The sequence below is a fragment of the Lytechinus variegatus genome, chromosome 2 (genome assembly GCF_018143015.1).
Source record: "Lytechinus variegatus isolate NC3 chromosome 2, Lvar_3.0, whole genome shotgun sequence".
In the NCBI taxonomy this organism is placed as follows: domain Eukaryota; kingdom Metazoa; phylum Echinodermata; class Echinoidea; order Temnopleuroida; family Toxopneustidae; genus Lytechinus; species Lytechinus variegatus.
In genome coordinates this window covers 5,573,309-5,645,397 of record NC_054741.1, presented here as the reverse complement: position 1 = coordinate 5,645,397, position 72,089 = coordinate 5,573,309, and the positions used below count along the sequence as shown (strand labels likewise).

Below are 72,089 nucleotides of genomic sequence, written 5' to 3'. Positions count from 1 at the left end.
CAAAATGACCAGTGATACTTGATTACTCTTATGTCCAAGTTTCATGGGTCCATATACATGTAAATACTAAATTATGACATTTCAAATGTCATGAATGGAAAGGAGACAGCAAAAGAACTTGAGGCACGGCTTTGGAAAAATATATTCATTGTCAAATAATTTGACAATTAACCAGATAAAAAACTGGATTTGTCATAAGTTTCACATATTTGATTTCAATATAAAGTGGTACTACAGAAATAAGATTATTGTACAAGACTTCTCAGCTTTCTATGACCTCTATTTTCTAATCATGTATTGTATTGAATTGTATGATTCGGAGTCAGGTTTTTTCGTGTGGCTGGATTACATGGACTAACCTGGATCATCGGAGTCACAGTTGACACCAACATCAGAGTTATAGCACTGTCCACCATATGCAGGGAATAGATAACAGTCAGTAAGGGTCAACTCCCAACCGTTACAGATGGGATAGCCTTTTATCTGACCGTTGGGTGAGGATCCATAGTATCCACCATACACAGCAGTGTATACTCCATCCTAAAAACACACATAAAAGTCAATTTCAATGATAATGATGATGATACTGGTATCTGAGTGCTTAGCAGATTATTATTACCCCAGTCCACAGATTAAATCAATCACACACAACATATGTACATCCTCTATTCTCTGGGGAGTATTTTGGCTAGTCCCAAATAAGACAGTGTTTCATGAAAGAAATTATCAAACATTTTATCCGACAAGTCCCAGGTTATCCGACAGCTACTATAGTAAAGTGCCTTTCAGCCAATCAGAATCAATGACAGATGTCAGATATCAGGCAAAAAGGTTGATGAAACACTCCCCTGGACAACCTGCCATGACTTTCACATTCTAAAGGGTACCCATTTACCACCTGGTTGGAGCATGGCAAATTGTGGATTGTGACGACTATTACTACTTCTACATCTACTACTGATAGTGATGACGATCAAGGAAGATAAACAGCACAGCTACCTGGAAAACTGCACACTGAAGTGACAGACTTTGCATGAAACTGCATGCTCCATCATTATTACACATGACAGCTCATCTTTGATCATTTACGCATTAGGCAGGATTAAATACCAATCACATGCACATGTGCAACAATTCATGAGGATCTACTTTGTCATCTTCAAAGAGAATAATCAATGGCAAAAAAAAAAATGACCATAAAATATACTATTCCTATCTCACATAATAAACTTACTGTGTATCCAAGCTGTGTGCAAACTACTTCAGCTTCATTATCAGACCAATAATCAGAGCATATGGAAGCCCATCGTCCAAGGATGAACACCTCCACTCGACCTTCATGAGGTACCTCTCCATCAGATAGTCGAACTAAAATTACACATTAGAAACAATAGATTGCCTTGTGATTCATATGAAAATGTTGACATAGAAGGAAGGTGTTTGTTGATCACATAATTAAGCAATGAATAGAATGAATATGACAATATAAAACGTAGGTTGAACAGGTTTATATATCACTTTGTTGAAAATTCATTAGATTTGTGACTGCAAATTGCAAAGACTTGCATAAAGTCTGCCGAAATTGTTACTGAGGTGTAGGCACTTGATTTGATGAAGATTTTTTGGAGGGGGAGGGGGACTCAAAGAAGCAGAGTTCAACATATGAGAAAATTGTTCTTGCAATCCTCGCTCTTGATATTCAAGTTTAGTGACAACTGAGAATCTACCTAAGCTCACTTAGTTGATTTTAATCAAGCAAGTTTAGTGACAACTGAGAATCTACCTAAGCTCACTTAGTTGATTTTAATCAAGCACACTTGTAAAAACATTCATTCTAATTGCATACTAAGCAAGAAATTATCAAATGTTTATATGAAATGATAACCTTAAATGCCTATTTTTCCATCGCATGATTGCAAACCTTACATTGTGTGGAATGCGCCAATGGTACTGAATAAAATATGACAATATGACATGCACTGTATGTACAAGGGGCTAATACAATGGAATGTTTTAGCAAATGTATACTGATGTTATATGGCTAGCCGATTTCCTAAACCAATTTATTAATTTCAAGAATTGCATTTTATCAACAAAAGTGAAACACAAATTATTCTTCACATATTGAATTCTTGATATTCGTCTAGTTAAAACATGTGATTCTTGAGAAATGGGGAAAAAATACAGTACATGCCCGGGGGGGCCACTTCCATTCACGAGTGGATACCATGCGCGACCATGGGGTCTCGAAAAGCACCCTAAACACGTAATTTCCATATTCTGAAAATGCACCCCTTAACAAGTATTGGCGTGTGAAACCCTACCCTTAACAAGTATTGGAAACAAAACGATACTCTTGGCAAATATTCCCTGAAATGAACCCCTAAACAAGTACAGGAATGTTTTATTGTTACGGGTCCTTCGGTCGTCGGCTTTACCTTATTTGATTTAGTACGACCCCACCTTCTACACCTCGCGCAAAACGGACTCTAAACACGTAGCGTTGGGGCAAAAAGGACATCCTTTATAAGACATTTTAATTTTGTCTCATCATCCCCGCAAATTCGACCCTAAACACGTAATTTTCCTATTGAAATAGATACCCTTTTTTCATTATTTTTGCGTTTTTGACACCCTTATCACGTTACGTACGTAACGTGCCCTATCGTGAAAAAGACATCCTTTTTACGTGTTTTTTTTGGTCACGCATGGTATCCACTCGTCAATGTAAGTGGCCCCCCCGGGAGTACATGTACATCGGCAAACACCAGCTAAGACGTCCAGGTCCCAATTGCATAAAAGTTACCATTATGGTAACTTTGCCATCCATTGGTAACTTGCATTGAGTCCTTGGTTTTGATCAGCATTACCATGGTAGTTACCATTGGATGGCAAAGTTACCATAATGGTAACATTTATGCAACGGGGCCAAGGTGTAACAGTCCCTTTTGCGCCTACAAATTATCATCATCATGCATTTAATCATAAGCTTTATACATGTATAAACAACAGAATAAATGTAGACAAAAAAAGGTAAACATGATTGTAAACATACTCTCAAGTTCTTCCTGCATGTTAATTTCATCGGAGGCCATAGTACATTCTGTATAAGCCAATGATTGGCAGTGTGAAATATCGAGGAAGGATGAATAGCAGTCTGTCAAGAGGAATTCCCAACCATTACAATCAACATCACTCAACACTACTTCACGAGAGAGGGAGTCACTCCGCTTTATTGTGAAACAAAATGAAGAAGAATGGGAGAAAGAAAGAAATGGATATCATAACATTAACATGAGATCATCAATATCAACTTTAATGTCAACATTAGATTTTTTTCATTATGAAAATGTTTTCTTTCTCTCTCCATGCAAACATGACAGCTGTAGTTGCGAGCAGTTTTGAGGGCAATATCATTTATTTTTGTTTAATCATTTCTTCCAGTTGGCCCCATTTCATATTTTCAATTTATTCTGTTCGGGAGGGGAAATGCATGGCAGATATCTTTCAAAAGGAGAGTTCATTGTTGACCCTAATTTCCTTTTGCTAATGAATATTAAATATTATCTGGATGAGATATTTTGTGAAATTTGTGAAAACACTGAAGTATAATGATAAAAAAACAGAAAAAAATTGTATTCACATGAGTAAAATATAAAACATTGATTGAAAAGAAAACAATTTCTAGGCTTAAGAAAACTTGAAAACATCCATTGACATTTTTGTTCACTCATACAGTATATTCAACAAATATTTTCATCAGGGGAAAAAACATTTGGGGATATGAAAAAGACCTTAGCAGATAATCCATATCTAGAATATATAGGACAATGACTTAAAATATCAATAAGGTAGCATGATATCCTACCTGGATTGATGAGGCATCAAGAACTCCACGATACCCTAGATTGATGCAAACTACTCTTGCATTATCATAAGACCAGGATTCACCACAAACCAATCCCCAAGAATCATCAAAGAATACCTCAACATGACCAATGTCAGGGCCGTCAACCAACCTTGATTTACCATCTGTGAATTATAAACAAACAAATGAATTACCATATTCAAGGTGATTGAAATCATATTATTTGTCTATCTGATCTAATGTAATGTTGGAGCAACAAAACCAACATTGAATGCAGACCGTTTTGTTTTTTAGCTAGCCAATAAAAAAAGGTAGAGTAATTTTTTAAAATGTCTGAATAGCTAACATATGCTACATGGAAAAGGTTGCAAGCAATTACAAAGATGATACAAAAATATAAAGATGCAATAATTTACAGATTCCAGGAGTCCTGTACAATCTAAGTTGAATACAAATGTCAGGGTAAACTAGTGTCAGGAAGATGGTTGCAGTCTAGAAAATTATACATATAATTCTATGGTTTGATAGTACAGCTACACTTCCTCAAAACTGAATCTATAGGTTTCAGGATATAATGAAATTGAATTAAGAGTGAGATTAGGTAGATAAATTTAGCTTATGTCTGGCTACATACAGGGGTGTGAGTGGTCACAAATAAAAAGATCTGAAAAAAACTGACGAGTGTTGAAAAAGTCTTAAATAGAAAGAGCTCCCATACTTTTTGTACAGAGGGAAGCCAAAAATAAGCTGAAATTAAAATGAAAGCTATAACAAAAAAATCTGAAATCAGATAAAAATCTGAACTCTCAACTCTTAACCCCTGTAAATATTTCTTTGCAAGTTAGATTGTATAGGAAGTCCATGTTGGCTTACCATAAGGCACATCCTGATACTGATGGGTACAGACTACACCTGCAGCAAGGCCGTCATCAGAATTACATTCTACTTCATCTTCCTCCCAGGAATGTTCTAAATCACAGGATGTGATGTACCCTTCAAATTCATCACATTGTAGGGAATGCATATGAAAGGCGATTCCATCATCTGTATCAGGCACCTGTAAATGAATAATATCTCTTTGTATATAACAAAGTGCTAATGCCTATTCATAAGTCCATTTTATTAATCAATGGTATACAAGAGCATGTACACTTATCGTTCTTTAATATTCCACTTTGTTTATATTTACATGATTGTGTTATGTCGCCCTCTACTGCAGGGCTATGCAAAATATAAGCCAGCTTTTCAGTATTTATGTTTTATATTCTAAACCTGTTCAATTATTTTTTATTGTAAGTGAATTATCTATCATTATAAATCATATTATATCAAAGTTGAAAATGGAAAAAAACAATAGAATATATGAAAATAATTCATAACTCAATCTCAGCTTACAGCACTAGTAGACTCAATGGCACCATAATATCCCAGCTGAAAACATGCCATATTTGCCAGGGACCATATCCAGTCATCCGGACAGATTTTACCCCACACTCCACGGTAAAAGACGGCTATGGCACCACTGTTGGCACCTCCATCAGAAATGAATTGAACATCGCCATCTAACAGAAATTGAAACAGATAAAGTACTTTGAGCTTAAAATGACTTATGTATAAAAAATAGAGTAAAATTCACTGAGCAAAACGCTAAACATTTCAATAAAATCTGATAATAAGGAAGTTGTTGACTTTTAAAGATTAGCAATATATGTGAAAATAATTATATGCATGTTGTCATGAATATTCATTAGTTGGGCTAATGATGCCATGTCCCAACTTTTTCCTTTTTTATGTTATATGAAATCATAATAATTTCATGTTTTTATACATGTGTGTATGGTAAGTCCCCCTCGTAACAACGTAAGTTGCAGCAATAATTACCTTATACATTAAAACCGAAAGCAATTTAAATTGATTTTTGTATTTTTTGGAGGACAAATATTTGGATAAATGTAATTTCAAATAATGAAATACAAAATAAAAAAAAACATACGCTTACTCATTGCATATTCATGAAGATGCACATAGAACTGTTTTTAAACAATGCAAAACTTTAATAACTTTTTTTTTATATGTTTGATTTTGATGAATTTTTTTGGGCTTTGTTTGTCTGTCTGATTCTAATGTCACTATTCAATTTTTTACAATGTTAGCCTGGAACACCTCTTCAAATCTGATCTGGAAGATTTCCATGCTATGGAAGGAACAAATGAGTTATTAAATTAAAAAAAAAGAAATAGTGAACAAAATAGAAAAAGAGAGGAGGGATGATAGGGGGTACAAAAGGAAAAAGAATAAAAATGTGCACAAAGAAAAGGACTGATGTAAATGAGTAAGATTGAAATTAAACTCATGTTTACCAAATAGAAGGTAAGAATAGTAATGGAAAGGCATCTGGCGACACATTCTGTGGGGGGTGACATTTATCAAATGGATATATGCTTTTATTACAAACCATGTTTATTATTTATGAGTCAAAGTGAATACATTTAGATGATAGCAAACTATTTCAATCATGATAACTATTCAAGGTGCATACTTTTGATTTTTAATAGATACTGCCACAGAAACATTGCAAAATGATTATAGCTTGAAATGACCAATGATATATGAAAAAATTTCCAAATTATAAATCTAGAAATATAATTATACACTTAAGAGAATTTTTTAATGTAATAAATATCTATCTTACTCTCATGGATAAGAGATTGTGAAAGAGCACAGTGAGCACCACCGATGTATTGACAATGTGAGGTTAATTCCCGTCCAATACTTGGTATATAACATTCTTGTAGTCTGTATTCTCCTCCTTCACAATCTAACCCTGACCAAATGAATTCAGTCTCATCGTCATAGCTTATCTAGAAATGAGAAGGGGAGAGAAACATATTAAATAGAAATCCATCATCTGCTTGAATTCATTCAAATCATATCATATATCTAAACCATATTATATTCATGCATTTAAATAAATTCATTTAATTCTGGTGCCAGGTACAAATGGAAAAGAGATATAATGAGTACTACTAGAACTATCACTAAAGGTGATTAATACCCCTGCTATATGTCATTACCATGGCAACAGTTTCCAACACTTTGAAAAATGTGTCTTGCTCATCTTTACCCCAAGACCTATGTGTGAGCAAAATATTATGAGAATTGTTTAAAAACTAATCAAGTAGTTCAAACCGATTTTTTTTAACCTAATTTGGGGCTCATAATATGTTGTTACCATGGTAATATGTGTCTCACACACCTTTACCTCGAACCCAATGTGTGAGTCAAATTTCATGAGAATTGGTTGAAAATTATGTGTATGTAATCTTCTCAACTCACTTAACACAAAATCATCACTTATTTCATCAAAAATGAATTTAGTAGGCAGTGATTGAAAATATCTACCAACATCACCATGACTACTATGTGAGTCATGCTTACTTACTCCAATGGAAATGAAATGTTTGTTAAGTTCTTTCACAATAACAGATTTCTCATTTTGAATAATTCCATTTATCTTCAAACCGTGAATATCGTTTACGTTTTTTTTTTCATTTGTTTTAACTGATTTCAAAAGTTTCCGAGGGTTTCTCTTGTTTTCTTTTACACCAGTTACAAAATATTTCTTTTTCAGCACAGTTTGAAAGTTATTGAAGTGATTTCGTATCCCTCTATAATATTTCCAATCTTGTAACTGTCTACTTTTGTCAGCTTTGCGTTTTAGTCTATCTCTTAATTGAGTGAGGGCGACATACTCTCTTGTCACCCACTTTGGTTTATAGCCCCGGACTCTGTGTGTTACGAGTGGAGCGTGTTTGTCACAAACTTCACTGAATTTTTGATCTCCAAATAGACCACGCCTCCGAAATATCATCTTCGATGAGACAGCTCGACCAATCAGTCTCACCTAATTCTCGCAGGAATACCTCATCAAAATTCTTAAACGACCTATATGTAACCATCTTGGGTTGTACAGTGGGTTTATACAATTTACGAACAATGTATGCAAGATTGTGGTCACTCAGACCAAGAGAAACAACATCACTTTGTTTTACATTTTGAGGGAAATTTGTTGAAATTATATCAATCAACGTGCTTGTAGTTTCTGTAATCCTAGTAAAAGATTTTATCATTTGTTTCATACAATTTTGTCTACAAATTCCATTTATGAACCTTGATTCGCTTGTTGAATTCATATTAAAATCTCCCAGTATGATTTCTTCACGTTTCAATTCACAAACTTTCATTACGGATTCTTCTATTTTATTTTGATAATGGACATTTGAACTGGGTGGTCGGTAAAATGTTCCTACCATTATTGGTTTAGTGTTGTTTAGCTTAACTTCAATCCAAAGGGATTCCAATTGATTATCTTCTAAATCATTTCTACGATTATACATGATGTTATCTGAGATAAAGACACATACTCCTCCTCCTCTTCTGTTTCGAGCATTTCTTTCAAATTTATAACCATCAATACTAACTTCAAAATCAAGTACGATTTCATCTAAGTAAGTTTAAGATAATGTGAAAAGATCAATCGTGTCATGCTTAAGATAATCTTTTAGAGATTCAATCTTCAAAAGTAAACTACAAATATTTAGGTGCGCTATATTAAGTCCTCTTTGTTTACTAGAAAAATTATCAAACTCATGTTCACTGTCTGAGCTTTGTCTGAACTTTTCTCTTCAATTAATTCAAATGTATCTTGTTTATCAATACCAACGTGTGTTCCAATTTTCATAGAATTGGTTTGAAACTGCGGAAGAAGTTTGAACTGTAAGATTTGTGACTTATTTTTGCCAAAATATACCATTACCATGGCAAAACAATTTCCAACAAGCAAAAAGTGTGTCTTCCACATTTCCACCCCAACACCAATGTGTTCCAACTTTAATGAAAATCGGTCCAAAACTGAGGAAGTATTTCAATGCGCAACATATATATATGTTTTTTGTTCAAAAATTTACTTACCTGCCCCTCCCCCCAACTTAGAAAATGCTATAGCTCAAAGACAAATAGATAAGTTGAGCGTATAATCATACTGTTAATTCATCATTAAATTGACTTGTGAAAGTAATCACTCAGGAAATAAAAGTGCATAGTAAGAGAAGAAATTACATTAAGCTAAATTGTACTTTCACTTAGCTGTAAGCTCTGTAGTGACCATATCCTGTAATATACACCAACGGTGGTTTCATTACTCCCATAACAAGTTTGAACAGGGATACATGTGGAGTTTCCTTTCTGGCAAATCAAATTTTTGAGGCATTGTAAGCACTTGTATCTGATTAAAAAATGGAGCAATCTTCAAATAAAGCAGAAAGGCTTCCCAAAGGATACTACAGCAGCATGCTGATCATCACAATTCTAATAAGTATTGGATTTTGTTGTGCTATTTTGAAAGTATTACCACTTCATCCTGAAACAGGATGGGATGATGAAGACCGAAACGTCACCAATGCAGTAATGCGATTGTTTCTCAGTTGCATCTACTTTTATCTCATTGTTTGTTTGGTGTGGACAATAAAAAAAAGAGAAACGTTACATCGCCATCAACAGATTTTCTGGCCTTTGAGATGTCGGCACTGTGCTAGGATTGGTGGTTTGGTGTCCAAGTGTAGTCAAAGTCGAGCTGATGGTACAAAAACAACAAGAAGGGACATGACCCGTAGACGGTCACTCCCTTTGCTTCCTTCAATTAATAATAAACCTTTAGATTCAATTGAGCCAATGGCGCCTAGGATTGAACACATTAGACAAACTTCTGATAATATATGCCTCTCAAATGACAATTCTGAAACATTGAAACAGGAATTTTGTCCTATAAATTCAGAGACTAAACAGGTTCAAAATACTCATTTGCTGAAGTCATCTGCATTTTATAGGAGGCCTCACAAATCACTTGTGATACTCTATAACTTCTTTGGAACTATCGCACTACTTAATGTTCCATTAGAAACAATTAGCATCTTCCTTTGCCTTGTAGATAATAATGGATCAGCGACACAGCTAACAGTAAACTTCAATCTGGTCTGCGAAGGAGTGTTTTATCTCATGGTAACTATTGGCTTAGCATGCAATCTTGCCTTGTTTAATATGTTCTATGATGCAGTCTTCCTTCAAACCAGTATCTTTCCAACATTCATTGGGGTATACTTTGCTTCAGGTCTAGGTCTGCTGGCTTTAAAATTAGTGTTCCCTTTGGGAGTTGTTGCTCAGCCTTCTCATGATCCTCTTTTAGTTTCCTGCAGTGAACTACCAATAAAATTAGTGTCAGTATTAAGAATCCATGAAATAAGGGCTACACCCCTTTACACAGAGATTTGTCTAATAAGTGTAGGTATCCTCTGGAACATATGGGCGTCTATACTACCACAATCAGCCCTGAAGGACATTGGCAATGAAGAAGCAGCCTTTGAACATTTCAAACAACCATGCACAGTATCCATCGTCATCACACACATCAAGAATCCTAGAAAAATCGTAAGGAAAGTCCTAACTATGTGGCGGAAGCGCTTCGGTGTCTGTCACGTAATTCTTGCATCACTCCTTGCAGTCTCGATTTTCTTTTCATTTGATCACTTTGTCGTCTCCAGAAAGAGCTTTAACTTGTCTAAAATAACAAGGACCTACATACTATGGTGTTGTAACATGATATGTTTCCTTCCATTCATCGCTCTGTACCGTCATCAACTATTTCTTAGTGGTGATTCAAAAACTTTCAAGCTTAAGGATAATGTTTCATTTCAATATGGTCTTACTGGAAGCCAAGATGTCATACTCCTGATTGGGACTGGAGGAATGTTCCTGATCAATATATTTCGAATTGTTTCTGCTGCTGGAATCTTATACAACCACGATTCTCTTTCCACGGACGTACTAGCCCTTGCGTGCTTTGGCCTTATCTATTACATTTCACAGATGTACATAGTCACTTCAATAACTTCATTCCTGCTCATCTTCCAACGCAAACAAATAATCAGCAAAGCCGAGATGAAATTTGTACGAATCTGCTTGATGTACACTGTATGTTTGAATGCAACAGATTGGTTGGCATCGGTAATTGACATTAGTGACTGGAAAGAATTGACATTATACTATGGTCCTGTAATGGGGTTAAAGATTGGACGATTCTTACAACCTGTAATATGGCTCTATTTCCTGCATGTAACTATACTGGCATATGAGACTGAAAAAGATATTCGTGAATCCAGGAAGGGATGTGATACTCATAGAGAATTGAGTATTCCATAAGTTGGACAACCTATTGAGTGGGAATGCTCAAACAGAAACTTTAGGGTCACTGCAGTTTGCGTGTATGTCTTACAAAGAAAATTAATGTCTGGGTGAAAGACAGCTTGTTTTATCAATAGACAGGTTTTCAATAATAGATCATTTTGTTTGTTAATAATGAATTGTATCCAAAATGCTACCAATAACATTTTCCCTCATTACGCCACTGTATCTGAATGGTGGGAATATATTACTGATCAATCACAAATACTTTTCATATGCCTGACTCATTGGCAACTGAAAAAGAAATTTGCATTAACAGATAAAGTAATTGTGTGATACAGGGTTCCTGTAACAATTAATGAAAAAAACCCAGTAAATTGTAAGTTTTTAACTATAAGCTTTATAAGCATAAGGCCTGATTGGTTTAATTAGATCAAATTGCCTTATCAATTTTGCATTTTCTATTACTAAATACAACATGAAACTTGCCCCTGATAAGTATTTGCAAAATATACATCCAGAATTATTTTCATAATCAGTTCCAACTACATCTTGGTGGGTAAAGTTTATGAAGTATTGCAGACAAACTTTCACATTCGACCAAAAAATGACATTTGGCCTAAAGGGAAGAATTATTTAAGTTACCACATAAGGGAATCAACCAATTAGAATGCGATTCTTTTAATTAATGTATACCTGGGCAGTGAACAAGGAATTTAAAGTAGTTTGTTTATATGAAACTGATATCTGCAGAGTCTAAATAGATGAAAGTACATATACTTGTTTTCTGATTGATGTGGGGGCAACATATCATAATTTGAACATCATACTGCAATTAGTAGCAGGAAAGTGTGCATCACTTCACCAACTTGTTCTTAAAGCCATTAATTTTCATCACCAAAAAACATGGAAGAAATACAAGCTCGTTTTATTCCAAAGACATATTATAATGGCATGATTTTACTTTGTTTTCTTTCTTGTGCTGGAGTGAGTTGTGTTGTTTTCTATGCTCTCCCTCCAATTTTTCAGGATGGCAAGAGCAATGAACCAGGATATATCACATTCGTGGTCATCAATTTGGTTCTTAGCAGCGTTATTCTCATATTCTCTGTCTATGTTGGATGGCTGATTAAGAACAAAGCTAAATTTCATCGCAACCAAGAAGTATTTTGGCCAACACAATGTCGACACTGTGCTCATGTCATCGGCCTACATCATGCTGGTAGTTCATCTCCTGCACTAAAACACAATAAAAGAGAGCAGTTCCAGCAAAAATCTATACCAAGACGATGGTCACTCCCTGACAATCTTAATAGCTTTAAAGGATCTATGACCAAGTACCATATGGATAACTCAACCATAATGTCATCTGAACTGTTTATGAAGCAGAGCAATTCTCCTTCAAACCAGAGGATCCAATTTATCTACAAAAAACCTCATAAGTCTCTCTTACTTCTTTTTTATATTTTTGGAAGTTTAGCACTCATTGAAGCACCTCTAGAATTAGTTGGCAATTCTTTATGTTTTACAGATTCTGGAAGATCAGTATTATCAAATGTTGCCTTGGTAGCCAAAACTATTAACATTGTAGCCCAAGGAACTGCATTTCTGTTTAGCATGCTTTTCTTTAATACCTACTACGATGCTGTCATAATTGCCAAGGCGAAATTTTCAATAGGTATGAGCATATTCTTTGCTCTTAGTATTACCAACGCAGCCCTGAGAATAGGACATCCAATTACTGAAAGAATACTACCGGTTTATGACCCCTTAAAAGATTCTTGCGACCTGAACACAACAATACAACAACTTGTCATTGATCAAGAAGAAGCGACACTAACAATGCGCACAGAGGTATCTATAATTGCTGTGGGTATATTATCGCATATTTGGAGATCCATGATTCCACAGTGTTTCTTGGAAACACCAAATGTTATTCCAGAATTTGATTACTTTGAGGCAATCAACAAAAGACCACTCAGCCAAAGACTGCTACAGACTTTAAAGAATGGTTACTTGAAAATAAAACTGAGCTTTTGGAGAACAATGGACAATGATCAATACTTGTTACAAGAACCCTCCAGGAGATGCCGTAATTCTCCTTCTCTTCGTCTTTTCTATATCTTGACAATTGTTTTAAGCACCATGTATGTTTCCTTATATTTGTATACATTTAAAAGTAACACAATAGAGTACAAAAGCACTAAGAGTTACATAGAATTGGCACTCAGGATGTCTTTTTACCTCCCATTCATAGGTCTTTATCACTTTCAGATTTTTCTTGCTGGCAATTCTAAAACGATTCTTCTCCGAGATCAAATTTTAGGTAACCTCATACAGAATCATGATATTGTTTTGATGTTAAGTGCTGGAGGGATATTTATGCGCAATGTTTTCCGTTTGGTGGCAGCTATAGGGATATTAATGCGCCCATTCACCATATATCCTGACGAGACTGCACTTGCATCATACTCAATTCTCTACTCTGCATACCAAGTTTACTGCATTTGGACAATGACATCTTTCCTTCTAACAGTTCAACGCAGACGTCTCACAAGCGATGTTCAAGTGAAATGGGTGTCAATATGCCTCATGTTTACCATGAGTATAAATGGCACAAACTGGCTAGTAGATTTATTTCATGAAAGCTCATGGTTTGAATTTAAAACATACTATGGTTTGATAGGGACAGTAATTGGGGGATCAATAGAACCTTTGCATTCACTGTTCAGTCTACATGCAGTAATAATAGCATATGGAACTTATCAAGGCATCAGAAAGGATACCTAACAAGGAATTAATGAAAGAGGTGGAGGAAAAAGAAGTAATGATAATATTAAACAATAATGATAACAATGGCATGATGTGCAAATATTGAGTTGCTCACATTTCTAAAAACATGTATTATCGAAAGTCAAATTATTACACAGTATGTAAGTTTATTGTACTAAGAATTATTAACTAAATCATAAGCTGTGTGATATAGAAAAGCCATTTTAAGTTGATTGATATGCTGAGTAGTAAACGATATAAGGCATTGTGTGGACTTTAAAAATGTTAATGGGTTGACAAGACCATGCATTTATCTGAAATGTGTTGTTTTTCTGAATAGATATTAATCTAGTGACATCCCAAACAAATCTCCAATCTCTGTGCTAAAACCTTAAATCACAGGATCATGTATAAAGAAGAACTTTTCCATAGAATACAGTGTTAAAGTAAGAAAAGGCATAAAAATGATACCTAACATGGATCAGTGTTGGAATAACTAAACTTGATTTTATCCATAAACTCCAGAAAAAAAGCACTCCGCATTTCACCAATTATCTATACCTGACACCATCACGTCCATTATTTTTTAGAATAAAAACAACGACAGTCTACAATATTCATGAATTTAAGATGGCTACACTTATGCATGCAGTTAAATATAGATATGCTCCTATTGATATTATCAATCTTTTTTCAATATAACTATGACTTACACCGATACAATACTCACTCTGCTAATAACTTTTGTTACCCCAAAGCAGCTTCAACCCTAATTCTGAATTGTTTTGAATTTACTGGACCACGAATCTGGAATTATCTCAATGTATGCCTTTTTTCATGTTCAACTGTTTCTTCATTTAAATGCAAACTAAAAAATATCATTATTAGTACCTATGCCTAATTTGAACTCAAACTCACCTCATGTATATGTATTGTTTTTGTTAATGAGTGAACCATGACAACGGATATTTGGATGTGCTTTTGTGTGTGATGATGACAATGTTTCTGGGAGGATGTATCTGTGTGTAAATGTGCATATTTTGCTTTTCCCCCTCTTCATCTGAGGTGTATATTAATATTAATTACTGTGTTTTTAGCAGGCTTATTTTCATGTGTTATCTTTTTTTTGCCCTCCTTTTATTGTAATGATATTTCTATAAATGAATGTACAATTTGATGATGTTTTAATCATTATCTAGAATAAATTCAATTTGAATTGAATTAAAAAACAATCATTCCACATGGAGTATAACAGGATATGTATAAAAAAAATAATACCCTCTTTAAAAGCATGGACTGTGTTGTACATAACATTTATTACTTTATTAGAAAGGTTAAGTCCCTTGTCTATGTAACAACAAACAACAAAATATCGTAAGAGGTGTACAAAGGAAATTATTGTATCTTGTTCAGGTATGTATATGTATATTAATACAATTGCTTTTTGAAAAAAAAAAAAGGTTTAATGATACCTGTAGAAGGGCAAAATAGCACTTATAAACACTTATGACAATAAAGCTCAACTTAGGCACTGCATGGAAGTCTGGAAATTCATGTGTGTTTTTTTAAAGCTTATACTTTAATAATAATAATAATAATAATTGGCATTTATATAGCGCTTTATCAATCTACGACTGTTCAAAGCGCTTCACAATTATTATTACCTGGTCACTGGATTCATAGCATTCCAAGCAGCCTGTTAGGCGCAAACTTGCTAAACCAACCACAATGACGGTTTTTTCCTACTGGTACCCAATTAGCACCTGGGTGAGAGTGGCAAAGTGTGGATTGACGCCTTGCCAAAGGGCGCTAGGCCATGGTGGGATTCGAACACACGACCCTCTGATTACAAGGCAAGAGTCAGAACCACTACACCACGGCGCTTTGGTTTTTAATGAAATCTGTGTTTTATAATAATTAATATAGGTAGCAAACATGTCTTGATCTGCTATGCTCTACCTGTTGCATATGAAATTTTAGGGTTAAAATTCAGAGAAAAATTTTGAACAACTGAGGTTATACCCCTTGTAGATTCTTTAAGTCCAGTGAATTTTTTTTATATATTTGAGAAATTAAGGCAAATACAAAATCAGATAAGATCGATAATTTTGCTTGGTCCTTTCATCAAAATTTTGTATTTGACAAGTATAGTCAGATCTCTTAAGTAATTGTATCTATGATTTGATTGGCTGAGAAGCAAACATGTTTGTTATCTTGGTAACTGGTGGATAATTACATGCCAGTGCTTTCATGAAAAATTTTCAGAGGCTTGGAGGAGGGAGGGAAGCTAAATAGAGTGGCAGAAGGAGAGAGGGAGAGAGAGAGAGAGAGAGACAAAGAGAGATGCATACAGAGACATAGAGAGGTAGAACAGATGAAAAGATCAATAAGTTACTGTAGGACAGAATCAACCAGAAATAAAAATGAGAGAGAAAGGAGGTAGGAGGGAAGCTAAATATAGTGGCAGAAGGAGAGAGGGAGAGAGAGAGAGAGACAAAGAGAGAAGCATACAGACACATAGAGAGGTAGAACAAATGAAAAGATCAATAAGTTACTATATATTTTACAGTAGTTTGAGGTTTTATTACTTAATTTCTTAATTGAATAGGATATTAATGTAGCAAAATACTAGTATTGAAGTTTGAACTCACAAAGAAACTTAATATGACTGTATATGATAGAAAAACTGAAGTATTCTCACCGCTGTATATGCAGAAATAGCTCCTAGATACCCCAATTGACGACAGGCCACTGTAGCTTCTTCCCAGCCCCATTCATCCCCACAAACAGGTCTCCAAAAACCTTCATTAAACATCTCAATTTGACCGTCTTTAGATGAGGTACCATTGGTCATCCTTAAGTCCCCATCTAAAAGAGAATTATAAGTATGCAAAACAAATATGGATTGAAGCTTATAATCTAAATGTGTTACTATAAAAAAATACTGAAATAAATAAACAATTTGAATTTATTCATGATTCAATAACTTTGTCCACTTGATGTATACAAAACAAAAAAAATGAGACATAATGAATTCATCAAAACATAAAAATATTTTACACACATCCGTTTCTTTTTCTTTTCACAGCGTATTCAAAGTATTTTTTTTTGCACTCAATTAACAACATGCTTTCAATGAAATCATCAACCTGGGGCTAACTAAACCAACAAGCAATTAAACCAATATAAAGAGAATGGACCCAATACAAATGTAATAAATCAAATGGCATTCACCAAATATCATTGCGTATTGCAAATAAACATTTTGTAAACTAGAAGTGTTGTTAAACCTTTTTTGGTCAAGGATTAATAGCTAGCATCTATCATCATTTTCAACAATACTCTGTTACACTTAATCAATTAATCAGTTTACAATTGTCCTTTATTGTCATCTCAATGTTGTCTCAATTGTGATAAATGCACTGTTAAAACAATTTTGCTCAATGATTACGCTCTTATGATGATGTTTTATAACCCTTCAAGTGTGTCCTCCTATTCCTCGTTGAATTCAAGTTGTAAATGTCTTGCTAACTGTTGTTTCATTACCTAAAATAGCAACTCATCCACCTTTTCCTGGTTAAATCTAAAGTAATGTGTTTTATTGTTAGCAATTCAAACTTATAACTCTTACTTTCTGTGAGACATTAAGCTTCCCATTAACCTCTTTCAAATTGCCACTTATTCAGTTTCTCAACAACATTTATAGCATCTAAAGTGAAACTTAAATAGCAGTGGTTTCCCATTACAAAGTTAATCTCACAGTCTTATTTCAAAATAAATTGCATGTATGCAACAAAACTAAATTTTTGCAAACTTCTTTTCTTCATATAGAAATTCTCACAAGTTTCTGTATTTCCTTGAAAATTTAATTTGGATTCGTTTCTTTTAAATGTATGGATAAAAATAGAGCTATGAACTTTAAACAAAATGACTTTAAGCCAAAAGAGTTCACAATGACATAACTCTTTTTTTGGTATATAATTTTTTACAGCACAATTCAAACTTCATAATAGGTCATTATACACCATGTCTAATGGAAGATTCAATCAATAGAAGATGAATTAAATGCATATCAAACCTTGTAAGAGGTCTTCATAGGAGTCTGCACATGTAACAGATGCTACCTTGTTTGATGTGCATGTAGGACTATCCCAGTCAGCTGAACAGTAATACAAGTGATATTCTGACCCATCACATGCAATGTCATTCCCAGTGAAAACCATTGGATGAAAGTCACTGAATGCATCCTGTGGATCAAACATGGAAGCAATGAATGATAACCCAAACCTAACAGAAAACCCTGTTGAAACCCTAAACCTAACCGTACATCTTAGACGAAATTAAGCCTGGAGTAACTGTCGCACTTCAAATGTCATGTCACTGTCTGATTGCAGGGCTGTCATGTGATTTCTCTGAATGTCATGTGACAATCAGCTGTCAAGGATCTATGAATGTGTTTTATAAAATTTTCTATTTAATGAATCAGTAAGGTGCCAAAACACTTTCCGTTTCATGGATTCTATCCCATCTGAGAAGCATGTATTTAAGCAGGTGTTTTATTTTTCATGAATGTAAACATGTAGCAAAAGTAGAAAATTTCTACCTCTGTGTAAAAGGGGCATCCCGGATGCTTGGGAATTCCAACTTACTTGATCTAGGTGATAAGATGTTCCAAAGTAGCCTGCTTGCCTGCACGCCACCTGTGCACTTCTCCAATCCCAGTTATCGCTGCATACTGATTTCCATTGGCCGTCATGGAATACAGACACTCGACTGCTTTGATAGGTGGCATTGCCAATCAACTCCACACTGAATTCTGAAAGGAAAATCATCATTATCATTTATTTGATCTAATAGGATTGAATACCACAATGAATTTGCATATAAAAATGATAATAATAATATATCACTTATAATAAACAGAAAGTATCTCTATGCACTTTACAATAAAGGAAACAAAATACATCATAAAATAAACAAAGAAATATACCTTAAAGAAAAAAAAAACAAGTTGGACTGAAGTCAAAAGCTATAATAAAATGTGTGAGCAGTAATTTACATTCAAGAATTACTTACAATGAAAATGTGATGAGAACTTTTAACAAGTAAATTAGGTACCGGTAAGTCAATTGAAGTGGAAGATTGAAAATGAATAGAGGAAAAACAGAGAAAGAGAGAGCAAGGGAAAGAAAAGTATAACAAATATATGGCGAAGGAACGCATTTATTAGTTGCTTTATAACTATTTACAAATTAAAAATCTGATGCTGACCGTGTAATCGTTTATCATTATTAGAGTTAGTTATTAATTTGGTAGTTTGCTGCTAACAAATTCAAATGATGACTGCATTGACATCAGAGTGAGATGTTAACTTAGTACATAATACAAGTTCATGGTGTTCAAACTTAGATGTTAACCTAGTACTAGTATATTGTTATCAGAGTAAGATGTTAACATAGTAATTGTTCTTTGCTATCAAGGTTAGATGTACTGGTATATTGCTATCAGGGTTATATGTTAACCTAGTACTGGTATGTTGCCATTAGAGTTAGATGATAACTTAGTACTAGTACATTGCAATCAGAGTTAGATATTGACCTAGTATTGGTATATTGCTATCAGAGTTACATGATAACCTATTACTAGTATATTACTATCCGGGTTAGATGTTAACCTAGTACTGGTATATTACTAACAAAGTTAGATGATAACCTAGTACTAGTACATAGCTATCAGAGTTAGATAATAACTTAGTACTAACACATTGCTATCAGAGTTAGATGTTAACCAAGTAATAGTACATTGCTATCAGACTGAGATGTTAACATAGTAGTGGTATATTGCTATCCGAATTAGACGATAACTTAGTACCTAGTACTAGTACATTGCTATCAAGGTTAGATGTTAAACTAGTATTAGTTCATTGCTATGTACTGGTATATTGCTATCAGGGTAAGATGTTGACCCAGTCATAGTACATTGCTATCAGAGTTAGATGTTAAACTAGTATAAGCACATTGCTATCAGGGTAAGTTTTTTAAACTAGTATTAGTACATTGCTATCGGGGTAAGATGTTAAACTAGTATTAGTAATAGTTCTTTGCTATCAGGTTAGATGTTGACCTAGTACTAGTTCTTTGCTATCAGGGTTAGATGTTGATCCACTTTACAAGAAACCACTCACCATCGTAATAATCCTGTTCACAGATGACACCACTGTCATTTTGATGAGTGCAGTCAGATAAGATGGTTCCATGGGCTATAGGGCACTCATCAAGCGTTAGTTCTGTACCGAGGCAGTTGTAGCCAACAGCCACCACACGGTATGTATTCATGCCAAAGAAAGCCTGTGGAGATCATAGCTGGTTAGTTAAGTTATGAATGACTTAACAAACGACTTGTGGTTAGGCCTGGGAGTAAATCTTGGACAATCAATGCATTTGATCAGTTTACCAACATTCAGCAACCAAATACTACTTTTTACCCTAACTCAACATTCGCCAGATCTTGATTACTGATTTGAGACACATGACTATTTAAAGTAAAATGCAAGATAACAAATGAAATTTGAGGTAAAATTTAATGAATTCCAAAAATTGTAACCATTTCTAGTCATGACAATGACAGCCGCATTGGTGACAGAGCATCATTCAGCGGTGTTGACTGCATGTCAATAAGCACATGATGACTGAAAGGTCATGAAATTAGGTCTATCTTTTTGTGATTTCTGCTAATCCAATAATATGGAATGGCAAAAAGGTATTCGTCCCAGGCCCATTGGTGACTCTTTCTTGCGGTTAATGACACACACTAGATTTTTATAGATATATTTTCATGTGATATAGTTCCTACTAAAGGGTCACCAGTTGTTCATGACTTAAAAACAGTTTTATGAAACACCCACCAGGGTCCAGTTTCATAAAAACTTTTTCTAGTAACAAACCTCAATGTCTGTAACAAATCTACCAACAGCCAATCAGATTGAAGGATTTTGGAAGTTTTTAACTGTTATTGCAGATTTATTATTATAACAAGTTTTATGAAACAGGCCCCAGGAGTAAGTAGTCACTGTGACATGAAAGTACTGATTGGAAATTTTGATTATTATCCTATTCCCTGAGAAAATAAACCAACATGATATTAATATCAATCACATTGAATCTTTATTTTTAACTGTGGTTTATATTCATAATAAATGAAATGCCTATGGGAGTATCAGGGCCTAATGGAAGACTACTAATATATTTTGAATGGGCTATAACCTGATAAAAGATGTAAATAAACAAACAATTATAAATAAAAAAAACAAATAAATATATAAACATGTTATCAAATATTAATTTTTTATGAAAAAGATTGTTAAATATATATAGATGGTCAGCCACTAACTTACCCCTTTCTTTGCAAAGGTGGCTCGTTTGTATCCTACTTGTCTGCAAACTACATGTGCATCTTCAATGTCCCAGGATACATCGCATATAGACCCCCAGCGTTCTCCTGTAAACATCTCTACTCTACCTGCATAGGGTACGTTTCCACTGACAAGGCGTACAGCACCACTAACTGATCATACACAAAGAAAAATGGAGATTAGGGAAGTGTTTCATGAGAAGTTTTGTCAATGATTTTCAACGACTAATTTGCTCTAAGCCTATCATTTGGAAGGATCTACAGTAGCTTACATGTCAGTGAAAATCATATCACGGACAAAGGTTTGATCAAGTGCTCCCCTAACTTGTTTAAAATGTTGTAAAAAAAGGCAAGTACTTAAGCTGATTTCTACCAAAAACAAAGTCGCATAAAACGCATTAACAATTGAGACACCAGAAATCAGTCATTTGGTGCTGAAGAAATCGTGTTCATGAGTTAAGACGGAGCACTGGTATGGATGGATAGACAAGCAGCTACAAAATTTATGCTTCTCCCAGCCTTTGGGAGACTGCATAACAACCAGGTTGGGAGAGACAAGATTAAGCACTGATAACACTGTTCTGAATAGATATGATAAAGAAATGGGGAGATTGTAGAGTGGGTTTACTTTCAAAATCTTACATACTAATCATAACTACTTAGAGAAATGCACATAAAAATATAAACATTGAAACGACTAAGACTAAGATATTCACCGTTTGTTTTAATATTTGAATATTGTATTAAGAGATATAACAAATTTGATTGATATTCACAAAATTTGCTAAGACATTCGTGAAGAATATGCATATTTAAATAATCAAATCTGCATACATTGAAAATTAAACAAGATATCATTAATTTCAAAATTCAATCTTGGACTTTTATGTATAAAGTTCACAAAGACTCTTTGAATTCATGTAAAAGTGGTTGAGATCTAAATAAGGCTGCAAAATAGCTCAGTCGAGAAACAAAATTTTATATAAAATTGAAAATTAGGCAAGACAAACATTATAAACAGTAAAAAGATCAGAAGATTGAAAAAGTACAAGAGAGCATACCAAATTTAGTTTCATCACATACGACACCCACATCATCATCGTGTGTGCAGCCACCAGTGTTATCAAAGGTTGAACTGTATGTGCAATCTCTCAAAGTTGCTGAGTGTTGATAACAATATAAGTCCCCTGCTAGATCACCTGAACCAGGACCAAATGAATGCTGAAAAATCAAAATATATGGTCTCATGAAATCACTATAGAAATGACATGATAATCAGTTGATATATTGCAGTCAAGGTATGCATTGTATGTATCTATAAAGCGCTTACAGATTTTATTTTTACCCCGGTAATCAGATTCAATCAGCCATTCTCACACACAATGTATGCGTATCCTCCACTCCCTGGGAAGCATTCCAGCCAGTCCCAATTGAGGCAAACAAAATACTGACAAGCTACAATGACTTTCAAATCCAACTGGCTTCCCATTTAGCACCTGGGTGGAGAGTGGCTTAATAATAATAATATGCAACATTTATATAGCGCTTAATACAAATGTTTCTAAGCGCTGCATACTATTACCTTGGCTTAAGCACGGCTACCTTGATCGGGCGCAACGAGCATTCAAGGAATTCCTTCCTACCGGGTACCCATTTACTATACCTGGGTCGAGAGTGGCAAATGTAGATAAACGTCTTGCCAAAGGACACTAGTGCTGCGGTGGGATTTGAACCCCGGACCTTGTGGTTCAAAGTCCGAAGACTTATCCACTGAGCCACAACACCTCAACGCCTTGTTGAAGACGCTAAGCCATGGTAGTGGGATTTGAACACAGGACTCTCTGATTACAAGGCTAGAGTCAGAACCACAACACCATGGCTCTTCCACATTACTGAATTTAAATGAAAGTACCAAGCATAAATGACAGTTATGAACTAGAGGACAAATTACTGTAAATTTTAAGGGGCCAGAGGTGATTCAAAAGTAAATGAAATAATTTGATAACTGGAATGTGGGATGGCAAATGAGTTAGTTATTAAACATTTATGTGCAGTCTGTTGGTGCAAACTTTCATGAGCACTAGTCATAAACCAAGGAAGTATTTTGATCTGCAATTGGTTTTCCTAGGTTTTTGGCCATAATATGCAGTTACCATGGCAACATAATTTCCTACACTTGCAAAGAAAAAAAGGCTCGTACATCTTTACCTCAAGACCAATGTGTAAGCAAAATTTTGTAAGAATGGGTTGAAAACTGATGAAGCAGTTTGAACCACGGGATTTTTACCCAATTTTAGCCACACAATACTTTGATGCCAAGGCAACACAATTTTTTAAATTAAGGCCAAGTAATTATAGTTTGAATAAGCAAAGTTAGACTGTATATTTACCCTGGATAATGCCACGTTCTTATATCCCAGCTCATTACACAAGACCTTGGCTTCATAATCACCCCAGTATCCACATACAGTCCACCATCTGTTATCATGGAATATCTCCACACGGCCACTGTACTCATCATCACCATCTACTAATCTTGATTCCCCGTCTGAAAAGTTATGCAACAAATGCCAAAGGTCAAAATGTTATCAAAATGAGTGGGAAAAATAGTAAAAGGTGAATAAGAAGAAAAATAATGGCATGATTTGGAAGTAAATGAAACCCAACTATTAACATATAAATGGATGTTATTGTCAATATCATGCTTTCACAAGGGATAAACACCTTACAGATATCAATGATCAGGTGGAATTTTGTGCTCTTTGTTCGTTTCTTTTCATTATTCTTCTCCTTCTTTTCCTCCAGAGGCTCCTTGTTTTTCTATTCATATACTTTATCCTTTCTTTCTTCATATTTATCTCTTACTTTCTTTAACTCTTAACTACTTCAACACATCTAGGAGTATTTTTTTCTCAAAATAGTTAGAAGAAATTCATGTATTAACAGTTGCTTTATGGCCCATGTAAGTAAAACATATACATTCAATTGCTAAAAGTCCTTTTCCATCATATTATTCCATTATAAGTAATAATATTATTCCTTAAATACATTCATTTCCACATACAAAGAAAAATAGTTTTGTGAAAAAATAGAATGACATGACATAGACATGAACAAATAGAATGGACTGTCAGAGGTATACATTGTAGCTTGAATTAATACTTACCCTAATGGGGAATTTAATTATTCAGCTTCAACTTTATCTTTTGCTTTCTTTTACCCTTTCTCTATAACTATGCATTCATTCAATTTCTTTTTACATTGTATACATTTCTTGAAATAATATTAGGTCCCTGTTAGATAAAATACAACATAGTTTTTACATTGTTACATAAAATTGCTAGTTCAATCAAACATAACTTTAAGTCTGGCAAACCATGTGCAAAAAGTTAAATCAATTTTTAATATCAAGTGTGTCTTTATGTTGCATCATCCCCCTATACTAACCTGGGAGAGCACATACAACCCCTGCATCATTGGAATGTGTGCAGTATGTATGGTCATCATAAGCACAGCTAAGAAATGAATCCTCGTTGCCTGTACACTCCACCATAGTTGCAAACACATCCCCTGTACCTCCACCAAAAGAGCTCTGTTATGGGAAATGAGAAAAGTATTGAATGTCAGGCTATAACTCTATTCATATGACATGCATAGGCCTTGGACCTCAAATGAGTTGAGTCTAGCCACTTCAGGGGTGTGAAAGCTCAGAAATAAAAAGATCTGAAAAAAGCTGAAGTGTTCAAAAAGCGTGAAATAGAAAGAGCTCTGATACTAGTTGTACAGAGGAAAGCATAAAATGAGCTGAAATTATGCTGAAAATCAAAATTTCAAAAATCTGAAATCAGATAAAAATCTGATCTCTCACACCCCTGTTATTTGGTCTTTGGTGTAACTCTCACTTAGGCAAGATTTCACTTAGACTATTGAAAGTAATACCAATTTTATAACTTCTTGATCTAATGATCAATTCAGTCATCCTGACATTTCCTAGTTTAACCAAATCAGATCAAGCAAGTATATACATATCCGTTAAAAAGTAATGAGAACATATTTACAAGAATACCAATAATACTTGAATATAGCATAACCGTATTCAATGATCTAAATAGACAAATTATTTTTATGTCTAGACCAATCTCAACAACTCCAATTAATAAACATTGCAAATTGCCACAGTGTATTCATGTACCCAAGGTTGACATACAAGAAAATAGAGGGCACTATGATATCAAATAGTTAGCAAGGAAATAATTTCTTTGTTTTGTTTGAACTTCTTCTTGTTTGCATCAGTTAAAATGGTGTGTCCACTCCCTGCCCTGATAAGCCATGGAAATAAACATACATCCTGTGTAACTTCGACGATTCCTTCATATCCCATCTGTCTGCATACCACTTCACCATCATCCTCGTCCCATCCGGAGTCACAGATTGTCATCCACCCTCTATCGTCCATCCATATCTCAACACGTCCTTCATTAGCAGTGCTTCCATCTACCAATCGTATGTCTCCATCTGTGTCATATTAAGAAAGTACCTCAAACTTATTAACCCATTGCCCAATTGCATAAAAAGTAATTCTTATGGTAAGGGATCTACTACCAATCCAATTTATGATTCTTGTTGCAACATGCCTTTATATGGCATCATCAGGATATAATGGTTTTAGGTACCATATTACAACAGGTATAGTTTATGCAACAGGACCAAGGTCTTGCACAAAAGAGGCCTTGAAGTTAGAGGTCTATTTCAAGACAAAAGAGAGAAGTACATGTAATTGGCTGACTGTACCGTTTGACTGAAATCCTTCATGAAATTGATTTAAAATTCTAAACAATGTTATTAAGTGCCTTTAAACGACCCCTTGCAAATGTTTGTGAATTTTATCATTATATTAAAGAATGAGGATTGAAATTGATCTGTAGACAGTTGATACTGTGATTGTACAACACTACATGATAAAATTAAATGAATGAAAGCTACCTTCATTATACTGACAGATGACACTGGCATCTTCATAGTGTGAGCAATCATGCCGAGTCCATGGTTGATGTAGACAATCAGCTAATCGAGTCTCTGATCCAGTGCAGTCCATCTCATCTAAATGAATAGGGCCTCCTCCCTGGCCAAAGTAAGCCTAATGTATTCAATCAAAATCACACATTGTTTGAGAAAACAGAGAAATTCAGATATGGGAAATATAGATGACCATTCAATTTTTTTTCTCAAAATGAAAAATAGTTTCTTTAGGAGGAAAAACATCCTCGCTGCACTTTTACATAAAGTTCCACATGATGAACCTTTTATTTTAAAAAAGAAATTCATATTGAAAGTAGAGCTTGGAAAGGGCAGAATAAGATTCTTTTCTCTAAATTTATGATGGCTAGCAGGTCTGGTAAATACATCACTCATTCAAAGGATTGCAAATGCAAACTTGAATAAAAAAAATATGCATTTTATTCTTTGTGAAAGCAAACATTTAGCAGTTTACAAGCTCAAGATAATTACCGGCCAGGATTGAATTCTATTTGTAATTGTACAGCTAAGAGCTTACATTTTTTAAATCAAAATGGAACAAAAAAAGAGAACATCCTCACTTGGACAGCTGAAATCTCTTTGGAGGAGTTTTCACACATTTTTAAAAACTTCTTTAGTTTTCCCTCCTACACATATGGCTAGTCATCTCGCACACTGCAAGGGACTTATTTCCAATGGCTCAATGTATTATTCCCCTTAAAAAGTTGGGTTGTGATTATTTCACTGTAAAATTGCAGAGATGATGCTGATCTATATTTTGATGAAAAATGTAATAACAGTAAAAATCAAGGTCACATTTCAAGTTATAAGTTAATTCAGTGGGAGAATGACTTCAGTATGTAGAGGAGCTGTAATGAAGCAAGGCATCAACAAACAACGGAACAGAGATTGAGCTTTCGGTCTATCGCCCTCACCATGCTTAGTGCTTCTACTGCACCAGGGAATCCTAGTTGTGTGCAAACTACTTGAGCATCTTGTTGATCCCAGCTATCATCACATACTGTTCCCCATTGACCTTGATAATAGACTTCAACTCGCCCTTCATGAATGTCTCCACCCTGTAGTCTTAAGTCACCATCTTAAATCAAAATAGAGCAATAGCAATGTTGAATTCATTGCTACTTTGAAAATACAAGTTTCTGTAGCAAATAATGATTAAAAAAATATTGAACAAAAATACAAGCACTGTTTCGTTTACATGGCCAATAAATTAGAAGCCAAAATGTTGAAGTTGGTGCACGCAGGCCTTTTACATCGGGCGATTGTTGAAGATATATGCTGTTGGTGTTGAGAAGCTGTCATTGTAATGATATAAAATACCATCACCTGCTATTATTATTATTATTGGATTTATAATCATAACTTAATACCTCAAAACTGTTTGCAGCTCAGTTCAGCAGCCTGATATTTCCTCTTAAATCTTATATAATCGTTCAACAAAACACTTTAGGCAGGGCTGGCATTGTAGCAACAGTTGGTACTAAGCTTTTCACAGTGAGAATCACTTTCCACACCCAAAGGTTTGGATCCCATTTCACTTAGCTTGTTTCATGCTTTCAACACCAACACCAGCACCCAACACTTGAAAGTCCTCTTTGCTTACCATCTGGTACGTGGCATGAAACCGTTGCCTGCGTACTATGACATGTGTAGTATTCATGTGTGTCACAATGAGTCAATGAGGTCTCATCACCTTCACAGAAGAAGCGAAAGCTGGCATAGTTATCTCCATCACTTCTATAATCACTCTGAAATATATTGAAACAGAGAAAAACAAAGACGTGCAGTTGTAGGAATATAAAATGCATTTTTCAAAGACCTTTTTTTTTAATCAAATGTATAGTATAATTCTAAAGAGCCAGAGTACTTATATGCTATCAATGTCAAACTTTATTGTCAAAATTTGTAACCTTTGCCATAAAAAAGATGAACAATACTGTAGAAAATTGTGTCTATCTGATGCACATTATTAACATTTAAGATTTGTTCTACCATATATTATCAAATCATTTCCAGGGGAGAATACAGACAGCATTAGTCTTGCTTGCGTGGCTTGACAAAAGTTACAGTTTTGGGCTCTTCAAAAATAATTTTGTACTACATAACTATTCAGTGTGAGGCTTTTCCTTAACTACCGGTATACTCTAATAAATCATGTATTGATGCACATTTCACGTTTCACTACTAGTATTCTAGTTACATCATATTCTGTAATCATTGCTCAAACAGATTAACAAAGCTGTACAACTTTATTCCACCTCATGTATATTGCTATGATAAAAAAAATACTGTAATGATACTGAGAAACCAAACATTTCATGTGAACTATTGATAGATACAATCACTATTGCCTTGTGAATGATATAAAATCCATTGGTTTTTAGAAATGAATTCCAATAAATATAAAATTATCAGAATATGACCCCAAACATAATACTATTATTTGGGTTCTAATAGTCATGTACAGAAAATCATTTGGTGGAATACACTTCTTCGTTGAGAAAGCCACAACTTTTTCTGAGTCTTTATGACGGTTAAGTAGTTGTGTTCAGATAATGATTTGAAACAAATTAATCTTTTATTCAGGTCATGAGGTAAACTAATCTTCCCCTCTTCCTCAAAACTATAAAAAATTCAGTGTCCCATGAATCAGGGAGAGTTGATTTTAAAAGTGAAGTTGGCTGGAGGACCCCTCAGTCTCAAATACCCTGTATGAGAGTGATACTTACTGCACCAAATCCCACAGAATGAGTGAAACCTAGTTGCCTACACGCAACGGTCGCATCCTCAGATGACCAATCAGTGGCACATATAGACATCCATACTCCATCAAGATAGATTTGTAGTTCACCCTCTCTCGAGGTCCCATTTACCACTTTTATATCTCCATCTAAATGTTATGAATTGAGAATGTAACCATTGGTGATGGGCAAATCATCAATTTTGAGGCAAGCTGGTTGTAGCTATCAAATAAGTGATATGATTAGATAATTTGTCGGGACTATATTGAGACACCTTACAATCACATGACATTTTCTGAAAAGTGCATGAACAACCTGACTAGTTTTAATTTTTTAGACAGAGATGAATCATGGAAATCAAGTAATTCAAGATGTAGTGATTACAAGTCTGGGAACATACCAGATGGAGGGATACAAATGACACTAGCATCTTCGTTATGAACACAATTATGTTGGTAGAAATCAGCTCCTGGACAGTCGACTAACATAGATTCACTCCCCGTACAACGCAGGTCATCTAAAAGGATAGCACCACTACCTGCACCAAAATGGGCCTAGATATGAGTAAAATTTGGTGGAAATGATATCAGTTAAGATATCTTGGCAAAATTAGTAATAAAATTAGTCAAATTAGTAAAAAAAAAAATGTTTAAGTTAACCTGCAGTCAAAGCAATTCATTTGACCAGTTCATATAATAACATGTTATGTAGCTCTCCAAAGCTGTACTTCCTTGGAAAAGCTACAAGCAATGTATGTTTAGATTTCACAATTTGCAATGAAAGAAGTGCATTATCGTTATACTACTACTGGGGACCTTGAAGGAGAGGTTACTAATTTGTTCTGACAAAAACCATTGACCCATCTTTGGAAAAGAAATAGAAAGTAAATTGTGTAACTCAACCTAGGTATTTCATAATTTCTACAATGATCAAGTCAAAGAAAACTAAGTCAAGCTAAGGAATGGACAGTCCTATCTGTGCCAGAACTCATCACAATAGCAAAAGACAGATTATGTCTCACCAATGACCAACCTGAAGTCAAATGATAAGTAGTATTGGTAGAAGTGAGTTACAAATTCCATATTTTCAGAAAATCAAGTACAGTATATTTCACCTGCAATACAAATAACTGAAGGACCAAATAAAATGTTTGCACCTAAGATTGTGAAGAGTTCCTCTCTAAGATTGAATATTGTAGTACCAATGCTTCAATTCTGGATCATTGGCACCATGCAAAGGACATACACTGAACCATCGGCTCAAATACATGATGTAATTTTATTCAAGCAGAGGGTGAGACAATAGGTCAACCCCCTCCCCTCCTGAACGATAGGTTCCTGGCTTGGATTTATGCACTGAACCCAGCAAACTCACCCTTTGTGGTGCATCTGTAGCTCCGGTAAAACCAAGTTGTCGGCACACTACTGTAGCATCCTGTAAGTCCCATGAATCATCACAAACTGTTCCCCACTGCAAGTTATAAAAGATTTCTACCCGTCCCTGGTATGCTGCTCCACCACCTATCAGCTGTATATCGCCATCTGTAAAGATTTATACAGACTAAATCATATTACTGCTAATACACCTGTAGAGCTAGGAGTTTATCTTTCTGTTTACATTAGTTACCCCCAAATAGGGATCATTTGTGACACTTCAAGAATGGAACAACTTTTTCAGGGTTTATCCATGTGCATTTAGGGAATTATGTTTTGACCAATCAGTGGTCTGATTTTACTTTAATAGCCACCTTTGGCTTTATTTTAAATGTCTGATGACATAAGGCATATATCAATAAATCTACAAATCAAACAATAAATTGTACTTAGGAGTTGGTTTAAACACCTCCTGTCTCATGTTTATACAGCAATGCAATTGAGTGACCCATGGGTGGTAAAAACATTTATTTCTTGAGCAGAAATCATATTTAAAGATGTGCACCTTTCTTCAATTATATCTTCAATACAGAAAATGGTTGTATGAAAAGTAATACACCAGTTTCACCCAGAATATAATAATCCATAAAAAAATTAATATTCTGGTGAAAAGACAGTGATAGGTATGTTGATAAATGAATCAATAAATGACTAAACTGTAGAATGGCACTGATGCAGATTTGATCAACGATACTTTTGCTCAATGGGATGACTAATTGTGTCATGCCCTTATTTCCATAGTGTGGCATCATTATCAACTGCCATGATGAATGGAATAGTGAATGAATGAATGAATGGATTTAAATGAATGACTGTACAATGATAGAATAGATTTTACATACCATTTGCTGGCATATAACACCTAACACTGGCATCTTCCACATGCATGCAGTCATGATTGTAAAGCCCACTATGGGCGCAGTCTAGTAAGCTGGACTCTGTTCCAGTGCAGTACACATCATCAAGAATGATGTCACCAACTCCCTCACCAAAGTAAGCCTATTGATTTCAAGTAGGCAGAAAAATATATATTTTAATTTTCAGGGGGAACTTTTCACAACATACTGCATAAATCTACATATTGGATAAGCTCTAAAATTGCAGTGAATGGGGACTTTCCAGGGCTCTTTTGAGCATTTTGAGGGCAAAATCTGCCGAAAATCCAGTGCCTTTTCCTGATTTCAAGTAACATTTTCAGTTTTACTAACAAAGCTTCTTGTTTGAATTAATTATCAAACAATTGTATTGAATAAATACATAATGAGAATACAACCAACATAATTTTCTTCCCACATATACAATTCAATGAACTGACAAGCCACTCAGTAATCAATAATCTATAATAAATTTAGTCTATCAATTAAATCATTGAATTACAATATAAGGAAAAAATATGATTGAAGAAAAAATTATGGTTGTAGGGCAAGGCCACTTTAGAGCACATTTCTCTATATTACATCGCATGAGAAATATGTGTAGATTTTTTTTCAAGGTACAACAAATGCTTATAAGAGAGCATTCAGTCCAATCAATAGGGTGTCCAAGGCTATGGCCCCAGAATTCCTTCCCAATGATAAAGCTAACTTACATGGCCAAAATTGATACCAACGTAACCTGGCATGACTTGGTTGCATACTACCATGGCATCTTGCTCATCCCAGTAGTCATCACACACTGTTCCCCATGACCCTTGATAGTACACCTCTACCCGGCCTTCTAAAGAAGTTGTCCCACCAACCAGTTGAACATCACCATCATTGTCTAATAGATGAGAAATACAGTGAATTCAGAATTCATGACTTGTCTATATGTGATCTTTGATGAACTGCTCACTCTTTTCAAGTCATTAATTGTGTTGACTTCATAAATCCCCAGAGTTCCATTAGTTTTCTAAGTAGAATATAGATATATTAAAAAATGAATCTTACTTATCAAGGCCCAATTTTGCACTTAAAAAAAGATCTCATCAGAAACATTTTTTTTCTGCAGTTTGATATTAAAGGGGTGATTGTTTTGGGCCAAGGTAGGTTTCATAATCGTATTGGGGTGTGCATAGGTCTTCTATTTACATTGTGATTAAACATTAAATTTACAACTCCCAAATAAACTTATATAACTTCCAAGTGAAATCTGAGGCTCTATATAACTTAATGAGAAATTAAGATTTAGAATGGAAATTGAGCACAAAAATGCATGTTTCTCTGTAGCATGGACCATATCCACAAGATAAATCTCCCATAATTATATCTGAAAATGGTTACTATCATGAAGGGTTGTATTCTAGCATTTCCTGCAGTACTAAGTGTTTCCCGATTTCCTTAAGAATTATCAAGATTATTTCCATGTATTTTCCTCATTTTTATTCTACAAATATCGGCTAGAGTCTCCAAGTTCTCTGTTCCTTATGTTTTAATATCTACTGTAGATAATCTTAAGAAGACAGATCTAGATAAGTTTAGTTTTACTTTTATCTAGACCTAATTCTACTTTTTAAAGGCCTATTCTTAATCTAGAAAGTTAAGATTTGAGCTTATATAAGAAACAGGATGTAGACCATGATCAATTCTTGCAATAGATTCAGGTAGATCTACACCAACTAGTCTGTTTACACTTTGTTTTCCAATTTTCTTTTCTTTTTATAGATGCAGTCCATTATATATAGATCTCAAGAACTAGATCTAAAATCAAGATCTAAGTTAGACCCAACTTAGGCCTAACATTAACGTAAGTCAGAATTAACTTGATACCTTTTTGTTCGAATCTAGAACGAAATTGAAAAGCAAAACTAAAATTTTATTTTTTTCTCCAGATACCCTAATTTTAGGGCTAATGTTAGGCCTATCCCTTAAATTTAATGTTAGAGTTAGACTAAAATAGTAGGGCCTAGACTAATGTTAGATATTATTAAAATTAATATGAAGACATAAAGGCTTGATCTTAATCCTACTCCTAGATTGAAGTTCATACATAAGGTTACATACATAAGGTTCAGTTCTGGACGCAGGATCTTCTGAAGTTCTGTTCAGGTTACTTTAAGTCTTTATTGTCTTAGAAGCTTTTAAAGTTTTGGTCTATTTAACGTTAGTCACGGGCATGCCGCCCCCTTCAATCCGATCCCCACACTACAGTCTACAGCACAGGCCCAAATCTGTCTTCAATCAGACCATTTAATCATCGGGCTGGGCGTGGGCGCCAGCCGCGGCAGCGGCGCGGGCAAGTCGGCGGCCAATCCCTGCCATTATGGCAGTTCCTGACGCAGGTCCTGCCAAAGTTGCATACTTACACAATGGAGTCGCTCTAACATCAACATTGATAACTAAATAAATAAGGATGTGAACTAATGAGTAAATATGATATACTACTCGACGCCTTATCATTTTGTCTCTTTCCCACTTCCAGTTCCACTTCCAGTTAATCTGAGTCGTCAATCGATTGTCGTTTATATCGAGATCGATCGTACCCTATATCGGTATTCGATCAAGCCTGCGCTGGGCGCGCCCTGGGGGCCGTTTCATCAACATTTTTGTCTGACAATTCCGGGGGGCCACTTACATTGACGAGTGGATACCATGCGCGACCAAAAAAACACGTAAAAAGGATGTCCTTTTCACGACAGGGCACGTTACGTACGTAACGTGATAAGGGTGTCAAAAACACAAAAATAATGAAAAAAGGGTATCTATTTCGCTAGGAAAATTACGTGTTTAGGGTCGAATTTGCGGGGATGATAAAACAAAATTAAAATGTTTTATAAAGGATGTCCTTTTTGTCCCAACACTTCGTGTTAAGAGTCCGATTTGCGCGAGGTGTAGAAGGTGGGGTCGTACTAAACCAAATAAGGTAAAGCCGACGACCGAAGGACCCGTAACAATAAAACATTCCTGTGCTTGTTTAGGGGTTCATTTCAGGGATGTATAATTATTTGCCAATAGTATCGTTTTGTTTCCAATACTTGTTAAGGGTAGGGTTTCACACGCCAATACTTGTTAAGGGGTGCATTTTCAGAATATGGAAATTACGTGTTTAGGGTGCTTTTCGAGACCCCATGGTCGCGCATGGTATCCACTCGTGAATGGAAGTGGCCCCCCGGGCTGACAAGTTGTCAGATCTGACATCTTTCCTTGATTCTGATTGGCTGAGAGGCACTGTTACTATAGTAACTGTCGGATAAAATGGGACTTGTCGGATAAAACGTCCGACAAGTCTTTTCATGAAATTACAAAGAGTTAAAATTGATCCAATCAATCTCAAGTGTATGGAAATACCATAACATGATTTCTTCTACAGGAATTTGCACATTCTCCTTAGTAAACAAACAAGAATATTTCAGGAAATATGTCTAATTCACAAAAAATGGGAATAATTACTTTAATCCCGAAAGGAAATAAACCCAGACACTTGTTACGAAATTGGCGACCTATCTCCCTATTAAATGTTGTCTATAAAATAGCATCCAGTTGTATAGCAAACAGACTCAAAGGTGTTCTGTCTTTTTTAATACATCAAAACCAAACAGGGTTTTTGAATGGTCGCTTCATAGGAGAAAACATCCGTTTATTGTATGACACATTACTTTACAATGAATTACATGATATAGCTGGCATGCTTCTCGTTGTTGATTTTGAAAAAGCTTTCGATTCTGTATCACATAATTTTCTTTTCAATGTTCTGGATTTTTTTCGCTTTGGTCCTTCGATTAAAAGGTGGATAAAACTATTCTATACAGACGCAACCTCTTGTGTGTCAGTTAACGGGGATTGTACAAATAGATTTAATATAGGAAGAGGGTGTCGTCAAGGGGATCCTTTATCTCCCTATCTTTTTTTGTTAGTTAGTGAGGTTCTTGGTATTTTAATTCGACATTCAGATTATCTGGAGGGAATGCATATTAATGGGAAAACACTTAAAGTGTTACAATATGCAGATGATACCCTTTTGACACTCAATGGTTCAGAACAGGATTTAAAATGTGCCCTTGATACACTTGATGAATTTGAAAAAATATCCAACCTTAAAATTAACATAACTAAAACCCAGGTGATATGGATAGGGAAGAATAGAACTTTTAAAAAAGAGATTTTACACGAGTACAAACTCAACTGGATTTCGGAAGGGTATTTTAGGTACCTAGGCATAGACTTTTCTGTTGAACTATCAAAAATGGTTGATTACAATTATCAGGAAAAGTTTAAAGAAATAAAACGTCAGATGGCGGTATGGCGAAAAAGATCTTTGACTCCCTTGGGGCGGGTAACCATTGTTAAATCTATATTAATACCGAAATTAAATTACTTGTTTTTATCTTTTCCAGAACCAAAAATAGAAATTATGAATGATATTCACCGATGTTTTTACGAATTTATATGGGAAGGCAAACCTGATAAAATAAGTAGAAAACAAATGTGTCAATCGTATAGTGAGGGTGGTGTTAGGATGACTGATATTTTTATCCATTCCAAGTCATTAAAAATTTCATGGATAAGAAGGTTTATTTCTTGTTCTGAAAATTTTACTTTTCATATGTTTCAGTCATTTTTGCCTACAGCACATACATCTTTTCAATTATTCATGGGGGCTGAGCATTATAAATCACTTGCCATATCAATAAATAACCCATTTTGGGCACAGGTATTGTTTGCCTTTTCAGATCTTACCCGCCTTCTTGTTGATGATGTTGCATGTCAAGCCCTTTGGAATAATCCAAAAATTAAAATGAATGATAATGTAATATTTTTCAGGTCTTGGTGTGTTAATGGGGTGCGTTTTGTTAATGATATTTTAGGAACAGATGGAAAATTTCTCTCATATTTTGATTTTCAACGCAAATACAATATACAAGTAAATTTTCTTCAATATTATGGCCTATGCAACGCCATTAGATACAGTTTCAATAAACATGTAATACCAAAATCTATGGAACCTATCATTCCAGAAGCACTGCTTTTGATAATAAAATTTAAAAAAGGTTGTGCTCACATTTACAATATTTTTTTGAAGTATAAGTTGAAAGATTGCAAAAGTCTCATAAAATGGAAACAGATGTTTGACTTTGACAACACCATATGGAGGTTTTACTATCAGTTACCCTTTTATTCTACTGCAGATGTCAACATGAGGTGGTTTCAGTTCAAAATAATGAATAGAATTATTTATATGAAAGATGCTTTGTTGCGATTTAAATTAGTTACAGATAACTTATGCACTTTTTGTAATAATAATGAAGAAACTATTATGCATATTTTTTGTTTTTGTGCCCACACAAACGAAATATGGTCTCATCTCGAAATCTGGTTTTCTCGTAACAATTTGCACATCAAAATTTTAAATCAGAATAAATTATTCGGTTTTTACGGAAACAATAATGGAGCTCTTAATTGTATTTTGATAATAGTTAGAAAACAAATTTTTGCAGCAAAATGCAAACACTGTCTTCCAGTTTTCGACCATATTTTGTCTGAAATAAAATCTTATTATAGTATGGAAAAGTATATATATAAAACAAATCTGAAAGAGAAGAAATTCATAAAAAGGTGGTCATCTTTCATTTTATTACATTGAATCTCTCAGATAACATTCTAAAACACACGCACGCACGCAGGCACATATGTATATATATGTGTGTGTGTGTGTCTGTGTGTGTGGGTATATATCTTGTATGAATTTTTTTTCTATCATTTGCATTTTGATTTTTCGTTTTTTATACAAATAATATGACAATTTCATGGAATATTGTAATGTACATATTTAACCTGTGTGTCATATACTGTGTTAATCATTCAATTATGTATTGTTTGAAAATATGTATTATAATGATTTCAATAAAGGAACCCTGTGGAAGGGTTAAAAAGAAAAAAAAAAAAAAAGAATCACCCTGAATCTTTGAACAAGAGAACGACGAATATATGAATCAGGAAAATATTTTGAATAAATTTTTATTTTAGTTGCTTGCCATCCATAGTTGTGGTTGAGGGTTTATCGAATTAATAAAAATATTGTAACTCAAGACGGAGCACTGACCCGATCAACCACATTTCATAAAATGCCAATTTGTTCAAAATATTTTCGATATAAGATCTATTACACAGGGATCAATCATATCATCAAAGCAAATTAATGAATTCTCTTTCTCGAGAGAATGTTATTTATTCATTTAAACCTACATTCCTATCTGATGTGGGCCTATTTATTCCGACGACAGATATAAACTATAGAGTTAAATACGAATAAACCAAATATACGGCCTCACTGGCGTAAATCCGGGGGGGATGGGGGGATATATCCCCCCACACTTTTCGAGGAGGGGGGATGGCCTGTACAAACATCCCCCCACTTTTTACGGAAGAACTGATTAAAAAATCACAAGAGATAATTGTTTTATTGGTGAAAATTCTTCCTAAATTACCGCTTAACAAATAAAACAATATTATTGAATCATAAAATGCAAATAAAGAGCCAGTTCACCAATTCCAAACGAAATACTTATGTCCTTATTATAACATTAAAGAGAAACCCCCGTTTCTTCCAATTCATCAATGCTGGGGTTTTGGGGGAAGGGATTAAGATGGAATGTCAACAAATTTTGAATATAATCTCTAATAAAACCATTAAACCATCATGGGGTAAAAAAAGATAATAATATCGGAGGGGTATTTGCCATATGGACATACAGTGGCGTAACTACAGGGGGGCATGGGGGGCACATGCCCCCCCCCCCATCGGCTGACCCAAAAAAAAAACGGGGTAAAGGGGAAAGGGGGAAAGGAGAAATGAGGAGAAAGGAAGAGAAACGTATAGTGGGAAAGAAGAAAATATTATTCATTATAATGTTATATTATAATCCATTACATAAGAAACATTTTTATCATAACTTTATGAAACATAATTTGCCCCGGGCCTATACGTCTTCATTGTTCCTGGTGCTCGCATTGTCTGCATATATGGGATATATAATCCTGTTGTACTAAAACATCCCGTTTTCAAGTCAATCTAAACCAAATATATATTTCCTAGCACTTGAGTTATCATTTTTTTATGTATTGACATAATTATGCTTCTATTACATGACTAAAAAAGTGATTGCCCCATGTTAAGGTCTTCGTATATAAACGTTCGCATTAGTGGATTGGTGAGATATGTCTGCTCTTCATGAAATTCCTAAAATCAGTCCTTAATGTCCCTTCTTCTGATCTGAATATAAAAAATGTTCAGCTCGCGCTTCGCGCTCGCATCATTTGGTTAATGAAATATGTATATGGTCCTAGTTGATTCCTACAAAGAATCCTTAAAATGCCCCATTTCAGGTCTGAATTATCTAAATTTTCAGCTCGCACTTCGCGCTCGCAATATTTGATTAGTGAGATGCGTATGATAATCATGATTGCAATGACTACAAAAAGTGTTTCATGTGTTCAGATGTAATTCTAATAAAATCAGCAAGCGCTTGGCACTCGCATTAGATGACTATGGTGAGATATGCATAGGCCTACTCTTAATGGATTCCTGAAATATATTCCTTAAATCTCGCTGTTTGGGGTCAAAATATACGAAAATTTCAGCTCGCGCTTCGCGCTCGCATTGATTAGCAAGACAGGTACCTATCATGATTACAAAAATTTGATTATAATGTCCCTTTTTAGGTGTGATTATAAGAAAAATTCAGCTCGCACTTAGCTCAGTGATTCAAAAATTTTGCTGGTGCCCCCACAATGCCGTGACCCATGGCACGCCACTGTGGACATATCAATGACAATTCCTTGCATATCTAAAATCATGATTGCAACAAAAATGCCAAAACATTTCAGTCATCCCCCCGCCCCCTCCCCCCCCCCACCAATCAACACGGATTTACGCCAGTGTACGGCCTAACCCTTCGATCGAAGGTTTGGTGAAACTATGATCACCTCAGTGACGTATATAGCAGTCGCATTCCGGCGTCACTTCGAAAACCATATTTGGTTCCAAGCAAAGGTTCCAACCACCTCCTCTGATGATGGCCATGGAAGCTTAAAAGTGCCACCCAGATGTTCATAATCATCTCGTGCATGTTTATCTTTTATTTATTTATTCATTTACTTATTTATTCATTTTTCTTTAATAAATTTAGCCTACCTACGGGGGGGGGGCAGACTGCCACCCCCTGACGAGTCAACCTATGCAAGGGACGTCCCCCCCCTGACGAGCCACAAGTGGCCTGCTCGTTTGAACTTGAAGACTTTTTTTTGGGGGGGGTTGTAAATTTTTTTTTCTGGTACGAGATCCTTTATAATTTTGTGGTTGAAGAACTTTTTTTTTGCTCGTCAATTTTTTTTCTGGTGCGAAATCCTTTATTTGTGCTTGAAGACATTTTTTTCTTGTCATATTTTTTGGTGGACGAATTTGCCCCCCCCCCCTTTCGAAAATCCTAGGTAAGCCACTGATAAATCATCAACATACATTCTATTCTCATTAAGAACTAGAATACTATTGCAGTCGTGGTAAGGCAGTAAAATGGTTTAATGATTATTTACAAAAGGAACAGTTTTGGGTCCAACTTTGTTCTTTTTGTATATAAACGATCTGGCAATTTTTGCGGATGACTCAAAACTATTTCACACTTTTAATTGTGATGAACATCATATTGATTTATCAGAAATTAGTTTCAACATAATAGCATGGTGCAAAGCCAACAAATTGACAATCAATCATACGAAAACTAAATATTTTTTTAAAAATAGACGAAAAATATTTTAATATTAGGACAATTATTGTCACTGAAAGGAACTTAACTAGAGTGTGTGGAATAAACATTATTTCTTGGTATGTGTACCGACTAAAACCTTACATGGAAGAAACAGGTTGACATTGTCTGCAATGTGCTGAGCAAAAAATTGGAATACTTTATAGATTGAGGAATTATGTAACAAAGAGAATCTTAGTTATGTTATACAACTCATTTATTTTATTATATAATGGTCTGGAAGTTTGGGGTGGGACGTGCAAAACAACCCTATATCATATAGGCGGATCCAGGGGGGGGCAATAAAAAAGGAAAGAAAGAAAAAAGGGGAAAGGCGGGAAAAGAGAGGAGAAAAAAGAAGTTAGGGGAAGACTTTGAAAATAAAAAAAGCCTTTCATGTCACTATAATATTTTTCGCTCGCGCTTCGCGCTCGCATTGCCTATATAGGTGATTTTCATATATCTTGTTCAATATGGAGTTTGAATATCAAGTTTGGAAATCAATATACAAAACATATTTCACCTCGGAAATCGAACTTTCATTATTTTGTGTGATTTAAAAATTGTTTTTAAAAAGTGCTCTGTAAATATGTCAGTTCTATGGTCTGAATATTAACATTTTCTGCTCGTGCTGCGAGCGTGCAAATTTTGATTTATCAGGTACCTATTATTTTCGTGTATTCCATAAAGTTTTCGAAATATCCCTTTTCAGGTCTGATTGTCAAAACGTATCAGCTAGCGCTGCACGCTCGCATATTGATTGAGTTTATGTCTCAATATTGATTACAACAAACTACTTAACACCCCCTTTTCATGACAGTTTATCAAACACTAAAATACTATTAACTTCATTCATCCTTTTTATAATTACAAAAGTGCTTGAAATATCCAGTTTTCAGGCCAAAATATCATCAGATTTCGCGCACTCATTAAACAATAATAAATAAGATATTAATTCAATAATTAAACTGTCCCTTTTGTTTCATCTCTCACTTAGCAAGATGAATAGGAAGATATATAGTCATCATTATGTCCTAAGGATGTCCCGGTCCTATGTTAAAACTCAACGTAATAATAATTAAAAATATCAGCTCTTTATCAAGTGCGATCCATCCATCTCACAATTTCCTACAAAGAGCATGCTTGAAATATAGAGCTGAAATTGATTCATTTTTTCAGATCGCTTTGATTTTCATGATAAAAGACGTATTTATAATGCCTAGATTCTAGGTCTAAATATGAAACAAGCGCGCGCATGTTTATTCAGATAGTCAAATTGTTCTCTATTTTAATCATTACAGTTTCAGATCACAATATCAAAAATTTTCTGCTCGCGCTTTGTGCTCGCATTCTTAATGTAGGAAGATCCTCTATATTACTAATTCTTTTCATGATTTACAAAACATTAATAGAGTGTCCCGTGTTTAGGTCTAAATCATGATTTTTTTTCTCATCTCGCGCTTCGCGCTCTTTTTAATTATTTAGTTATATACCTATCCTGTTCACAATATTACAAAAAATGATTAAAACTTTACATTCTTTATGTAAAAATGTCAACCCCGGGATGTCAACTTTCTCAGCTCGCGCCTCGCGCTCGCATTATTTGATTGTTGAAATATGTAACTTCATCATGGCTAAGTGCAAGCAGTCCTTAACTGGTACCTTTTCGATAAGTTCAAGCGTATATAAAATTTTCCGCTCGCGCTCTGCACTCGCATTATTTATGTAAGCAAGATCCTCACTTACTCATCCTTATCATGATTTACAAAACTTGTTAAGAAGGTCTAAATCTCCGAAAATTTCCGTTCGCGCTTTGCGCTCGCATCAGTTGTTAAGTTATATACCTATTCTAGTAAAAAAAAAGTGCTTAGAATTTACATTGCTTAGGTAAAAATGTCAAAAAAATTTCAGCTCGCGCTTCGCGCTAGGATTATTTCATTTGTAAAATTGTTACGTCTTCATGGCTAACTGCAAACAGTCTTTAACAGTAACTTTTCCATCAGTTCAGTTCTTCTCGCGCTTCATGTTCGTAGTAATTATTCATTTGCATACACATCTTTTTCAGGATAAAAAACAATGCCCAGAATGTTCAAAATTTTAGGAAAAATAGCTCGCGCTTTGCGCTAGCATTATAGGATTATGGTATTATGTATTTATGTTTATTCATAAGAATAAAGCTAAGAAGTGACTATACCCCTTCAATGAAACCCCCAAATCCCGGCAAAAATCATCTTCGAGCAGCCGATCGGGGAAAATATGGCTGAAAAAATATTCCGCCCCCCCCCCCCCCCTATTGGCGAAGGCTGGATACGTCCCTGTGCTCGGGCCGCTGGGGCCTGATGGTGACGACTTGCTTTAAGTGTTTTACGTCACAATCATCGTCAATCTTCACATTATTGTGACGTCAGGTTCACGCGATAGCAATTTGTACGCGCTTTGTTTCCTGGCAACAACATCATGTACAAAAAAGTGATGGCGGAATAAACAGGAAACAAAGTGACGTGAACAGACTCGAGAAAAGGGGACTAAAACAGAGTCTAAGGAAACCAAAAAAGGAAACTTATCAAGATGGGTTTTCCAATAATGTTTCTAAAGCATTATTGGTTTACTGTCCTTGCCATTTTGACATTAACAGTTGGTTATCTTGACATTATTGGCGCGGAACAAAACTATGGTCAGCCAGGTGAGTAACGAATGTAAACTACCGGTATGGATGGTCATCTATGGTAACTCTAACTCGAGAGGCGGTACCGGTATCTAACATTAGAATTAAGAAGTTAGATTCTACGCCAAAAATTGGACTGGAGATCAAACATGAATATGTATGAAATTCCACAAAAGTATGATATATATTGTTCTTTACATTCTCAAGAGTAAATGTGCAAATAGTGAAACTAAAATGAGGAAAATAGGCCTATATGATTTTTTCGCGAAAAGCCACAGGCTCAGCATGTTATTTTTAGATAAAATTTTTAAAATTTTTAAAAATAGAGGTCGATTGTGTGATCCGATCCCGCGGCCGGCCCGGCCCGCGGTATGTGTGGCCGTGGCCATGCGCAGGTGTTCTGCGCAGAAACAGAACCTTGGCGACGACCTGTCGCAATGGGTGATTTCAAGTTCAGTGTTGACCTTTTGGTGTTGGTGTTGGGTCAATTTTTACACGATTATAACACCAAACATAAAATGAGGATGGTCCCGAAAAGTCACTCACTAGTTGTTGAGATGTCAATAATGTGATCTGGATCAGTTTTACAAGCTCTAGGCCTAAATAAGTTTTGGAGCTAGGCCTAGGGGAAGCAATCGAAATTTCAACACCAAGTCCAAGGCCAACACCGAACTTGAAATCACCCAATGAAGAGTTAACCTAGTTCTAGGCCCTAGATATAGACCTCTAACGTTAGTCTAGAATCTAGCTCTATTCTAAGCCTCCTAGAATCTAGGTCTACGTCGGTCAGTCTAACATTAGACAATAACTAGACTTCAGACAGGATTCTAATCTAAACTAGATCTGTCTTTACTTAGTCTCAGACAGAAATTGTTAAAATACAGCATAAGAATAGATACAGGACAAAGTCAAAGTCCCGAATTATTTTTATGTTAGAATACATGGAATAGTCTAATTTGTTGTCACTGCCCAAAGTGTGCACAGTTTTGAAGCTGCCCTGGATAAATGCTGGAAGAATGAGCTAGGCCTACTAAAATATGACCACGAAAGCCATAGTCCATAGTTTTGACTGACCGGATCAATCACAACTATGGACAGCCAGCAACGTCAACATCTATTATGCATGTTTGTTCAAAATATTTTCTAGCTGTAGATCTAATGCATATTCATGCATTCATTGTTTTCCTGAAAATTCTCTGTATATTGCGCAAATTTCCTGTAGAAAAAAAATATGACACTGACGGATTTCAATAGAGTTACGGTTGATTATATCAATCTTAAATCTTTGTAAGACAGGGCCTAGGTAAATTTTCAGCATTTCCCTGCCATAGACTGTGTAGTTAACAGATGGGACACATAAAATACTTCTCTTTGCATAAAAAGGACATTGTGCAAATTTTTCGTAGAAAAAATTATGACACTAATGGCTTTCCATAGAGTTACGATTGATCGGATCAGTCGTTACTCTTTGTACAACAGGGCCCAGATTTCATTCATATTTTTTGCAGCCATTTCTTTGATTTTTTTTCATATCTGTCAGTCTTACGGTAACCCTAGATCTAGATCAAGATTTACTTCAGTCTAGAATCTAGGTCTAGAAAACTAAACTTTAGGTTCTACTCTGACTGACAAACGGAAAACAGAGGCTGGCTCTCGCTCAGTCTCACGTCAATGAAGCCAGCCTTGCCCAGGCCAAGGTTACTCTAGATCTAGACTCCTAAGTTCAAAACCCTAGATCTAATGTAAGATCTAGATCTATTCTACAGTGTAGATCTAAATGTAGTCTTGGGCCTTGGCTACAAGGCTAGGCCTAGATCTAGACTCTATCTAGATCTATTATAGATTTAATTCTACTCTAGAGACTATCGTAGTGAGTCTAGATAGATCTGGACCCTAACTAGAATATAGATCTAACTTAGATCTAGAACTTAAGATTTTAATCTAGAATCTATTTCAAAATTTTCAGACTAAATGACTATTTTTTTTAATGTTAGACTACTTAGGGTCTAGATATATATTTTTCTTGTTTCGTAAAGCCTAATCTATATCTATTCATTCATGCTTCGTCATACATTGTCATTACATAATAGATCTAGATCTACAGTAGATCTATAGATTCTAGTTCTACAGGCCCAGTAGATCTAGGCCTAGATCTAAAATCTATTTATCTATTTAGCCTAGACCTAAGCTTTTTTTTTTTTTGGGGGGGGTCATGCATTAAGAGGGCACTTGATTGCTTGGGAACGCGATGAGTCATACAATTTGCTAACCGAAAACTAATAGATAATGTTCAAGATTTTTCTCTGTTATTTTCAGCTGAAGAGGGAAGTATCCGACTGATTCATGGTAGAACAGAGAACGAAGGATCAGTTGAGATCTACCATGGAACACGATGGGGCGGTGTCTGTGACTGGTGGTGGCATATGAGGAACGCCAATGTTACGTGCAGACAACTTGGCTTCCCAGGGGCTAGAAATTTCTATCGGAGGGTGGGTTTTTATGTTGACCTTCTCCCTCCTTTTCCTCTTTGCCTCCTCTTAATATTTACATGTATATAAATCACCGCTTTGTACAAGTCAAACTCATTTGCAAGTATTTTTTTTTTGTAACAAATGCATCGAATAAGAAGCGAGTTAAGCAAAGTCAAAGAAGAAAATATCGAAATTATAAATTACAAGCAGAGTTTACGTTCACGTCATATTGAACTGTTGAAAGTGGAAGACCGTAGTTCTACGCTTTGCCTTCTGCTTTTGAGTATTGATTTGCTATCTAAATCTAATTTGGCTGCCGGTTTGGTTGGAATAGGAAGAAGCCCCTCCCCCAGAAGTGTATATGTTTACTTTGGTAATCATGCTATTTCTGGAGCGATTTGCCAACTTGTAAATGTTGTCCTTCACTATCGTCTTAAATAAAAAAAAAATCGCCAACTCTCCATTAACCTCCGAATAAATAGGAGCCTACATGTATGTGTTTTTGTTTTTGTTTTTTTTTGTATTGGTTGAATCGCTGTTACTGCTGTTTAATTGTTTATAGTTTATTCATTTTAAAAAATCTTTTGTATATTTATTTTATTATTATTATTATTTAGTGGAAGAGGAGGGGTGGGTATTTTTGGTTTGTTTGTTCTTACCAATGTGTAAAACGGGGGGGGGGGGGGTGGGGTGGCCTTGATAGGTCCCTGACCTTTGCTATTCCCTGCATCCATAACATTTTGTTTTATTTATTTTTCAAGTATTGTTATTTTCTTTTTAATATTCATATATCTCATATATTCTTATTCGTTTCTGATGAATGTGAATGAATTCAATTTGAATATGAACTCGAAATAATGAGGAGATACTTTTTAGGGGTGGGATGACAGCAGAGGTTTAAAAAATATTCAGATACATGCACCACTTTTTTCAAATCTACTGTATATTGTTATCTCCGTACAACAGGCATATTTTGGTGCTCATGTAACAACTTTTTGGGTGTATAAGATGAACTGTATGGGAAATGAAACAAGACTAGAGAACTGCTACCATCGACCCTACGGACGTCCCTGGCTCTGTAATTCGCAATGGGCTGCTGGGGTAGAATGTATACCGAAAGGTTTGAATCGTCTTTGTTCTATTTTTTTTTTTGGGGGGGGGGGAATCGGGAAAGTAGTTTGAAAAGATTATCATACAAAGTCATGAAATGCTTCTTAACTAGCAAAAAAAAGAGGATTCTTGGTTTCCAAAATTAAATAATTCATTCAGAAAGTTTTGTAATGCTCACAAATTCATGAATATAAAACAAAGAAATATATATAGAGAGAGAGTTATATATAAGAGCATTTCAAATGAAAAAAAAAATGCAGTGATAATTATTTCCTAACGAAAATGAGGAATGATAAAACCAACAGAGAAAGCACGCACAAATAGCTTTGATGTGCCATTCGATGAAAGTGATAAATGCAAAAAATGGTGGTACAATCATTTTCATTGAATATTCTTGAAGGAGAAGTCCCCCAATAGCTACCTGAAACTGGTATGAAATATAATTATTGTCTTGGTGAAGAATAGCTTTGACAGCATACGTCTGAAGAAAACATCCCTTGTTTCCATCTCTACAGATCCGCCTCAGGGATCACTGCGACTGATTCTTGGTGGAGTCCCAAATGAAGGTACACTGGAAACATTCTGGGATGGATCCTGGGGCAGTGTGTGCCATACAGACTTCGGGACACCAGATGGAAACGTTGCCTGTAGACAGATGGGTTACCCCAAAGGAGTTAAAACAATCAAGACAGATGTAAGACATTATTTCTATCATTTGTCAACCTGTAATAACGATTATATACATCGGTTATGTTATAAAGCGTTGTTTGTTTATTTGTGTATCTAACGTTGCGCGTCAGCATTATATGATATTACTCCAGCTTTTACCATCGCTGCTTTTCCAGCATTTGACTCATTCACGGAATCAGTCTGCAAGGTATCCGTTAACCACACCCTTGCAGTAAAATTTCTATTAAAAAAAGTAGAATGATGATGATAAAACGCTTTAAAATGATATGAAGAACTCTGATATGATTTTTCTTTTTTCTCTCTAAAATTGTTCTTATCAGGGTCATTTTGGATTCAGTACTGGGCCGATCATTCTAGATGCGGTGGATTGTGATGGCAGTGAGACACACATCACGCAATGCAACATGCCTGTAGAACCCTTTCAACATGCCTGCCCCTACACTCACAATTGGGACGTTGGCGTTATATGCAAACGTAAGTGCATATAATTCCATCTTTGCCTAAATAGTTTACGTTTTACCTGTTTTACCATACTAAACATGTGCCGTGGAATGGTGTTTAAATGGATGGAGAGTTGATCTGACTCCCAAAAAAGGAGAAAAAAAAGCATAAGACACTAAGTTTTCATATTTTCCGTTTTTGTACATATTTATTATAAAAAAAAAAACAATTTTGGGAGGGGGATCGAAGCCCCCGCCCCTTGTCCCGGCCCGACTTAAGGTTAATTACCGTAAGAAAGTTTTCAGATATGCTGGTCTGGTTCCTCTCTATCCATTTAAACTAACTTGCTGTTTGCGTGCAGGCCTTCAATACATTTAATTCAGCAGTGCAGGTTTTTATGGTTGTTGTATTCCCTTGTCTCCATTTCCTCTTTCTATTAAACATTACTTTCATCAACTTAGGTTACCGAGATCTTTTATCGTCACATCAATGTAATAAATAAATCATACATGAAATAGTAAAATCCCATCAAATTGACTTCTTTTTATCTTTTTTTATCTCTTTTTAAGTAATTCTTTTTTTTACAAGTAACTCATCCGTTGCTATAATCCTTTATTTCAAAATCTTCAGCTAACACAGAAGGGGACATTCGTCTTATGGATGGTAGCGGGCCTCATGAAGGTCGAGTAGAGATATGGCATAACGATGCTTGGGGTACAATATGTGATGATGGTTGGGATTGGCAAGATGCTAATGTAGTATGCCGTCAACTCGGTTACAGAGGAGCCATTAAAGCTTCCGGATTCCAAGGGGTAAGAAAATCAAATCTAATTCATTTTCATATTTAATTTTAATGTGACAGCTTTTTACATAGATTTTTGTTTCGATATACTGTTTTACGCCTCCGCAGACGAGGTCCGGAGGGGGCATGAAGTGTTGCCCTCGATTGGTTTCCGCGCAATAACTCGAAAAATATTTAATGGATTAAAAAAAAAATGGTGTGTAGGTAGATAACACCAAAATATAAGCTTAGTCCGCAGGTCAAAGGTCACAGCTCATTAAAAATATGCGGTTTGGTTTCCGCATGATAACTTATGAAATATTCAAGTTTCAACAGATTAAAAGAAGTTGGGATGTGTAGGTAGATTACACCCAAATTCGAATTTGGAGTATGCAGGTTCACAGCTCATTATTGTACATGCGAATTGGTTCAAAGGTTTAAATTTGTTCATTATATATGCATATTGGTTTCTGCACGATATCAAGTTCGATCATATTGAATGAATTTCTGATCGCGTTAAGCGGGGGCATCTGTGTCCTTTGGACACGTCAAATTTATAGTTTGAAATGAATTCAATTTTGCCCCCCCCCCCCAATTTATTAAGGGTAGTAATTGAAAGGGTATGAACAAAGAGCAAAGGCACCAAATTCATTATTTATTGGTGATAAAGAAGGATATGTGTTTGATCACGTTGTAAAAAGATGAACAAAATTGCGACTATCCGAATTCAGCTTTATTGTTATTTATTATTATTGACATCGACATGTATCATATTCTTTGTTTTTCTTTGTGATTAAAAATATAATTTTGTCATTATGTGATCTCCCAGTTTTTTATCGTAAATAAAAGAACGCGCACTCCGACACATACAGTATACATACATTAAATTTTGTGCAATTGTGAACATCATATAATTTATCTCGTGCCAATAATTTTCTGTTAATAGGAAGACTTTGGTTTTACGTGGGCACCTATACATACATCTTTCATCACGTGTACGGGTACAGAGGAACGCCTCCTTGATTGTCTCTTCCGAGATGGCTGGTCTCACGCTTGTTATCATGTTGAAGATGCCGGAGTAGTATGTGCAACCGATGATGAAGCCACCATTGAGGTTGAAGCAGAGAATACAAGAGGTTCGTACATATGTTAATCTAATGATACTTTCCTGAACTCTCACTTATAACTTATGGGGAATCCAGCCCTTAGAAAATTTGATGAAAGAAATTCAGCACATTATGAATGGGCTCCGAAATTTTTCAACATCTCTGATGGTCCACCGAAGAATCCAAATTGGCCCTCCTTTCATGACAGTTATGTTTTGTCAATCAGGGAACATAGTAACAGTGCTTCGCGGTCAGTCAAAATCAAAGAAAGTTGCCAGATTCGACAGTTTGTCTGGTGAAAATTTTGACCGGTATAGAATATAGGAATCTTGGCCTAACATCCCTTATACAGTAGACGCACCATCACATCAACAACATCGATGCCCAAGGAACTTCGTGAGATGGATATATACGAGCAAGAATAAACGACGGAAACTCCCCCAAACATCACTCCCACATAATTTGAAATTGCGTTCAAAAGTGAGTTGCTCAGTCAGAATCCATTGCAGCTTTAAGTATGGTGATAATGAATTTTGTATTTAAAGAAATCAATACGGTATTTTACAGTACGCATCGTCGGAATGGGACAAGGACAAGGAAGAGTTGAAGTGAGTTTTGGCAATGGATGGGGACGAGTTTGTGACGAAGACTGGAGTGACGATGAAGCCAAGACTGCTTGCTATCATGCTGGATACTTGGTAACTTTTAACTTTTACCGCCCTTCCAAATAATACTGCAATAACAAACTCGATTCTTTCTATTGCCTGTCACCCACTTATTGTTGTGCTACAGTCACGTCAATGAACCGACTCCAAACTGAATCGTATGTCATTGGAAATGGGCCTATCATTGGTCGGTCCACAGTCGGTTTTGCCGGAGTGACGGTGCCAATAGTGTGATAGCATATAAATAGGTAGTTTGAACACTGGCGTCAAAACCTTTGAAATCAGAACAAACCAATAACATAAAAAGCAGATCTGATGTTTGGATAGGTGTCTAGTGATCAGTAATATGATTGGCATTATTTGCTTTCGGCAACATTCGGCGTTCAAGTTTTTACGAAACATGCCTTGGACTCTGCATTCAGGGGTGTGAAAGGGCCGGAGGGAGAAATGGGAAGGGTAAGAAGAAAATATGAACACGGGTTGAAACAAAACCTTGAACGACCAAAAACTACCGGCTTTAGAAGTCATAATGGGGCGCGATTTCAACTGCATCTACTGAAAGATGCGATTTAAGCTCAGCCCTGGTTTCTGATTATAGAAGGGACGCAATTAAGCACTAGTTCTTCATAGGCCGCAATACTTTTCTGGATAATTCGCTGTTCACATCACCGATTCCATACCAACATCAACATTGACCTTGAAAACTCTATGCCGTTGAGGAATAATAGTTCATGTTAATATCCTATAATTGTTCATTAAAGGTTTGTAAAAACAATTATATCAAAATATAGTTTAACATCCATTGTTATCGAGTCAGTGCGTTTCTCTTTTCATAATATCCGAGACTTAATAATTACAGTTGCCATATATTTTTCGATTGAATTTCTCACTAATAACTTCTACATTCTGATTTGCCAAATGACTTTTTTTCCATCATGCAAAAGGCATAGGAATTTTGGTTTACTTTCAGTGGTAATCCTGTATGTTGGCTGAGGTGATTTTTTTTTCATTTACTAACTACATGTATATCCATTACTTTATACATGTTATGCATTGAACGTTATAGCTACACTGTAAAAAATATTGGGCAAAATTTTAACCAGCACGAGGGTAGTTATGTATCCAACCAATTTTGGGCGGTATTTTACCCAATGCGGGAAGCATATTGTCCAGTAAGGTTAAAAAATAAGCAGAAATTACTTAAGAATGAGCAAAATGTCATCACACTGGATAAATAATAATGCCCAAAAGAAATGCCCAATGTTGGTTGGATACATAATTACCATCATGGAGCATTTTTACCCAATATTTTTAAGAGTGTATATACTTGTTCGTTCTGTTTCCTGTTGTTAGTGGGATGGCTCACGCATGGCATCATCCAAAGAGTTTTCAGCACCCGCTGATCTTACTGCGCCATTTATTATCGATGGTATAACCTGCACCGGTGCCGAGAATGAAACCCTGAGCGAATGTCAGATCAAAGTTTCGGCAGATTTGACTTGCGAAACTGGTGACGTCGGAGTCGTTTGTGGAGGTGAGTATAAAGGGCGGGCCAACACGCAATTTAGAATTTGTCTGCGATCAGATTTGTATCTGTTGATGCAACATTGAGACAGGGAACATTTTCCTGTGCAAAGTTCTAGATCATGGATGCATAATTTCAAATTCATTGTTAATCATTATCAGGTTTATTTCATAATGAGATCATAGCAATTATACTATAATTTTAAAAGAAGATCTGTGTGAATTAGTTTAAAAAATCGATATTAATGTTCTTACAGTTAAGTTAAACTTACCCCCCCAAAAAAAAAAGGGGGGGGGGGAGATAATATTCGTCTATATTTTTTTTGTAAAATGAGCAAAGTGTGATCCCCCCCAAAAAAATCGGATGTATAACAGTCGGAAGATGTGCGTTGTCCTTAAGATAGATAGATAGATAAATGGTTTTATTAAAAAAAACAATTCATGGTAGCCCAAAGGCTAAATTTACATTGTTTTACATTGTAAAGATCTTGTTACATATACATGTAAGATAAGATATATACAAAGACCATTTTGAACAACATGAAAATTTCAAAGTAAACTATCAATATACAAAAATCATAAAGATACAGACATACATAAGCCTCCAAACCAATTAAGTTAGAATAATAAAAGATAACTCATAAATATATAATGCAAATTAAAATCAGAATTAAAATTGAGGACAGGTCTGGAAATGGGCAACACCAGAGCAACGGACGCGACTCCGAGACATACCCCTACACCCCCGAAGCGCTACAGCGCTACAGCCCAGAAATGCTCGGTCCCAAACAGCCACTTCCTAGCTGGACAGGCGCAAAAAAACCACCAGTCGCACACACGACGAGAAAGGCGCCGAGAGAAATGTATCCACCGGGAGCAATGGGCATGGCACAAGCTTGTCACACCCATCACTCCCAGGGAAACACACTCCTCCCAGCCACCCAACCCGATCGGATATGCGACCACAAGTCTAATGCGCCCGTCCAACCAAGCAACAGCCGTCCGGAACCACACACCCCAAACTGCAGCACTCCGAAACCATAGGGGCCAGTCCCGATGTCGCGTCCGCCGCTCCGGTACCGCCCACACGACACCTATCCCTGCAAAGTCATGGCATAATGTCAATTGACATACATGTATGAATGAGATGTGAACTATACATACACACTGGTATTCCCTGACAGTGTAAGTTGTTATTGCACAATATAAATCAAACTGCTGCCCTAAAGAATTTGCATGGGCAGTGTACATTTCACACTCCATTCCAAAGTGAAGGAATTCTTGGTCATATGAACAAAGGAATCACTTAAAACTGGACAGATTAAGAGTTTTTGGAATGATATTCATTCAGGATATTAATAAAATATGGAATTGCACTCTTCTGAAACCTATCAGTTTTACAATGTAATTGTGAGTATTTTTTTACATGTCTTAGGTTAAAATCAATATTCCTAGCAACAGGTAACCAAGATGAGTACCTAGGATGTTTCTCTAAATTCAAAGCAAAGTCTAAACATAACTTAACCCTCCTTTGTTCCAAAGTTGATAAATTGCACATTTCTAGTGATTCCTCATAATTCGTTTATTACTTTATTTTCTTAAATTTGAACGTAATTCATTATTATTCTTATGTTTGTGAGCTAACAAATATAGAGTACCGAAGTGATGACATCACCCCAAAAAAAACCTGTTTTGTGTTGTTGTTTTTTTTCAGCATTTTTGATATCATATTTTGGTATAAAGCAAGATAAAATAACTCCACTACCAAAATTTGGTGCGAATCGGTCCATGAGGGCCTGACATATGACTTTATGAACATATAATTAGCCCCATTGTATTATTGGCCTGGTTCTAAAAATTAGGAGAATATTCTTATATTTTTCTATTTTATTTATTTTGCTATGTAGGTTCGTCAGCGCCGTCTGGCGGTATATCAATGGCAGTGATCGGAGGAGCGGTGGGAGGTGGGGTTGCTGGAGCAGCTGTGATTGCAGTTGCTATCTACTACATAAAGTTTGTCAAATCTGCAGCATAAATAAGGAATCTCTTGATGTCCATATTTATTTTTTGTGCTCTCACCTACGTTAATGAATTAAGTAGTTAATTATAAAGCGGTGGACATGTATTCACTGACGTTATACACTAACCAAATCATACTCAATTGGCCTACCTAATTTCCTGTAAAGGTAATGTATTTATTAAACTAAAGCAACACTAGTATTTGGGGCAACTTAGGATGGAATTGTTCTATTCAATTGTTTCATCAGAACATGATACTATTTCACTCGACGATTCGGGCAGGTATATTGCCTAATGTGACTTTGTCTTTCGGTTTTAGATACCAAGTTAATATTCTTTATTGTTTTTGAATGACAGTTATTCATATAACACATGCATGAGTGATAAACATGACACTCGTATTCGAGGGTAAAATGTTTGGGTATGGAGTGACAGTTCGTTTAATGAGGGCTTTACAATGTGTTAAGATATTTATTCCCAGAATACCAATCATACTGAGAGGCCAAATTGATATTGATTAGATAGAAATTGAGTGGTTATTTTTAACATTGTTTTCAATTTAATGTTGAAGCTGATGAATTTCTTTAAAAATTTATGACGCAATTTCATTTTATTTTCCATTGAAATGTTATATATCTATGATTTTTATTTATCTTGCAACGAAAAAGTCATTAAAAGATCAAGACGAAATCACGTCTTAACCCGAGTATTTTTGTAATTATTTATTTTAATCTGCACTAGTAAAATATGAACTGGGTTTGACTTAGAAACATTATTCATTTCCCTTTCTTGTTTCCCTCATTTCCGATTTGAGCAATACGATTATGCGTTCTGAGTGTCGTGAATGGGCTGAAAATATTTATATCTAAATAAATATAATAAAATTAACAGAGAAAAATGCTTAAATTTTCATCAAAATCGGATAACAAATAAAGAAGTTATTGACATTTAAATGTATCGATATTTTGTGAAAACAGTTATTTACACATCGTCATGAATATTCATTAGGTGGGCTGATGGTGTCACATCCCCACTTTCCCCTTTCTTATGTTATTACATGAAATAATAAATGTTTAATTATTTCATACATGTGTAAATGATGTGTCTCCATTATGATGAAATAAGTTGCGGCAATAAATAACCAATGCACTTAATCAGTTGTCAATCCAATTGTTTTAGTTCTTGGTAGAAAAATTTTGAATAAACCTCATTTCATATAATAAAGTAGAAGTGAGGATATAGCATCATCAGCCCACCTCAGGAATATTTATAAAGACATGCCTAGAACTGTTTCACCGGAATAATGCAAATCTTTAAAATTCAATAACTTCGTTATTTGTTACCCGATTTTGATCAAACTTTCATCATTTTAATGCTTTGTAAATTTTACTCTGTTTATTGAGATATGAATATCTCCAGCCTGGACCATCCCTTTTATCCACGTATCCCCTAAAGATGCCAGCCCATATATCATATTCATAAACAAAAATCAAGGGCTAACCTGAAGCTATGCTTGTTTTGTTTTATTGTTTGTTTTTTGCTCGCCTGTATATCAATAGTTGATTCGATGCCGTCGCTTTTCCGACAGCGTTTTCGACAACATTCAGTTTTTAAAATGTCATTCATAACTCTGAAATGGATTTATTTCATGACACTTGAGCATAAGGGCGATTGCAAACAAAAGCGGAAATTTTCTATACAAAAATATATTGGCTCTATTTGAGATCTGGATACTTTTCTTCAATTAAAACCCATATGGAAGATCATAAATACAAAGGGGGAGGGGTCATAATTAGCCTTGATTTTTTTTCTTATGCATCTTATAGGGGAATCCGAATCATACAAAAAAAATGTATACATGGGACTGCATATATATTTATTTTACTCTAATTTCAATTTAACAGAAAACATTTTTTTCAGTTGGATAATATGAAGGTCATCATATTAAACCATATTAAAAGAATATTCTCAAATTAAAGTTGCGGAAAGGTTGAAAATGTGGTGCCGGACAAGTGCAATACGACTGACCAGAGTTTTTCTGTCCACAAGAGAACACGAAGTTGCTGCCCAAATTCAAATGTCTTATTTGAGGCTTCTTTATGTAAGCAATATTTTGCAGGTATTGAAATCGGTAAAAAAGTTTTGCTTTGAACGAACAATTAACAAGTATTCAGTTACTTTTCCATGTTCTTTTTGTGTAATGCCACTGACCGATTATGAGGGATATGGTGTCCACAATATACAGCATACAACCTTTCTGGGCGGGCATTTCCAATTAGTCAATTTTCTATGCACACGAGACAGGAATGCATACCGCTCATTGGCTAAGAGTTTTGCGTGCCTGTGCCTTTAATCATGCTTTCAAACTACAAGCTGAATCGCTACAAGACTGAAAAGAAAATTCACCAAGATGTTCCTCCTAGTGCAGCAAGCTTCATCACCTTTAACAAGGAACGATTTAAGACTTCTTGGTAAATATTCTGTACTAAATAATTAGTATAATTTGTAATAATTGTCATGAATCAACCTCTCAGTCTTTACACATCTCTGCGACTTGCTCTCCTCTTATATAGACAACCACATGCAGGGGCGGCGGAACGTATTTTCGTTGGGGGAGGGAGCAAAGCCCAAAAGGTGCAAAATTTGCATTTTTATGCAAACGGATATTTCACCATAATAATATGAGATCATCTGCATTAAGTAGCTGTGTGTTTTGTAGTTATTAAGTTGAGCAAAACCTTTTTTGAGGTGGTTTCTCATTGATATATATATTAAGGCTTTAACTTTATTTTTCCGCGAGCGAGCAAGCGGCTTGGAAAAAAAAATCAAATCTGAAGTTGTGAAACTCTCTTTTTGTCAAATATGTCGCTTATTACTGTAAAAAGGGCATCCTCGCTAGATGTTGCGCGCGCGAATAGCGAGCTCAAACTTTAGGACATTTCTAAGACATGAAATTGAACACTCCGATCAGTTTTTGTCTCACCTGCATGGCAGAGTGAGAATATAGGCGCCGCTTTTCCGACGGCGGCGGCGGCGTCAACATCAAATCTTTACCTGAGGTTAAGTTTTTGAAATGACATCATAACTTAGAAAGTATATGGACCTAGTTCATGAAACTTGGCCAAAAGGTTAATCAAGTATTACTGAACATCCTATTAGAGTTTCATGTCACATGACCAAGGTCAAAGGTCATTTAGGGTCAATGAACTTAGACCATGTTGGAGGAATCAACATCTTAACCTGAGGTTAAGTTTTTGAAATGTCATCATAACTTAGAAAATATATGTACCTAGTTCATGAAACTTGGACATAAGGTTAATCAAGTATCAATGAACATCCTTCATGAGTTTCACGTCACATTACCAAGGTCAAAGGTCAATGAACTTTGGCCGAATAGGGGGTATCTGTTGAATTACCATCATAACTTTGAAAGTTTATTGGTCTAGTTCGTTAAACTTGGACATTAGAGTAATCAAGTATCACTGAACATCCTGTGCGCATTTCAGGTCACATGACCAAGGTCAAAGGTCAATGAACTTTGGCCGAATTGGGTGTATCTGTTGAATTTCCATCATAACTTTGAAAGTTTATGGATCTGATTCATGAAACTTAGACATAATAGTAATCAAGCATCACTGAACATGTTGTGCAAGTTTCAGGTCTCACGATTAATGTCAAAGGTCATTTAGGGTCAATGAACTTTGGCCATGTTGGGTTTTTTTTGTTCAATAACCATCATATCTCTGTAAGTTTATTGGTCTAGTTCATAAAAGTGGACATAAGAGTAACCATGTATCACTGAACATCTTGTGCGAGTTAGAGTAGTTTTCAAAGTCAGCACTGCTGCTATATTGAACTGCGTGATGCAGGTGAGACGGCCAGAGGCATTCCACTTGTTATCATGAAAAGGTTGTGTATCGTATAGAACTAATGCGAGCACAAAGCGCGAGCTGTAATTTAATATACTGACCAGAAAAGAGACTGATAAAGACTGCGTTTAGTGATTGATGAATGGGATACATATCTCACCACTCTAATAATGCGAGCGCGAAGCGCGAGTTGAAAATTTGTGATTTTCCAACCTGAAAACTGGACATTCTAAGCACTTTTTGTAACCAAGAATAGAATGAGTAACTTAATAAATAATTAATGCGAGCGCAAAACGCGAACCAGAAATTTGGGATATTAAAACTGGACATTCTAAGTATTGTATAACAACCAAGGACAGAATAAGTACCATACTAAAATAAAATAAAAAACATTAATGCGAGCGCGAGCCCGGCCCCCAAAATGTGATTTTCTAACCTAAAATGTATCATGTCTTAGTTCAAAAGGATATTTCACTTTGAAAAAGGGCACATTGTTTTCATTAAAAAAGGCACTTTCCATTTTGAAAAAAGGGCATTTTTTTATTTTTTTATTTTTATTTTTTATTTTTTTTTTTTGGGGGGGGGGGGCAATCCCCCTGGTTCCGCCGCCCTTGCACACATGTATTAATCTATGCACGTTAACCACATACTCCATACTTTGACATTTTCTCGCATGTGCAATAGGCTGGCAATGTATAAACAGCCGTTCTCAAAGGCCTCTCAATGCACACATTTTATCCCATCACTGGAAAGTCTCGCATTTCTCCCCTACCGAGCAAGAATCGGTGGTAAAAGGGTCATCTGCATCAAGGAAACTTGGCTAAATAAGTTTCTCTCCAGTCTCGACTAATCTCATCTCTTTCGACAAGTGTCTCTTCTGACACCAATACTCCATTCTCAACTTAATCAACATTCATCTTAATTACTATTGGTCAGGCAGTGCTGCAAAAAATTATCTTTCTATCTATCTATCTATCTTTTTACCGTTTTTGCTGAAATGTGTGTCAAAAAGCTCAGGAGCACAAACTGCATCTTTGTAGCTGGTCCTCTATATGATTTGAAACAAACTTTGTGACTTCCAATACAAAAAGAATTGAAGAAATATAATTTTGCATTTATTCTGCTTTAGAATTTTTTCTGTTATGAAAAAAGGACGAAGAAGTGCCAGTTTTTTTCGGGCAAGTTTGCAATATCATTCGAATTCTCTTGAGTGATTTTTAAAACTTCTTCACCATGTTTATCCTGCTCGATTAACAAGCGCAGACACCAACGTCTAAACACTACACTCAAGAAGGAGCAAACAAACACTCTCATAAGATTCAAATCCCACTCCAAAATGACTGGTACCTCGTCTCACTCTGAGAGGAGTGTGATTAGGAACCAGATTAGCTCTTACATTTTTTTCATTTTGTGATACATTTCAAACATTTCTACTACTATTTCTATTACTACTTTACTTTGCAGAGAATGTCAAAGAAGATGGATCTTGATCGAAGAGGAATAATCCACGACTATTCCCAGCGATCATGGAACAGGCAATGATGATACACCGGAATTATAATTATAATTTAAAAATGCATCTACTGATTAGTTTTCTCTCATTTTAGAAATAGATTTTGACGTGTTACTTGTGCTGTGTAGCTACGAAAGTGATGGATATCGGTATATATTAGAGATAAAAAAGTACCCGATGGTGACAGGATGGTATGAAAAATAATTTTAGGGTATGGATGTACCACAGTGGATATAGTGCGGCCTATAATGATCAGCAATATCTTTATTTCAATTTGGAAATAAATAGGGGTATCTCTATATGTTACAGTAATAATAAGTAAGGTGTCAGCGTAGTTTTGCTAAGTATAATTTAATGATATAAAACAATAAGATGTGGTACTAAGAATGGGAAATTATCATATCTTGATAAAGTGAGTTGTTTTAGATGGCGATTTGGATCTTGATAAATTTTAAGAAATTATTTAAGTTAGTAAACGGTATGCCGTTTGTCAGTCTTGTCTTTTATTATTATACTAGTGTAACTTCGTCCAACTATCTCACCATCTATTTTCTTATAAAAAATAGTTTGGCAATATAATTTTTTTAATAAACTCTAAATGTTTTCTTGCTTTTCATTCTCGGAAAGAAACGTAATAACTTTAATCAGTTTCCCAAAATGGAAGAAAATGGAACATTAATCTTGGGTCTACAATTTGGTTCATATATTCGGCTCATTCTTTAAAGCTATGAGGAGGAATCGGGGCAAACAAAATAATGAAAACTTCTATATCAACCGCAGAAAATCGAGATAAATTATTCCAAAATAGCAAAGAATGAATACTCTTTTATAGGCGTGTCCACTTCTCTATAAAAGAAGACCAATTGAAATAACCATTCCTGGTATAGCCGAAAGTTATAATGTTCAAATATGGGCATTCAATACTCACAAACCGATAACGTCATTCAATAAAATGGAGAACCCCTATAGCCTAGCCAGGGAGTGGTCCGGTTATTGTTATTTTCCCGCTGTCTGTAAAGATGTATTGCATTGCTATTCAAATTATGAGTGTGACGTAAACCCTTCTTTCCCATTCTTCTCGCCTTTTATCATGAATATGCATGATTACTTCTCGAAGGAAGAAACGGTTTTGGTTCACTGAATCGGAGACCTGAGTCATCCCATTCAACCCTTCTAAACCTGCGAGAATATAGGTGTTTCGGCCAAACACCATGCCGGTCTTTCGAAGTTACATAAAAGAAAATTATAAAAAATATTTATAATAGTTATTCTACAAGACCAAGAAAAAAAAATTCCTGAAAATTTATTACACTTTGTCACGTGAGAAGTGCAACTGTAGATTTTGTCATTCACACAAGGAGAGGCATCTTTACGAAGCTACCCTCAAATTATTTTTAATCACACGAATGCGTGTATTAATCAGACTATTTTTTAATGATAATGACAGTAAGTGAAATGAGTAGAATTATTCTGCTGTTAATCATCTGTTCGACTATTGTACCAGACTGCTATGGCGCACCTGCTGTGGAAAAAGATCTACAAAGAGAACGCCGTGGCGCTGATGATGAGGTGAGTTCAACGTCATTTTCTCTATGGAGTCTTTGTTTTAGTTTGTTAAACAATAGGCCTATTACGCAATGTGCTGGATCCCCTCCTAAATTAGGATTTTCTCCAAAATAATAAATTACATAATTGACCATTTTCTGAAGAAAGTGCTGATTCTGTGCGTTATTGATTCTATTCGTTTTCAAAATCGACATGCATGGCTATCGATATATTCTCGATTTTCGTAGTTTTACCATGTGTTCTGTGATAATTTTTTATAGGCCTACCCATAAATGTATAATGGTTTAGATTTGAGGAGAATTTCTACCCTTTTCCAACCCCCCCCCACCCCTAATAAAAGCGCAACCCGTTCTAATTGATGTTCACTCAGCCGTTGAAGTAGGTTATTGCAGAAAATGCACTTCAAAAATTATTAAGGTAGCGACACCATTTCTGTTTATAATAATATTTTTGTTATTACAAAACTATTGGTTACACAAGTTATTTTTGTTGTTATTGCGCAACGCTTTTGAATTTCCCCTATAAAGTGTGCAAAATGCTTTGAAAGTGTATATTCTCATCCTCTTCGAATTTTAAATGGATTTGAACTCGTAATGTCAATAGCCTATAATGATTCCGTCATGGTGGCTTATCTCCATCTGGAATGTGCTACATGTATATGACTTTTTGTACAAGCAGGATATAAAAAAAACCCGCTTTTCATAATCATCAAACAATCAAATTGGATGAAAAACTTCATCTTGAAAGCAGTGAACTGCTTGAAAGTGATGAGTTTCAATTGATTTCTTTCTTTTCCCTTTTTCTGATTAATCACATAGATTACTTTCGCAAGAAATTCATTGTGATCTATGGAAGCATGTTGTCGAAAACGGTCCTTGTGGAAGTTCGTAGAAATAAAAATTATCTCGATCGATTAATGTGCTAAAAATTTTCATTTCGTAAAATGATGGGGAAATTATGAGATTGGGAAGACCGGTAAAGATGACCCTTATAAAAATAAATACAACTTGTGTTGTGGTGCTGACAAAAATTTTGACCTCACTAGCGTACCTTGGGGGGGGGCAGCACAACTAATGCAGGGGACGTATCCCTGCTCCCTCCCCCCATGACGAGTCACAACTGATCCAGGGACGTGTAAAAATGCAATTGTGTCCCCCCCTCTTTTGAAGTTGAAGACCTTTTTTTTTTTTTTTTTGCTTGTCAATTTTTTTCGCGGACGAATTGTCCTCCAAAAAAATTGCCCCTTTTTGGAAAATCCTAGGTACGCCACTGGTTGACTTTGTACATTTTATACCTTTTCTTTTTCGAAGAAAATGTCGATATTTGTATACAATGGAAACGAGATTCGTGTATGCCCGTGGACTGCTAACATCAAAAATATATCCATGATGATATTATTTTGAATTTGGAATCTTAGATTGTTCTTTAGTCTGAAAAAAAAATATCAAAGACAAAATGAAAAGAAACTTATTTTTCGCGACACATTTTTTTGTCAAGGTTAGACAATATCCTAGTTGAGGTTTTCATACAATATAAATGAAAAAAAACTGTCATTCGGAAATATATTTGGTTTGAAGAGGGTATATCTATCCAAGGTGGCCAAGGTGGCTGTGTGGTGAAAGGTGCGAAATAGAGTGGGTGTCATGTCTCATGATAAGTCTTCCTAACAATTCTTGGTTACCCAAACTGACGTGATATTTCATTCGAAACAACGTTAGACCATTGATCGACCTGGAATCGGTTCCAGACCTAGGCATTTTGAAGGGGGGGGGGGGCACAAACAATTAGCAATTGGCTCACCGCAATGACTTTGGATCCACACCTGTATATAATTAAAAGCCAGGCAAAAAGATTGGTCCTTACTACTACCGTTCCTTTACATTTTGTTCCACCTCTGGCTCTTATTCAGCAAAGGACTCAATTTGTGTCATGAACTATTTGACCAAAGAAGGATGATTCTGACTCGATAAGGGAGCGCAATCACGCATTAAAGAGTAAAAATAATTCTTAACTCCTGAAATTCAAAGGGAATCACCATGTACAATATTGGGGAGGGATGCACCCTCGATGTTTATATATACAGTATATACCTATCAATCATGGGCGGCGGAGCAGAGGAGTATCTTATAGGGAATGATGTCCCCCTCCCCTCCATGGATAACACCCTGCTCTGCCGCACATGTTACCTATGTTAGTCAACATAGTCCATGTGATCTTTGTTTAGACCTATATTAATAAGCCAAAAAAAAATTCTTAGCGAATTGTAATTGATCTATTTGCCTATCGAGACGCCCACAATTGGTAACTAATATTTTGATAGATGGTTATTTTGATTTTCGTTTCTTTGAAACACACAAGAAAAACTCTTGGCATATTCGTGATACTAGGCCTCCAAATCATTTTTCTCTGTCTTTTTCTAGCAAAAATATAATTTTATTATCAAATTTTATTGATTATCATTTTTTATGTCGTATGAAAAGAACGATATTCCAGCATCCCCAATGGAAGAAGAGAGCGACGGCGCCTTTCAGTCCGACATCATGCTGACAGACGAACAATGGGCGAATCTCTGGGAGATGCTTGATGATGAGCGTGTTCATGGCGACCGGAGAAGAAAGAAGAGAAAAGCAGTGATCTTTCAGCACAGGAGATGGCCTCTGAAGACAGTACCCTTTGAGTTATCCAGTGATTCTGGTAAGTTATCAATGTGATAAACAATTTTTATCGAGTGGTTTACAGACATATAGTTTGATTTTGATTTTTGTTTAGCAATGACGATAAAAAAAGTTTAGAATCTGTGGTCATTATAGAGCCCCCCCCCCTCAATCGGGAAACCTTTTGAGCCTGCTATAATGTTTTTTTTTTCCTTGCAATTTCCATAAATGTGAACTAGCTTCTTACTAAGTGATGATTTGACCAATTCGTTTGACCAAAATAAGGATAAACTGCATGCCACGTACTGCGTCCTACCCCCTTTCCATCCTCTTTAAAGGTCAAGTCCACCCAAGAAAAAAGGTTGATCTAAACAAATAGAGAAAAATCAAACATGAATAACGTTGAAAGCTTCATCAAAATCGGACGTAATATAAGAAAGTTATGACATTTTAAAGTTTCGCTTATTTTCAACAAAATAGTTATATGCTCAACTCAGTGATATGCAAATGAGAGAGTCGATGATGTCACTCTCATGTCTTTTGATGTCACTCACTATGTCTTTTGGTTTTTTTTATTCTTGGAATTCCTACACTTTTTCATTTTTGTACGCATTTGACAATTGGGACCTCCTTGCTTGAACCACAAAATGTTAAAATAATGAAAATTAATGTGTTCATGTTTTACATGACAATGACGAGAAAATCAAAATATTTCATATAATAAAATACAAAAGAAACAGTAAGTGGGTGATGACTTGTCATCGTTCCCCTCATTTGCATACGGACCAGGATTAAGCGAAACTTAAAAATATTATAACTGTCTTATTTTACATCCAATTTTGATGAAATCTTCAGTGTTATGTTTGTTTGACTCCTTGACTTTTCTCATTCTCATCCACTACTGCACAGTGATCCATTTATAGATTCATATTTTGTGTGAAATATAGTCTTTTCAAACTTTATTGTAATTGTCCGTATAATCAGCATATTTTCTTCAACGAGATAATGAGAATAATTAATTACAAAGAGTATGATGGCTTGTTTTATGTTTCCAGCCGGTGATATCGGGGTGATCATGACAGGTATGAAGCAATGGACCGATCATACCTGTATCAAGTTCCAACCTTACAGTCCAGATCAGATCTACAGTGAACTCGGCCACAATTCTAGACTCTCATTTGTGAAGGATTCCCGAGGCTGTTGGTCGTATCTCGGTCGGGTGTTCTCCGGTGCCCAGCAAATCTCAATCGGGGTGGGATGCGAATCGGTAAGAAGGGATTCCCGTATTGTTGGCTTGTATAAAGGAGCGCTACTACTGGGGAGGGGGTGTTACTTTTGTGAGCCTCTTTCTATGTTGGTCTGAACTCTCTCACAACAAGGGCCAAATGGAGGGGGGGGGGGGGCTAAAAGAGAAAGACAGGTAAAAAAAATGAAGAGGAAGAAGAGGGAAGAGTAATAAATATGAGTCTAAAAAGGGGGCCTTGGTTGTGTAACCCTATGACGTCACGTTTAGGGTCTTATTCTTGCCCCCCCTCCTCCCTTCTTCCGTGAAAATGCCATTGCATTGAGCCGCCATTGTTTATTTCATTTAAAATCATTTAATTTGAAAACGGAATATGAACCATCTAGAAAGTTTCCACAAAATACGAAGTCAATATAATCGAATCTATAATAGGACATTTGGGGCTGTTTCATAAATTCTTGTGACAGTTGAGACAGGCCCATCTCAAATTTTACCCAGTGTTTTTAACAAAGTGAAAACGAATTCTATAACCCTTGTCAAATTTTGACAAATATTAAACTCTGCATTCTATAAGTGTGATATTTCCAATAGTTCATAGAGATCATTTAATGATAATAATGCCTCTGAAAATCCTAAAGAATAAATATTATGTTGCTTTTTAAACCCTAAAACATAATGAGTAAATTGTGAAACCTCTTACTACAAGATCTTTATAAAAAAAAAAGATGGTCACTATACGCACAACAGTATAATTATACACGAAATTGGTGATAATATTTTTTATTGCAATCCAATATTCTCTTGACACAGCCTGGCGTCGTCGCGCACGAGATCGGCCACGCTATCGGGTTCCACCACGAGCAGTCTCGACCTGATCGCGATGACCACGTGACCATCCACTGGAACAACATCCAATCAGGGACCGAAGTGAACTTTGTTAAGTACACCACTAATCAGGTGACGACACGTGAGATCCCCTACGACCCCGGCTCGCTCATGCACTACGGCACTCATGTAAGTATTTACATTTTTTCTACTGTTTGTTTTACTTATTGGCAATAAGAAATCGAGAGGTAACAAATAATAATGATAATAACCATGTGCCTCGCGAGGTGAGGGCACTTTATTCCACCCTTTATATGCCATGACAATCGTTGGTCTGTGATTGTAAAAGTAAAATGATTATCTGCCTATCTATCCATATGATCTATCTATCTATCTATATCTATCTATATATCTATCTATCTATTTATATATCTGTCTGTCAATCTATCTATCAATCTATCTATCTATTTTTTTTCGTGGAGCACCCCTTGCTTCATTATTCCCATAGTTTTATCGTCCATGACAATGCATTTATCTTTCTTGAAATCCAGTTTCCGTGTTTGCTCTTCTATACTCTCCGTATATTTTCTCCTTTTTATGTGCCTTTATTAAATTCGCGCGTTATATAGATCAGCATTATAACAAAAAAAAACATCTTCTCAGATGGTCTCTTTTTTTCTATACACCCAATATTCATACTTTAAATTATATGTTTAAGAAATGGCGATATGATTTTATTACATTGTATTTGTATTTTACAACTGTAAGCTCATTTTTTTGTGATTTTTATATTGAATATCTGTATTTCTTGTTTGTATATTGAAAATTGATAAAGAAATGAAATAAACCAAACCAATAAATTCAAATCTATCTGTCTATCTATCTGTATTCCTTTCCCTTGGTGTCTCTCAATCCATATTCTGCGACAGTGCTGCAAATATATAAAACTTGCAGATGAATAAAATTTTATGAAACTCTAGTTGTTTAGGGAATAAACGTACTCTAATAGAAGATCTTTATCTATCTAGGTATATAAACCACGTAATTAATTAAAATGATAAAAGTTTCATGCTCTGTATTGACACTAAAATAAGTTCATATAAATTTTCTTAGATATTCCTTTAACACTTTACAATCCTATCTCCTTCCACCAGTACTTCTCCAAAAATGGCTTTCCAACAATCACCACGAAAGATCTTTCCAAACTTGGCCTACTCGGCAACCGCGATTACCTCAGCTTTCTCGACATCAAACTCGCTAACATCATCTACAAATGCAACGAGGAGTGCACTACGGAGATCGTGTGTCTCAACGATGGTTACCAGGGGCCTAACTGCAACTGCGTTTGCCCACCGGGTTTCAGTGGGACCTTCTGCCACCAAACAGGTGGCCCAATAGATCCCGTGGGCCCTTCTGAAGAATGTATGCACACATACACTGCTGCCTACGGCGAGATCAAATCTATTAACTACCCCGGGAATTATGACGACCTGTTTGATTGCAGCTATCGCATTCAGGTAAAAGGCGAACATTGCAACATTCTGTTCATTTTTATTTTTGTTAGTGTTGAAAGGGTTTGGACTTCGGAGTAAGCCAGATTGCAGATTCTAATGATGAAATTGAATATTTCTGAGAGGATTATGTAATGAGACTGCCCACACACAACGAGATGCACCTCGTTATATTCCTCGACAAACTTATCAAACTCCACCGATGATTCACAATGTGGGGGTAGGGAGAGCTAGTTAATCGCTCTATCCATCTCTTTTCCTGTTTCGCTTATTTGCGATTATGCAGAGTAATTGATTGAAACAAAACATTTTCTAATCGTCATTTTAGGGAGGGCAGGGGTCGTCGATCTCGCTCGTGTTCAGTGATTTCGACTTCGAGGACCATGAAAACTGCGAATACGACTACCTCAACATCCGATCTGGTGACAACGACCTGACAGGAAATACTTTCTGCGGCAGTGAGCGTCCACCTGCATTCTATACACAGAACAGCGAGATGATTTTGAAATTTCATTCTGACCCTTACGTCAACGGTCGTGGATTCCGTGCGACCTATAACATCATCGGTCCCCTTGTCGGAGAGGAATCAACGACTGTTCCAACGACCACGGCCCAGACAACAACACAGATGACCACGACTACCGTAGGAGAGGGTGGAGGTATGTAAAATGATTATTAAATGATATGAACAAAATATGTCTAAGCTTGCGATCTGCTTGACTCTTAAGAAAATGTTTACCCTAATCACTAGATTCAGAATTATAGGGAATGTTTGATATGAAAATTATTCGGCTATATTTTGTGTTAGGAGTGCACTTTTTACACTCTGAGAGTATTGATCCGGCCCGATCGATCTTCCCATCGTTAAACATTCCAAGGTATTGTTTTGAATCAATCTTTCATATCTGTCTCATACACTGCCCCCCCTTTGTTTTCACCCAGAGTTCGTCGGTTCTTGCGGTGGATATTTTTCAGCTCTGACTGGCACTTTGGCTTCTCCGAACTATCCGGCCGACTACTCGAACAACGCTGTCTGCTACTACACCATGGTTGCTCCCGCTGGTCGTCGCATCGAGCTTACTATTCACCACCTGGACGTCGAACCCTCGACCGAGTGTGAGGGCGATTACGTCATTGTGAATCCGGGCAGCGGGATTGAAGTCTTAATGAGGTAAGCTTCTACAGGCCCGAGCAGCTTTTAACTGTTTTTTTTAATAATGCATATAGTACTTTCACTTGTTCGGATGCAAGACAAAAGAACAATGTATATAAAATGCCTCGTTCTCGCCGGGCCGACCGTGCCGTGAATCGAACCCCGAACCACATGTATATGGTGTAGTCAGGCACCTTCGACCCCAGGGACCGTTTCATATAGCTTTTCGTAAGTAACCATCGCCAATGAATATACCATTTTCCATAAGAAAGGATCACCTTTCGTTCTCAAAATCGCTCTTAAATTGCGAACAGCTTTATGAAACACCCACCGACCTCATGGAACTGGTTCACTTAAACAATACTTACGACGATTTCAGTATAGCGTCATCTATAGACTATGGACTAATAGGGACGTTCCAAACAACAGTACACAAACAAATCGCTGAATATTTCATCAAAATCGGACAAGGATTAACAAAGCTATATTTCCATTGTTTCGATGAGCAATCTGATGATGACATATCCCCAATTTATTGTTCTTTTTGTATTTCATTATATGAAAATAGGTTTATTCAAATATTTTCTACCTAGAACTTAAAACTTAACAATTGGATTGAAAACTGATTTAGTGCATTAGATATTCATCGCTGCAACTTACTTCATTACAAGGGATTCATATCAGTCACACAAGTAGGAAAAAATTATGATAATGATTTCATGTGATAACGTAAGAAAGAGGAAAGTGGGGATGTGTCATCTTCAGCCTATATATACCTCATGAATATTCATGACGAAGTCCATTATAATTATTTTCACAAAATATTGCTTTACTTTAAATTCAATAACTTGTTATTTGTCATCCGATTTTGATGAAAATTTTCAGCATTTTGCTCTGTGAATTTTATGCTATTTATTCAGATCTAAATATATTCAGCACGAAGTATCCTTTTAGAGATTTTCACTATGGTTGCTTGTGGAGATGTCCTGACAAGGAGGAGCGGGGGTGGATATGTGAGTCAAATATAATGTTGATATCCCAGCCCTCCAAGCACTCACTGCATGGAAACAATTATTATTTTGAAAAAAAAATATTAGAGGCAAATTGGGAATAAAATTATAATACACGTACGGTCCTGCCAACCATGACCATCGATTCTGCCGTTTATTGGGATTCAATATTCAAATTTCAACCAGTAAAATGCTTCTTTTATGTCGATTTTGATACTGCTGAACATCATTATTTACAATTCGCTGTATGTTTCATTTGATTACTCGCAGGGTCTGTGGGTCTCAGGCGCCAGGCGGTACCTTCATTTCTTTACAGAACTGGCTTCAAATTCGATTTAGGTCTGATTCCTCTGGCACACGCTCAGGATTCACAGCCTCATATCGCACCGTAGATATCATCTAATCATGGCATCTAACTCTGGTCCCCGCTCTGGTCCAGGTGGACGTTTCATGAAGATATTTGTTGGTTATGTACGACTGATTACACGACTAAATGATATATCCCCATGTATGGCTGACTCGCCGCCTAAGAACAAAGTCCAATCGTTTGTAAAGTCACTCGTAACTTTACAAAGAGCTTATGGAAACCAGGCTATGGTGCCCCTAAGAAAAAAAAGGAACTTACAGGACTGAGGAAGATGCTGGATATAATTATGAAAGCTGGGAGACTTGATTTCGTGCTTACAGATTGATGGAAGTTATTGAGAAGCTGACTGGCATACCGAATATTGTGCTATATTCAGATTGTGTGGAGTTTGGAAATGAGAATAACTTGTTTGCTTTTTATAAGAACAGGGGCGGCGGATCGAAATTGGAAGTGGGGTGGCACAGGGAGGTAAAGGGCACTTCGTATTTTGAAAAGTGCATCTTACAACCAAATACGATAAAATTAAATTAGAATATCTACCCCACTCTTAGATGTCTCAAATAATAATCAAAAGTCGTTAACAAGAAAACGGTATCAGGCGCTTATTCTTATCAAAGGATACGGGTGCACACCGTAAATCCCCCCCCAAAAAAAAGGTTTATGGCAGAGAGAGATTACGGGCGCCGCTTTTCCGACGGTGGCGACAACGTATGGTTAATTTTTTTAAATGACATAACTTAGAAAGTGTATGGACCTAGCTCATGAAACTTGCACATAAATGTCATGAAGTATTATTGAACGTCCCGATCGAGTTTCAGATCAAATGACTATAAGGTTAAAGGTCATTTAGGGTCAATGAAATTTTGGCATTTTTGAGGTATTTGGTGAGTTACCATCGTAACTTTTTGTTAATGGATATTCCGTGTGAGTTAAAAAAAATGACACCTTACAAAATCCCCAAACTAGGAAATATTATGACATGAATGCATAAGTATATTATAATGGCATGATAGAGTATCTTCTCTCAAATAATTTAATACCACAATGGTATTAAATCACTCTTGGATAATCATTTGGTATTCTTTGCAGTGATGTAAATTTTGATTTGCGCCAAAGCAAGGCATGACTGCAGTGGATGAACACTTGTCTACATGCCAGTGATGTCAATCCTACTTGAGTTGATTAACATAATTTGCAAATCCCTTTTCAATGAAATTAACTTGTGAATTGATACTAAAGAGTGTTAATAAACAATTATAATGCAAATTACTGATAAAGCGTTTTGAAGTGGATTTTACTGCAACCCTTATAGGATAATGACACCATTGACATAGCAGTCATGCCTTACTTTGGCGCAAATAAAAATTTAAATCAATGCAAAGAATATTTCCTGATAATCAAGCGTTAACACATGCCATATAAATATGGCATCAAATTATGTGGAAGCTATACTCTTTCATGTCGTATAGTATACAATAATTATTTGTTCATGACTTACTTTTTTCCTTAAATTTGGGATTTGTGTGGTGTCTAACTTTTTGTTTGTTTTTCACTCACCGTGCATTGAAATGTGGACAGAGGAGTTTTCCAGTATCATTGCTCATCTTGCACAAATAGCAGGTCACTTGATCAAGGTCAAATGTCATTAAGGGTCAATGAACGTAGTAGCATATTATTATATGAATGGTGTTTATTAAGAATATAATCATTTTGAAAGTCAGCACTGCTGCTATTGAATCACGTAATGCAGGCGAGACTGCCAAAGTCGGTCCTCTAGTTTTTCTCTCTTTTTGGCTCGTCTAATTTTGGGAAATACTGAATATGTGGCCCTTCAGAGGAGGAAAAAGTAAATGAGTAAAAAAGAGGGAAATATATCGCATTATGAAATAAATAACAAGTAAATAATGATCAACTTTAGAGCAAACATGCGCAGATTAAAAAGTGTTCCTCAAAGGGCAAGGCATTCGGAAAAGAGTATTTTCAACGGGAAATTGTGACAGGCAAGTACCCCCTTCCTGTAGTTTTGCTTTCCCTGCAAAAAAGGCGGTGCCAACTGTAATAAAATTACTTTAACAGACTGAACATTTTAAACAAACTAGATAAAGCGGGACACTTGATCAGAGGTGATAGGAACACATTGCAGAAGAGAAATTTCCCTATGAAAAATGAGCTGAAGGTTGTAGTAAAAACATTTTTAAAGCGATCATCCAACTGATAGATGTACTTTCAGAAGGGAACAGAACGCAAAAAAAAACGAGAATGGGTGCTGGTCGGACATGAAAAGAGCGAAATAAGAAAGGCCGCTTATCTCATACGAGAAAAAGCGCTTATAAGAGCACTCTTAAACTCATTAAACGGGTCCTTTTAGATGGAAAGGGGCACTGAACATGTTTGCCAGAGGGTTTTTTTCCCTCCGGTAGAAAGAGTTGTTCCTCCTACCCTCAGGATCGCTCCCGATGAAGAAATGATTTGTTACAAACGTTAGGGAGCAAATTAGTTATTAATATAAATATCATAATAAAAAGGTTTTCATTCATATTCACATATCTTTAAAAAATCGGGGGAAATCGATCGAAATGGTGTCATACAAAATACTTTTAATGATGATGTACGATTGCTGAATTTATTAATTATTAGCACTTTTTGAGGTATTTGAAGCCTTTTTAAGGATGTGTAATCATGATATTAAGTTAT

General features: G+C 35.7%; 4 protein-coding genes across 4 annotated transcripts in view; 2 read left to right on the top strand and 2 right to left on the bottom strand.

Annotated features, from left to right (window-relative positions):
- Positions 1–28,007, bottom strand: part of LOC121409351 (deleted in malignant brain tumors 1 protein-like) — a 28,593-nt gene extending 586 nt beyond the window's left edge. Inside the window, exons 1-19 of the mRNA XM_041601287.1 lie at positions 27,927–28,007; positions 27,238–27,401; positions 26,270–26,423; positions 25,632–25,801; positions 24,734–24,878; positions 23,677–23,834; positions 22,348–22,507; positions 21,270–21,439; positions 20,061–20,223; positions 18,526–18,692; positions 17,955–18,123; positions 16,578–16,744; positions 6,561–6,729; positions 5,264–5,430; positions 4,742–4,925; positions 3,869–4,032; positions 3,056–3,230; positions 1,235–1,368; positions 360–540 (exon numbers count right to left, since the gene is read on the bottom strand). Of these exons, the coding sequence (XP_041457221.1) occupies positions 360–540; positions 1,235–1,368; positions 3,056–3,230; positions 3,869–4,032; positions 4,742–4,925; positions 5,264–5,430; positions 6,561–6,729; positions 16,578–16,744; positions 17,955–18,123; positions 18,526–18,692; positions 20,061–20,223; positions 21,270–21,439; positions 22,348–22,507; positions 23,677–23,834; positions 24,734–24,878; positions 25,632–25,801; positions 26,270–26,423; positions 27,238–27,240 (2,800 nt within the window). The 5' untranslated portion in view covers positions 27,241–27,401; positions 27,927–28,007. The remainder of the gene's footprint in view (positions 1–359; positions 541–1,234; positions 1,369–3,055; positions 3,231–3,868; positions 4,033–4,741; positions 4,926–5,263; positions 5,431–6,560; positions 6,730–16,577; positions 16,745–17,954; positions 18,124–18,525; positions 18,693–20,060; positions 20,224–21,269; positions 21,440–22,347; positions 22,508–23,676; positions 23,835–24,733; positions 24,879–25,631; positions 25,802–26,269; positions 26,424–27,237; positions 27,402–27,926) is intronic.
- Positions 28,008–30,081: 2,074 nt separating this feature from the next.
- Positions 30,082–41,962, bottom strand: LOC121409350 (scavenger receptor cysteine-rich domain superfamily protein-like). Its single transcript, XM_041601286.1, has 5 exons — positions 41,959–41,962; positions 32,086–32,258; positions 31,340–31,496; positions 30,439–30,605; positions 30,082–30,096 (listed from the first exon to the last, which is right to left on the bottom strand). The coding sequence occupies exons 1-5, from the start codon at positions 41,960–41,962 to the stop codon at positions 30,082–30,084; spliced, it is 516 nt and encodes a 171-aa protein (XP_041457220.1).
- A 768-nt stretch (positions 41,963–42,730) lies between these two features.
- Positions 42,731–54,354, top strand: LOC121407142 (egg peptide speract receptor-like). The gene is made up of 10 exons (XM_041598081.1): positions 42,731–42,895; positions 45,194–45,366; positions 46,315–46,468; positions 46,974–47,152; positions 47,469–47,622; positions 48,220–48,401; positions 49,317–49,506; positions 50,044–50,174; positions 51,495–51,675; positions 53,573–54,354. The coding sequence occupies exons 1-10, from the start codon at positions 42,781–42,783 to the stop codon at positions 53,698–53,700; spliced, it is 1,587 nt and encodes a 528-aa protein (XP_041454015.1). The 5' UTR covers positions 42,731–42,780; the 3' UTR covers positions 53,701–54,354.
- A 5,918-nt stretch (positions 54,355–60,272) lies between these two features.
- LOC121409372 (blastula protease 10-like) lies at positions 60,273–69,771 on the top strand. Its single transcript, XM_041601308.1, has 8 exons — positions 60,273–60,635; positions 63,113–63,326; positions 64,342–64,553; positions 65,340–65,543; positions 66,509–66,871; positions 67,194–67,524; positions 67,808–68,036; positions 69,299–69,771. Exons 1-8 carry the CDS (start codon positions 60,501–60,503, stop codon positions 69,429–69,431), a joined length of 1,821 nt encoding a protein of 606 aa, XP_041457242.1. The 5' UTR covers positions 60,273–60,500; the 3' UTR covers positions 69,432–69,771.
- Positions 69,772–72,089: the final 2,318 nt, after the last annotated feature.

Bases quoted from the DNA above. Each gene is read 5' to 3' on its own strand.
- LOC121409350 (XM_041601286.1), bottom strand. The intron at 31,497-32,085 runs GTAAGTTAGCTT...TGAAATCAATAG, and splicing joins TTGGTATCAATTTTGGCCAT to GCTTACTTTGGTGAGGGAGT. The intron at 30,606-31,339 runs GTATGTAAAATC...AAATCTTTACAG, and splicing joins GTGTTATATGCCAGCAAATG to ATGGCGATATACAGCTGATA.
- LOC121409372 (XM_041601308.1), top strand. From the start codon at position 60,501: ATGATAATGACAGTAAGTGAAATGAGTAGAATTATTCTGCTGTTAATC. The intron at 60,636-63,112 runs GTGAGTTCAACG...TCGTATGAAAAG, and splicing joins GCCGTGGCGCTGATGATGAG to AACGATATTCCAGCATCCCC. The intron at 66,872-67,193 runs GTAAAAGGCGAA...TCGTCATTTTAG, and splicing joins ATTGCAGCTATCGCATTCAG to GGAGGGCAGGGGTCGTCGAT.
- LOC121407142 (XM_041598081.1), top strand. From the start codon at position 42,781: ATGGGTTTTCCAATAATGTTTCTAAAGCATTATTGGTTTACTGTCCTT. The intron at 47,153-47,468 runs GTAAGACATTAT...TGTTCTTATCAG, and splicing joins TTAAAACAATCAAGACAGAT to GGTCATTTTGGATTCAGTAC. The intron at 48,402-49,316 runs GTAAGAAAATCA...TTCTGTTAATAG, and splicing joins AAGCTTCCGGATTCCAAGGG to GAAGACTTTGGTTTTACGTG.